The sequence below is a fragment of the Pelophylax lessonae genome, assembly GCF_965119305.1.
Source record: "Pelophylax lessonae genome assembly, chromosome: 2".
Classification (NCBI taxonomy): Eukaryota; Metazoa; Chordata; class Amphibia; order Anura; family Ranidae; genus Pelophylax; species Pelophylax lessonae.
In genome coordinates this window covers 446,031,127-446,103,215 of record NC_138769.1, presented here as the reverse complement: position 1 = coordinate 446,103,215, position 72,089 = coordinate 446,031,127, and the positions used below count along the sequence as shown (strand labels likewise).

General features: G+C 40.3%; 1 protein-coding gene across 1 annotated transcript; it reads right to left on the bottom strand.

Moving 5' to 3' along the window:
* Positions 1–31,449: 31,449 nt before the first annotated feature.
* On the bottom strand, positions 31,450–58,829 carry TMEM182 (transmembrane protein 182). The gene is made up of 5 exons (XM_082246077.1): positions 58,588–58,829; positions 58,342–58,444; positions 47,640–47,738; positions 47,016–47,153; positions 31,450–32,276 (listed from the first exon to the last, which is right to left on the bottom strand). The coding sequence occupies exons 1-5, from the start codon at positions 58,726–58,728 to the stop codon at positions 32,053–32,055; spliced, it is 705 nt and encodes a 234-aa protein (XP_082102203.1). The 5' UTR covers positions 58,729–58,829; the 3' UTR covers positions 31,450–32,052.
* Positions 58,830–72,089: the final 13,260 nt, after the last annotated feature.

Sequence of the window (72,089 nt, the reverse complement as noted above, 5' to 3'; positions counted from 1 at the left end):
AAGGAGAAAAAAACGACCCTTTTTTCCCCTCCTATGCTGACCAGCAAGGCATAGGAAAAACTAATATATTAAAGGGTACAAATAAAAACCCTTCCTCCAGTTCGGCATATAACTGTAACAGGAGTGACGAAGGGATTTGACCCCCAAATAATAACTACTATACAGGCCAAAAAATATTGACCTGGTAAGTACCTGTGCATGTGTGATGGAGACAAACATGGAGGAACTGATGGGCACGGAATGGGACTCCCTAATGCAGGGGATTCAGGATAAATTTCAAGAGAAAGAACAAATGGACTCAGACGTACTAGCATTATTTTCAAACCTCAGGAAACACCTGGTAAGAAAATCTGCACTATACTGGCATATCCAAAGTTTTAACAGATACATAAAGGAAAAAATAAACCCAGCTGGACTACGCATTCAAATTTTCCCAACTATGGACCACATAACTGAACAGATGAAGAAAGAATGGGAAAATACTTTAAATGAATGCTCCAAAAACCTCATGATATTACTACAGGAGGAATACCGGAGACAAATTAAAAACCTAGATGAGGAAATAAAATCAGTATATGAATTACTCACCCCCCTTAAAAACGCACCACTATATAGCGAACAGGAAACCAAACTTAAGACACACCTAGAGGAATATGGAAAAGAAATACTACAAAAAAAGGAAAGAAAATACTGGCGAGACAAAAACGCATTTACCCAAGGAAGAGCATATAGATGGTCAAATACATCAAGAGCAAACAGAAACAGGAACAAAACAACAAAAAACCCCAACTACTCTACGGATTCATCATCCTACAACTCTGGGACCGATACCAACAGAGGCAGAGGTAGGAACCAAACAACAAAAAATTATCAACAAAACTCGCAAAGGAACTATGATAGAAGAGAATGGGGAACACATAACGAACCAGGGGAATTTGATACCCAAGAACAAGAAATTATTGAAGTACCCACAACCAGCAGACCCACCAACTACCAGATCTTCACAAGATCCCAGAAAAACAGGGATGAAAATCCAAAACAACCCCAAAAGGGGCCTTTTTTAGCCCGAGAAAAAACCAAAACCAAAACCAAACCACCATTAACACAGGTACAACAGGAGCAACAACCAGAGGAACCGAGGGACTGAACGTGATCAACCTCTCCTCCTACAACCTAACACCGGAACAGAAAGAGGTACTATCACTAGGACTGTCTTTTTGCCCCAATAAAACTATGGATACTTTTGAGGCTATAAAGGATATTAACTTATTCGCACGGAATCTATTATTGAAATTCTTGCACCAGAAAAAACCAATAACCCAGGAACAACCCACACCACTGACGGCCGCGGAATTTCGAGCCATCCGAGACCTAAACTTATTACTGGAAGAAGGAGGCCTGAGTGACTCTGAAGAAAATGATGAACCCACAGATAGTGAGGATGAAATAGAGGAAGCCGCAACAACTGACATGTTCCGGAAAAAGTCACACAAATTCCCACCACTAAGTACAAACCCTACCATCGCGCTATTTGTCAGGCAAATGTCAAAAGACGTCGAAAAAATACAAAAAAACACCCGAACAACCAACTTAAATCGCGCACAAAAGAGAGCATTACAAGAATTAAAAGAGATTGAAAATATCACTATCAAACCCTCAGACAAGGGAGGAAACGTCGTCGTGATGGACAACGACCACTATGAATATATGTGTATGCAAATATTGGAAAACAAAAAATGCTATAAAGCCATCTCACCTCTCATGATAGGGAACTACAAGGAGGAATTTTACCAACTAGTAGACAGCGCGTATAATGACAAGGCTATATCTCAACCCCTCTGGGAATTCATTAGAACAAAACATCCGAGAACCCCAACCTTCTACTCACTGCCAAAAATCCATAAGAATCCAACAGACCCACCCGGCAGACCCATAATCTCGGGGAACGGGAATATTACGGAGAAGGCAAGTCAAGTCATAGACAACTACTTAAGACCGCATGTGACCCAACTGACATCATACACAAAGGATACGGTACACCTGCTACAGATCCTGGAAGGCCTCACAGTTCCAAAAGACGCATTACTGGTTACCATAGATGTAGAGGCTTTATATAATAATATTCCTCACTCACACGGCTTAAAAACCGTAGAAAAAACTCTTAACCAACAGAGCAACCGCGACAGGAAGTTTAACCAATTTATCTTGAACATGCTAAAGTTTATATTGAACCACAACACATTCTCTTTCGGTGGAAATTATTACCTTCAGGTCTGCGGAGTTGCCATGGGCACAAGTTGTGCACCTGCCTACGCCAACATATACCTCGGTGACTGGGAAAACGAATTTTTGACAGCAGAAGAAAACTCAGAATACACAGAAAACATCCTCTTGTGGCAAAGATACCTGGATGACATCCTAGTAATCTGGAATGGACCTGAAGATCTCTTGAAAAAATGCCTTGAAAAAATGAACAAAAACAACCATAACATGTTCTTTACCATGTCTTTTCATAAAACCAAAATTCCATTTTTAGACACATACATCTATAAGGACAACCAAGGGAACGTGATGTCAACACTTTATAGAAAAGAAACGGCAGGAAACACAATATTACATGCCACCAGTTTTCATCCGGAATCTCTAAAAAAATCAATCCCCTATAGTCAGTTCCTGAGACTAAAAAGGAACTGCACAAAAGAAATGGACTACAAAAAGGAAGCATATGACTTAAATTTGAGACTACAGGAACGAGGATATACTAAAACGTGCCTCAGAAAGGCATTTAACAAAGTCCAGGAAAAAAACAGACAGGACATCCTCTTCAAGAAACATGCCCCTAAGGCCAAAACGGAACAACCAACAAGGTTGATTTTACGATTTTCCAATGAACATAAACAATTAAAAAAAATACTACAAAAAAATTGGTCTATATTGACCGAAGACCCCAATATAAAAGAATTGGTAACAGAAAAAACACTTGTTACCTACCGGAAAACAACCTCACTACAAGAAACACTGGTTCACAGCGAGTTTAAAACCAAAAAGGATCCTTGCCAGACTAAAGGCACTTTCCCATGCGGATCATGCGCACAATGTTCAGTTATCAAAAAATCCACATATAAGACACTACCAAACGGAGACCAGTTCACCCCAAAACATTTTGCAAACTGCAAGACCAAAGGGGTGGTCTACCTTATGGAGTGCGAATGTGGCAGCTTCTACGTAGGGAAAACGCGACAAGAGTTCGGCATAAGAGTTAACCAGCACTTACAAAGTATGTCCATAAGCAACTTTTATTTACCATTAGGCCGCCATGTGGCCAATCATCACAAAAACCATATGCCCAAAGTCCAATTCTCCATACTGGACAGGATTCATATCCCCCCCAGAGGGGGGGATTGGAATAAAGTGCTCCTCCAGATGGAACTTCGCTGGATAAAGAAACTAAATGCAGCCCACCCACCGGGCCTGAATGAAAATGTCAGCTACCGCCCCTTTTTGGAGGGCTTTGTATCTGGGAAAACAGATTGAGGCACAGTAACAAAAGACCTAACGTCAGATATTTATTTTTCAAAAAAACCCCCCTCCACACATGGAGGACAACCTACCTTGAAAAACACTATCCCCTTTCGGAACTTTCCGATATTACATCTAAAAACACCCTGCTGGGATCGAACATTCCCTGACCAAAATCAAGAACTTCATGTTTCATCCATATCACACATGAACAGCTCTATACTAATTGCTGCTCAAAATAAATAAAATAAATAACCTATTTTTTTATTATTTATTTTTATCTATACTTATTTCTATTATATATAACCTAAATGGCGTTCTCCCGTTTGGATGTTTTCAAAAAAGCCTAAAATTGGCTTCCAAATGGCACGTTATTTAGAATAAATCAATTCACTAATTGCTATACATCGCCTGAAAATTTAAAAGCCTGCTTGTTTTCTCCCCCAAATAAACCTCATCCGGCACAGGTAACCCCGGTGATCAAGACCGGGGAACAAGGAGTTAAGCAGACCTTCTATCATCCTCTGCCAATAGGACCCTGAATTGGGACCCAAACTCCGCCTCCTGTGTCGGCGGCCGCATGAAATGTACCGTTCAGATTGAAGACAGGATGCGCGCGCACCCGCGACGCGTCATCCGGCAAGGATCTTCTGTTACACAAGCATGCGTCTATTGCGCATGCGTGAACGATATAAAAGGCCGGGAATCTCAAACAGGGCGTCACTTCCCTCGAGCTGAGGGACGGTGAGGACGCTCGGACCACGCTACTCGGACCTTCCACCCTTCTTCCCCCTTAACCAAAGGACAAAACTGTAAGTATACCATAGTGCAAAAGATGCACTGATGGTATCTTTATACTGGAATACACTTTTGACAAGACTTTTCCTGTTCACTATATTTAGAACAGGAACAGTTGGACCAGCACCCCACAGTGGAGACCACTGGAACTGTATAGCATTACAAGACCAGTCGGGACAACACGCCACCTAGTGGACAAATGCTGGAACCAATATTGCTTATATAATCCTATGTCACAAAGTAAGTACTAAAACAATATGGAACATATAAAAGTAAATATTGTTCTTAAATATTTAACCAAATACTCCCTTCCATATACAGACCTGACCTAATACGGGTTGATCCAATACCTTCTTCCCTCAACTGGTCTAGAGAATATACTTAACCAGTAAGTACATAACCAATACCACTGGCACATGTACTATAAACATACAAACGTATACTAATACCGCCACCTTATACATCCCAGTAGCTTTATCCTGTTGATTCATATGAGGACCGGAGGACCACAAGCAGGCCCAGGCAATTCTCTATCTAAGTATGTATCACATGACCTACCATGAAACAAATGTCTCAGGATGGTCAAAAAACTAAATACCCTTACTACCATTTCACATATCTTGCAGAGATGGTTGACATTTTTCCTTGACAAAGGCCCCCCGCCGAAACGCGTAGGAATCCAAATACTCTCTCAAAACAAAGATCCAACGCCAACCATAGACGTTTAGACCACAAGAGAGAGACTAATGTCACATTTCCACCATGTCACTTTTTTCATACTATTCTCCTTCACTCTCACCTATGGGTTCTTAGCCCATACATCACATGTAACATATGTTCTGCTAAACCAGAAATGTATGATAATTTCTTTTATGTTATTTTGAAATAAATATTATATTTATACTTAGAATACTTTTGTGTATATTAGCCCCTTTAAAGTCCCACAAACCTTGACTCGAGGCACCAAACCTCTTTCTTCAAAGATAAGTAGCAGTATAAATTTTGGCCAAAATTTGTGAAGAAAAATTACTAATTTGCAAAATTTTATGACAGAAACAAAGAAAAATGCGTTTTTTCACAATATTTTCAGTCTTTTTTTATTTATAGCACAAAAAATAAAAAACCCAGTAGTGATTAAATACCATCAAAAGAAAGCTCTATTTGTGTGAAAAAAAGGACACAATTTTTGAATGGGTACAGTGTTGCATGACTGAGTAATTCTCAGTCAAAGTGTGAGAGCGCTGAAAGCTGAAAATCGGTCTGGGCAGGAAGGGGGTGAAAGTGCACTGTAGGTAAGTGGTTAAGGTGGCGTGGCAGGGGGTGTGTCCTATGCCTACCTACTTTTGCTAACAGGTATCCCTCGTTCTCATTATAGAAAGTTGGTAGGTATGATTTGGTAAAGCTAAATTCACACAGCAGTTTTTCTGCAGCGAGGAGAAGCCACTGAGAGGAATCAGTAGATTCTTGCCAGCGGTTGTAAACGTTGCTTGCTCACGCTGTATGCAACCAGTTGCATCTGTCTTTGGAGGCTGTCAGATTTCTACTCTGTACAACTCTATGGCTGGCTGCACTGTTGCTCACATATAACCATTCATCTGTGTGGTTACATGTGAAAAGAGCATCTAACTGACCCTGGACATAGTCAGGGTGCATCCAGTGTCAGCATTTCTGCAGATGTTAGGCCTCACGCAAACTGGCTACAGTTAATCAGAACCAATGTGATTATGTAGGTATTCTTTTTGATAAATGATCTTAACCTCTTAAGGACTGCCCACAGTACATACACTGTGCTTACGCGCAAATGCGAATGCATACTGTACGTTATTCCCGCATGCATATGTAAACGGTGATGACACCACACATGTGAGGTATTGTTGCAAATGTCAGAGTGAGAGCAACAATTCTAGCACCAGATCTCCTGTGCCACTCTAAACTGGTGACCTGTAAAAGCGCCTTTGGAGAATTTAAAGCACCATAGTTTTCCGCCATTCCACGGGCAATTTTAAAGTGTGACATGTTATGTATCTATTTACTCGACGTAACATCATCTTACAAAATATACAAAAATTGGGCTAACTTTACTGTTTTGTTTTTCTTTTTTTTTGATTCATGAATGTGTTATTTTTTTCCACAAAAATTGCGTGTGACATAAAAAAAATTACAACACCCACCATTTTATTCTATAGGGTCTCTGCTAAAAAAAAAATGTATAATGCTTGGGGGTTCTAAGTAATTTTCTAGCTAAAAAAAAAAGTAGATTTTTACATGTAGGAGCAAAGTGTCAGAATAGGCTTGGGAAGGAGGTGGTTAAACCACAAAGCCACCAGGACTATTCACCTGCAGTAAATGGTTGGTGATTGTCAGACTCATTGCTTTATAAATATGCCACTTAGTAGGTTGTTTTTGCAGATTTTACAACTACCTACAGAATCAGCAATTCTGTATCTACTCATATTTTTCAATACAGATGCTAGTAACTGTGGCATACCAACAATATGTAGCTGCACACAGACGTATTGTAGACAGCTACATCATCAGCTGTGTAGTTAGCAATAAATTGTCCTATGGATTTATAGCGGTTACATATCTTTTCTACAAAGTTGCTAGAGTGCCATGACCCTAAAATCTATTTTGCCCAGAGTGAACAGCTGTGGGAACAGATTTGGTAATTACTGACCCTGTGACACAGATTACCTGTGCAAAAGAATTCTGCAAAAATGACATTAACTGCATCATAACAGTCTGATACATTTTGCATACTACTCCATTAAAAAATTGCAGAAGCACTAATTTTGCTAACTTTTATAAAATTGTTATTTTATTAATGTTGGTAAAAACCACAACTAACGCTGATCTATTAAGATCATAAGGATATTAGGGTCCAATTTCAATTCTGTTAAAGATAATGGTGGGATATTATACAGTATATCCAGTAAAGGTATAGATTATTAGGGAGTTTATGCTCTCAAAATCCCCATTTTTGAGTGAATTCTAGCCTGTTTGTTACTAAAATAATATTGGATTGTGAGGCCCCATTCACACTGGACGATTCAAAATTGCATTGCAATCGATGCAAAATGCACAGTATGAGTTTGGGTGCCCAAAAACGGTGCGAGGTCACGCAACAGAATGGCGCAGCAATGACAAAAATCAAGCAAAGCTTGCCACCCAAAAAAGAGCAGGAGCTTCTTTTCTGCAATGAACGTGCATAGGGCAGCGATTGAAGTGAATAGCTGCCGTATGCAGGACACGCAGAATCGCATGAAGATCGCCCACATAATATCATTAATTCCCGCTACCCGAAGTTTGAATGGGACCTAAGAGTGGACTTTGTTTAGGTCAGGGGTGGCGAACACGCGGCTCTCGAGCCGCATGCGGCTCCCGGCCGAACTGAATGCGGCTCTTTGGCTCTTTGCCTCTTATGGTATACTGTGGCTCGTCTAGCGCAGTGTTTTTCAACCACTGTTCCACGGCACACTAGTGTGCCGCGGGACGTTGCCTGGTGTGCCGTGGGAACAATTGAAGAATAGATAAGATTTGAAAAAAAAAAAAAATGTAAATTTTTCGCCCATTGGCGGGCGCCGTACTGTGTCCTGGGTATGGGGGGTGGAGTCAAAAACCAGCAGGGGCGCCGATTGGCGCTCTTCAGCGGGACACTCCCACTTTTATGATGTCCGGGCTGTGATTGGTCCAGACTCCAGCCTGGACCAATCACAGTAGGACATCATCTTCCGCCTTCCGCCTTCCTTCCCGCCTGAGCACAGTGTGTGCAGCAGCGGAGAGAAGAAGACGTCGCAAGTCACCAGGAGGACCGGAGCGGACGGAGACCAGGACTCGGCGGGAGTCGGCACTGCAGAGAGACTGCATCCGGATCCAGACCAGGCCGCAGGCGCAGCGTGAGGAGGTCATCTGGAACCAGTCAGTCAGCAGCCCGGTAAGTGAGTCCTCCTCCTCCTCATGCCTATTCCATCACCTGTGCCATTATTATACCATCTGTGCCATGCCATACCATCTGTGCCATACCATCTGTGCCATGCCATACCATCTGTGCCATGCCATACCATCTGTGCCATGCCTGTACCATCTGTGCCATGCCATACCATCTGTGCCATGCCATACCATCTGTGCTATGCCTGTACCATCTGTGCCATGCCATACCATCTGTGCCATGCCATACCATCTGTGCTATGCCTGTACCATCTGTGCCATGCCATACCATCTGTACCATGCCATACCATCTGTGCTATGCCTGTACCATCTGTGCCATGCCATACCATCTGTGCTATGCCTGTACCATCTGTGCCATGTCTGATTTGCAGAAGATTACTGGAAACAAAAGATGCCAGAAATCCCACTGAGATTATCATCCCATCATTTCAACAAGGTAACAAAAAACACCTGACTGAGCATGTTATGTTATGTGTTTAATATATTATTGTTAAAGTTATATGCTTTTGTGTGAGTGTTTGTCTGTTTTGGCAGGTCACTGCGTGGTGTGGCTCTCTGACTCTCACAGTTAAAAATTTTGGCTCCTTTTGTCCAACTTGTTCGCCACCCCTGGTTTAGGTGGTTATACTCTACAAAGAGTACCATTAATCTCAGTAATATACACTCACCGGCCACGTTATTAGGTACACCTGCTCAATTGCTTGGTAACACAAATTGCTAATCAGCCAATCACATGTCAGCAATTCAAGGAATTTCGGCATCTAGACATGGTGAAGATGATTTACTGAAGTTCAATCCGAGTATCAGAATGGGGAAGAAAGGGGATTTAAGTGACTTTGAATGTGGAATGGTTGTTGGTGTCAGATGGGCTGATCTGAGTATTTCACAAACTGCTGATCTACTGGGATTTTTACATACAGCCATCTCTAGGGTTTACAGAGAATGGTCCGAAAAAGAGAAAATATCCAGTAAGCGGCAGTTGTGTGAATGAAAATCCCTTTTTTGATGTCAGAGGAGAATGGGCAGACTGGTTCCAGATAATAGAAAGGCAACAGCAACTCAAATAACCACTTGTTACAACTAAGTTATGCAGAATACCATCTCTGAATGCACAACACATCAAACCTTGAAGCAAATGGGCTACAGCAGCAGAAGACCACATCGGGTACCACTCCTATCAGCTAAGAACAGGAAACTGAGGGTACAATTCACACAGGCTCACCAAAATTGGATAATAGAAGATTGAAAAAACGTCTGGTCTGATGAATCTTGATTTCAGCTGCAACATTTAGATGGTAGGGTCAGAATTTGGCATAAACAACATGAAAGCATGGATCCATCCTGCCTTGTATCAACAATTCAGGCTGGTGGGGTAATGGTGTGGGGGATATTTTCCTGGCACACTTTGGTCCCCTTAGTACCAATTGATCATCGTTTAAACGCCACGGCCGACCTGAGTGTTGTTGCTGAGCATGTCCATCCCTTTATGACTACAGTGTACCCATCTTCTGATGGCTCCTTCCAGCAGGATAATGCACCATGTCACAAAGCTCCAATCATCTCACCACTGGTTTCTTGAACATGACAATGAGTTCATTGTAAAGACGAAATAAATGCTCCTGCGCTTGAGAGTTGCTGGCAGCTAGGTTTGTAGAAGAGCGACTCCCCTTGTCTAGCCGCTGTTTCGGCTGTGCTGCCACTCCAAACAGGTCAGGTTAACCCAGATAGACTCTAAAAAACATAAAAATACAGAGGGCGCATAAGCCTACCGCATTAACTTTGCAACAATTTATTAAAAGAAGAAATATGTGCACATCATACTCACAAATGAGATGACTTGTTCAAGCGTGATAAAAATATATATTATATATATATATATATATATATATATATATATATATATATATATATATATATATATATATATATATATACGTGTGTGTGTGTGTGTGTATATATATATATATATATATATATATATGAAACAGTCCACCAATAGTCCATGCAGCATATTCTACTGATTAGAGACAGTTGTGGGATGTAATTCTCCAAATGAATCTGACGCGTTTTGAGGGTGACCCTTCTTCTTCAGTTCTAAACAATGTACCCATCTTCTGATGGCTCCTTTGTCACAAAGATCAAATCATCTCACCACTGCTTTCTTGAACATGACAATGAGGTCACTGTTCTTCAATGACCTCTACAGTCACCAGGACTCCATCCGATAGAGCACCTTGGGGATGTGGTGGAACAGGAGATTCACTTCATGGATGTGCAGCCGACAAATCTGCAGAAACTGCGTGATGCTATCATGTCAATATGGACCAAAATCTCTGAGGAATGTTTCCAACACCTTGTTGAATCTGTACCACAAAGAATTAAGTCAGTTTTGAAAGCAAAATGGGGTCCAACCCTGTACTAGCAATGTGTACCTAATAAAGTGGCCGGTGAGGGTATATCTGTAGACTGGAATAGATGTACTGCGGCAAGCAGCCGCTCCCAGGCAAATCGCCGTACATGTATGGCGTTCGCTCTTGGGAGGCTAGGGGGCGGGCGGGGAAGCCGATACACGAGGCAGGCGGCTCCGATTGCTGCCTGACACCCGTGATTGTTCCCCGCTGAGAGAGAAGAACGGTCAGCTGTGTTTAGCTGGAATGATCATAGAGCCCCTGTGATCCTTCTATATAGGATCACATGTCTCTATGGTCATTTCAGAAGCCACACCCCCCACAATTAGAATCACTCCCCTAGGCTCACATTTAACCCCTTGATCACCCATAATGTTAACCTCTTACCTGCCAATGTAATTATTACAGTAACAGTGCATATTTTTAGCACTGATTACTGTAGTAATGTTGCTGGTCCCCCCAAAAGTGTCAAAAATGTCAGTTAGGGGTCGGATCTGTCCGTCGCAATGTCGCAGTCCCACAAAAAATCGTAGATTGCCGCCATTACTAGTAAAAAAATAAAAAAGCAATAAAAATGACATAAATCTTTCCCGTAGTTAGTAGATGGGATAACTTTTGCGCAAACCAATCAAAGTACACTTATTGCGATTTTTTTTTACCAAAAGTATGTAGAAGAAAACAAATTGGGCTAACATGTTAAAAAATTTTGATTTTTAATTTTTTTTTGAGAATGTCATATAGCAGAATGTGAAAAATATTGTTTTTTTTTTTTTTTTTCAAAATTGTCGCTCTTCTTTTGTTTATAGCGCAAAAATGAAAAATCGCACAGGTGATCAAATATCACCAAAAGAAAGCTCTATTTGTGGGGGAAAAAAGGACATACATTTTATTTGGGTACAGCATTGTACGACCGCGCAATTGTCCGTTAAAGTAACACAGTGCCGAATCGCAAAATAGGGCCTGGTCAAGAAGGGGGCAAAACCTTCCAGAGCTGAAGTGGTTAATGGTCTCTGCAAGGAAAAACTACAATTGCTGTCTAAATTGGCCCTGGCATGTATATGTATGAAAGTGAGTTAAGACCTTAGACTGTAAGCTCCTTGAGGGCAGGGACTGATGTGAATGTATAATATATATGTAGTATGTATGAATAGGATCTAGGACCTTAGATTGTAAGCTCCTTGAGGGCAGGGACTGATGTGAATGTATAATATATATGTAGTATGTATAAATAGGAGTTAGGACCTTAGATTGTAAGCTCCTTGAGGGCAGGGACTGATGTGAATGTATAATATATATGTAGTATGTATGAATAGGAGTTAGGACCTTAGATTGTGAGCTACTTGAGGGCAGAGACTGATGTGAATGTACAATGTATATGTAAAGCGCTGCATAAATTGACGGCGCTATATAAGTAACTGAAATAAATAAATAAAATAAATAATTGTTGACTAGGGTTCTGTTATCTGATTTTAGTGTTAGATTTTGTATGATTACTGTGATTGCTGTGATTAACCATCATACAAATTCTTATAAATTAAACACGTATAACCTTTGTTGCACTAGATCACAGGTGTCAAACACAAGGCCCGCGGGCCGAATGCGGCCCCCCAGGCTATTTCATGTGGCCCTTGCACCTCTCCTGCAGCACCCCCGTCTCAGTAGTCGGCAGCAGAGGGGACAGAAATCCTTTGCCAGATCCAGCGCTTCTCTGTGCAGCTGCAGAAAGGCTCGTCTTTGACCACCCCCCCTTCTCAGCAGTCCACAGCAGAGAGGAGGGCAGAACTCCTCCTACAGATCCTGCACCTCTCTGTGTAGTCACAACACCACCTTGTCTCTGCCTCCCCTGGTCTCAGCATTCAGCAGACTCTGGAAGCTGACCCCAGCCCTCCTCTGGTCCTCCTCCAGGCCCTGTAATTTCTTCCTCCCAGATCCACCTGCATCTTCTTCCTTGCAGCAGCACAAGTTCAGAGGGAGCATTGTGGTGTAAGGAAGGGTGGGTGACTCGACTTCTGATGATAGGGAGCTCTTCACCTCTCATATAAGGGTATAAGGGGGCGTGGGGTGCTCTGGACATCTAATCTTACAGATATAACTGGCCCTTTGAGGGCAACCATAATGTTCATGTGGCCCGTAATGAAATTGAGTTTGACACCTCTGCACTAGATGAAACTACGCAAGGAAATAGTTTTAGGTTAATGTCTTGTTAACCACTTGCCGACCGCCGCAAGTACATATACTGCGGCGGTCAGCCCCGGCCAGGCAAAGTGACGTACCGGTATGTCACTAGCCTGTCACCGGCTTGTGAGCCAATAGCGGGCGAGCGCGCGCCCGCTGAGGCGCACGCCCGCCCCGGCTCGTTCTCTAAGAAGTCAGTGCGTGTGACCGGCAGACCCGATGTCCGCCGGTCACTCACGATCATTCGCCGGGAAGGGAGAAAGGCAGACGGCTAATGTAAACAAGCCGCCTGTCATTCTCCCCTGTGTAAAAATGGAGATCAGACGGTTCTACTATGTAGGACCGTTGATCTCTGTTTTTACACTAGTAGCCATGTCCCATCACAGTTAGAAACACGCCCCTAGGACACACTTAACCCCTCCCTCTCCAATACAGTTAACCCCTTCCCTGCCAGTGTCATTTTTACAGTAACAGTGCATATATATAGCACTGATTACTGCAGTAATGTCACTGGTAACCCCAAAAGTGTCAAAAATGTCAGTCAAGGTCCGATCTGTCCGCCGCAATGTCGTAGTCCCGCAAAAAAAATTGCAGATGGCCGCCATTACTCGTTAAAAAAAAACACCAAAAATTACAAAAATCTTTCCCTTTGTTAGTAAACGCGATAACTTTTGTGCAAACCAATCAAAATACGCTTTTTGCGTTTTTTTTTACCAAACATATGTAGCATAAAACAAATTGGCCGAAAATGTTAAAAAATATTGATTTTTACATTTTTTGGGGGGGAATTTCATATAAAAAAATGTAAAAAATATTGTTATTTTTGCAAAATTGACACTCTTTTTTTGTTTATAGCGCATGATCAAAAAATCGCACAGGTGATCAAATACCACCAAAAGAAAGCTCTGTTTGTGGGAAAAAAAGGACGTCAAATTTGTTTATGTACAGCGTCGCACGACCGCGCAATTGTCCGTTAAAGTCACGCAGTAAAAAAACGCAAAAAACCCCCTGGTCAGGAAGGGGGTAAAATCTTCCGGGGCTTAAGTGGTTAAATACCAAAAACTGATAACTGTAATTTACCAGACCAAAGTATTTTTAGGAAGTCGCCTAAATTTCAAGTACATTTTTGCCATTTTCATATTTTTGTAACAGACCACCTTTTTTTTTGTAAATTATGCTAAGATGAATGCTTATTGTGACGATTTTTTAACTTTTTTAATAACTAGGAAAAACTTGTTAAAGTTAAAAGGGAACTCCAGCAACAGAAATATTACCACTATCGTTGGTATTTCTTTGTAGTATACCTCTAAATTCAAGTTGAAAATTATTATTATTATTTTTTTTTTAAGCCCGGGCTGATTACTTTTATACATTTGGAAATCCACTATTGGTTGGATCTGCCATGGCTGGCATTCTCCTGGGCATATTCAGAAAGCTTTGTATGACAAATAGGACATAGAAGTCTGAAACTTGATGTAGATTATAGCTTTGCTGCAAAGCAGTGCATCCAAATACCACATTTCTTCAGTATAAAATCACATCTAATCCTGAGAAAAGGCTTTAATCCTTTTGAAGACATACTGTATAAATAATAATAAAATCACATCCTTATGCAAGCACAGTTAACACCATTTGTATAAACAACCATTACAACTTAAAAAATGTAATGTAAATAAAAAAGAAGCAAAGGATGTTTTATATGAGTTAACAGCTTTCATATTGTATTGTTTAAGATGAATAATCTTAAATATGGAATCTACTTCACCCAATCTACTTTATTTCATTCATCTGCAGCACTTTAAAGAGCTCTGTGCAATGAACCATCCTGCTTTATGTGCAAATGGGAAGCAAATTACATATGCATCAAAATTAGTAATGTTAAAAGTTTTGAAATGTTTTTTTATGACTGTGCTGATGTATATTCTAAAAAGGAAGAACTATACTTTATGACTCAAAACCCATCACTTAAAAATCAATTGTGTTTAAGAACTAGAAGTATGCCAGTGCGTTTCATCATGCAAGTGTGACACCTACTGGAAAAATTGGGAATTGCTACATTTTATACTTGTGCCCAGTTAATCCATTTTACCTGACATGTAAAAAAAAAAAAAAAAATAGGCTTGACCTTCAATATTTTATAGATACTATTCTCGATGTTTCAATACCTTTCTATGTTTCTATGTTATTACAGGGGAGCGCACCATAGTTGGTTTTATATTTCAGATGTGATTTCAGCAGTTTCTGATTTTAATACAACCCTGTGCTTTAAAATTAGACTTTAATTCTTTATTGTGAACGAAATCTATTTTACAACCTAATATTTCTTTACTGTTTTTGTGGTGAACTTTAAGGGATTCATTTTATTTTACAGTTTGTTTTTGATCTTCGTAAAATTACTCATACCCTTTGTATGCAAACTCTACCTGTAAATTTCTCGTATTTGCTCCTCTATCCTTTGATAAATAAACCATTGAATGCATTTTAATATGTCCGTTGGACAAGTGCAAAAATAGCTGTTCATCCAGCCAGAAATCTTGTGAGCTGATAACTTCCCGCACTCCCGTACTCCGCAGTCAGTTATCAGATAGCAATGTTCCCAGCTATTGTTAGACTACAAAATACCTCCCCCTATATTAAGTAGAGGGTGATGTGTTATGTGGTCCTAAGACACTACTTTCCTAGGGGGACAACTCTGCTCCTTCTAGACACAATACAGTTGTCACCCTAAGAGATTTATTGGCGTTGATTTACTGCAGAGTGCAAAATCTGGCGCAGTTCTGCAGAGAAACCATTTAGCTTCCATTTTTTTGTCAAAGCTTAAAGTGTTACTAACCCCAGGACCCTGCAGTCACTATATCTGGTCTCCCACAGTACACAGAACATGGAAATGCAATTATTTTAGTAAAATATAAACTGCTAAATATCTTTTCTTATCTGCAACTAGAGCAGTATCGTGACTACACTTTAGGTGTCCAGCCAAGCACCGGTCAAAGGTTTTCTGATGGTCCTCTGAGACTACAGGACCCCTGGCCCTCTGTCTGGACAGTGTTGATTGGCCCTATGCTGATCACATGCATTCTTCCAAGAAAAAAGGCTTGTTTAGGCAATACACACCAAACTGAGCATGTGCAGCCTGACTCCATAGACTCTGTATTATCAGGAAATTAACAGGGGACTGTGGAAGAAGAGGAGGAGCAGAGAAGACAGGATCAAACTGCCTTTTTACACAATCTATTAACCCCTTAGGTTCCACAGAGGGTATAACAAGCATGCTTTACAGCATATACAGCCTAAGTTTACTGTTATGAGTTTAGTAACACTTTAGTTGAAAAAGCTGAAGTTAGGAGCTGATTGCCCACCATGCAAAGCTGCACCAGATTTTGCACTCTCCAGTTTTAGTAATCAACCCCATTATCTTGATTGCTCATGCAGATACTGCTGGCCATTACCTCTCCTGACCCAGCAATTAGCTTCCCTGCATAGATTCATACTGGAAAGCCTTATTTTGAGTCCATTCAAGGTTCTTATTTTATCTGAAGTCCTGATGAAGGGGGAATTTTTTCTGACACACAAAACATGTTGAGTGTTGCTTTAGTGCAAACAAATATTTTATCCTTTGGTCTGGCGCTCAGTCCATTGGTGCATGTTTTCTTTCTCCGGTAACCTGCTTGGTACCCACTGGAGGGTAGCTCTGTCAGTTGTGAGCAGCCTAACCCGAGCCAGACAGTTATCCGAATGTTTTTGTCCTTTTACCACTTTGTATGAACTTACATTAAACTAGCTGCTCTTTGATGCTTTTTAATTCATTGGACCCTAAGACAGGCAGTGTGCTCCTGGTAAGATCACCAGGTGAAAATAAAGAAAAAAGTGTGAAAAAAGAAAATGAACTCAGCCACCACAGCTAAGGAAAGGTAATCTGCAATATATATATATATATATATATATATATATATATATATATATATATATATATATATATACGTATATATATATATATATATATATATATATATATATATATATATATATATATATATATATATATACGCAATATATATGCAACATATATATGTATATATATATATATATATATATATATATATATATATATATATATATATATATATATATACATAAAAAGTACAGTAAAACTGCAGGAAAGGGCACTGGGGGGCAATCTAATGTGATTTTTTTTATTTTGAATAGTATCAGTGTGTTTGGTGTGTTTTACATTTGAATTTGCTGCCGGTTCCACCCCTCTGCGAACGTCACGTCGCAGGAGACGAAAGACGGGGCACGGAGACGATCGGGAGGAAGAACCGCCGCTAGACACCGCCGGGCACATCGCTGGATCCCGGTGACAAGGTAAGTAACCCACAGGTTACAGGATCCAGCGATGCTTCTGGCAGTACCCCGAGTGTGGCTCGGGGTTACCGCTAAGAAGGTTAATGACATTTCAAAAGCCGTTTTCATAATTTTTACATCTGAAACTTTCAATAAAATAATACTTAATGATCCGGCCATGAATGTCATTGTTTAGGTACTTCCTGTTAAGCGTGGCAAAGCTGTGTCTCCTATATGTGCTCCTACATTGTTGCCCTATAACAGGGACTTTTGATAGAGAATACATGTGACCATTTCCATTGTAAATATTTTTACCAGCACACCAAGAATCTTGCACAGCAGTCCGAAGAAACTTTTTTCTTGAAAAAGGATAACATCAGGATTGGTGCAACATTTCGTAGTCACGCAGGACCCCTTAGTCAGGACATGCCTGACAAAGGGGTCCTGCATGACCCTGAAATGTTGCACCTATCCTGATGTGATATCCGAAGTTTCTCCGGACTGCTGTGCAAGATCCTTAGTGTGCTGGCGAATATGTATGTATCTGTGATAGATCCAGTGTCCAGCTGGTGATCGTTGCAGCACCCACAACTCATGTGCCTATATCCAGGAAGGTGTGTGATGGGAATATGAACTATTCATTTCCATTACAACACACATTACACTCACGGCCCAATGTTGTCACCATCAGGCCAGCCATCGCTGGATGCATATAGACGGTTACTAAGTGGCTGCAACAAAGTATGAAAAAAGGTTAAAAAAAAGTATCTTACCCTACTGAACTGGTTGGAGGGGTCCATATATAACACATAGCGTATGCACACTTGTACTTAGTCCTTTGCTTTACTAGATTTTTCCTTATCCTCAATTATTTTTACTTGCCATCTCTTCTTCTCTGACGCTGGTATAACTCCTAAGCAATTGTTGGTCTGGTGCGACCTCATCACCAGATAAAATGGTGAAGGGTTTTGAAGAGGTCTACAGAGTCAAATAGGGTGATGTTCCTTCTATGTAGATATATATATATATATATATATATATATATATATATGAACATGGGTTTTGTCCTTCAGAGGACCTGTTCTTTGGAGAACATGTTTCAGTAATCCATACCCTGTTATGGATCCATGGAAATTATGGCTCAGCTACCTAACCTCATGATGGGTTACTCATGGCTTTTATGCTACTGATTGATAACATCTTTTCTTTTGTAGCCAGTAGTGAACGCTGAGATGGACCTACGAAAATGATTGTAATGTTTTGTACTTACTTGTTCTTTTGAAAACTTCAATAAAAGTTTTAGGAAAAAAAAAAGTATTTTATTTTGAAACAATGGGGTTGATTTACTAAAGGCTAATCGATTGTACACTTTGCAAAGTGCAGTTGAACTCTCCAAGAGCAGTTGCTCCAGAGCTTAGTAAATGAGCAGAAGCTCTGCTCACTTCCATCATCCAATCATGTGCAAACAAAAATTCTGTTTTTTTTATTTTCCTTGCATGTGATTGGGTATTCTTTGCAAAGCGAATCTTTACCTCATTTACTAAGCTCTGGAGCAACTGCTCTTGCAGAGGGCAACTGCTTTTTTCATAGTGCACAGTTTATTTGCCTTTAATAAATCAATCCCAATGGTTCTAATATACCGTGCCTCAACAAACTAACTATCTCTAGTCATTTCAAGTTTTTAAAAAAAGAATCTTATATTCTTGCACATTTACTCGCATCTGCTGTGAGTTAAGACTCATAGTGTAAATATATAGAATCACAGCCTTTAACCACTTGATGACCACAATACGTATATATACATTTGTGGTTTGCAAGTGGTTTACTGGGATTATGGCTGAAGATATCAGTAATAACCATGGTACAGTTCTTTGCTGCCAGCCGCTGGCTTTCTCAGGAAACTGTTCCAAGCGGCTCATGAGCCGCTGGAAGCTTTCCAAAGCGGCGAGTGGGGACATTATCCCCTCCCACTGATCACCGGTGTTTCTCGGACTTGCCGTTTCTGCCGGTTCCCCGAGAAAAAATGCGGCGGTGCGGCCGGCTGCTTCCAAAGGTGATCAAAGAGTATATACTTTTCTTTTTTTTTTTAAAGCAAAAGATCACTTTTTTTTTTAATCTTTTGCTTTTAAAGTAAAATTGGAGATTTGGGGTCTTTTTGATCCCAGATCTCTCCATAAAAAAGGCCTGTCATCCCGATTTCTATTACAAGGGATGTTTACATTCCTTGTAATAGGAATAAAAGTGATTAAAAAATGAAAAGGGAAAAAAATGTAAAAATAAATAAAAAAAGTAAAAAAAATAAGAAAAATAAATACATTTTAAGCCCCCCCAACCTTTGTGCGCAAAAGCGAATGCATACATAAGTCGCACACGCATATGTAAACGGTATTCCCACCACACATATGAGGTATCACCATGAATGTGAGAGCAAGAGCAATAATTCTAGCACAAGACCTCCTCTGAAACGCTAAACAGGTAACCTGCAAAGATGTTTAAAGCGGTGCCTATGGAGATTTTTTATTTTCTGTAGTTTGTAGTTTGTTCCACGAGTGTGCGCAATTTTAAACCATGACATGTTAGGTATCTATTTACTCTGCGTAACACTATCTTTCACATTATACAAAAAAATTGGTGTAAATATTGTGTTTTGTTTTTTTTTCAATTCAGTAAAGTGTATTTTTTCCCAAAAAATTGCATTGCTGCGCAAATACCTTGCAACATAAAAAATTGCAACAATCGGCATTTTATTCCCTAGGGTCTCTGCTAAAGAATAAATGTAATATCTTTGGGAGTAATTTTCTAGCAAAAAATACTGATTTAAACTTGTAAACAAAAAGTGCCAGAAAAAGCCTTGTCAGCAAGTGGTAAACGACATTAACCTCCCTGGCGGTATGATTCTGTCAGGAATTCTGTTCCAAAAGCGGTACAATTCTTTTCATGGAAATTTGGCGTTATGTATTATAGGCCTACAATTCTTAGTAATTACTGACTTAAACCTGACCAAAACAAGTCTCTAGTAGACATCCCAGATGTGATAAATTTGAAACACAAACAAGTGAATTATAATCGAATCAATAATATTATTTTATTATTTAATATATAATATATATAATAAAATTATATTATTGATTAGATTATAATTCATGCGTTATATATTATATATATATATATGTGTGTGTGTGTGTATATATACATAACACATGTATATAACACATGAATTATAATCGAATCAATAATATAATTTTATATATATATATATATACATATATATATATATATGTATATATATATATATATATATATATATATATATATATATATATATATATATATATATATATATATATGTATATGTATGTATATATATATATATATATATATATATATATATATATGCATATATATAATATAAAATGTGTTATGTGTTTTGTGCAACGTTTTTTTTTTTTTTTTTTGAATTTCCCTCCCTAGTTCCGCTCCCATGCAGCATTGCTGCTGCAGGGAACGGAACTAGGAAGTCCTCCTACCGACAGACGAGCGGCGGAGATCTCGGCTGGCGGTCACAGCAATGAGAGCTCATCGCTGGATCGCCAGGATAAAGGTAAGAGAAGCTCTGCTGCGCTGTCTGCACGCTCTGCCCATTGACCCCGAGCGTGACTCGGGGATACCGCTAATAGCAGAAAATTCCTACCCCGAGTCACGCTCGGGGATACCGCTAAGGAGGTTAAAGCATTTGTAAACCCAACATTTCATATTTCTGATTTGTGCCTGCTGTACCATGTACTTGTATGAAAAAGTATCCTGTTCTCTTTGCATTGCTTCCTTTGTGTGAAGTCCCTCTGCTTTCCTAATAAAAAATCTGACCACACTAATTAGGGGAATCCACCAGGGCTCTCCTCCAATGATCAGACTTGACAGACAGTCCAGAAACACCCCCCCCCCCCCCGGCACAGCCATTCACTGAGAAGCTCAGCATGCTACATCTTCTCCTCCCCCAGCTCTTATGCAGCTAAGAACAGAGGGAATGTGATCACTTATAAAACAGGGGGGAAAAAGTATTTTTTTTTTTATCTATACATAAATGTATGTATATATATATATATATATTTTTTTTTTTTTTTTTATCTAAACACAAATGTTTTGCCTTTCATTTCTATTTTAAAACTGTGTGGGGTGTTTTACAAGATGAGGGCTTGCAATCACTTTAACTATCTGTAAATGACTGTAAAAGTAACTCAAGATGAAAAATACAACAAAGCATACATGGTTAGATTGTCCTTTACTATGGAGTACAATAAGTCCCCGTTCACACTGGGGCGACCTGTGAGGCGACCTGGTCGCCTCACAGGTCGCCGTAGGTCGCCTTCCATAGGGAAGCTGCGGACCCGTTCTAATAGGAGCGACACAAGTCGCTCCGACTTAGAAAAAGGGTCCGGAGCTTCTTTGGGGCGACCCGGAGCGACCGTCATAGACTTCAATGTTATGAAGTCCGTGGCGGCCGCTCCGAGGTCGCGGCTCGCTGCTCGCACCGCGACCTCAGAGGTCGCCCCTGGAAGTCGGATCGCCCCAGTGTGAACGGGGCCTAACACTGCACACAAAACAAACATTTACAATCATGCAAACAGATATGATGAAAACCATATAGTACCTTATATCACTGAACATAGGATAATACATTGCTTTGTTATTCTTACAGAAGACAATACCTTAATGTAACATGTATGTTTGTACATGACTGCCTTTTATACACAAAGGGAGTTCATTTACTACTAAGGCAATAGTTTATCTTGAATTTCATACAACTGCACACACAAGGCATTTTTTTTTCTTTCAACTATGATATCAAAAAATATTCACCCTAGTTACACACTGAGGATAGTTATAAACTATTATCAATTTAGACTGAATTTGTAAAGTCAAAAACTATAAAATTACGATTTTGTACTCACTCCTTTTCCTGAAGTCCATTGACAGATACAGGAACACATTCACAGTCATGTTATACTGCCAGTCCAGGATAACCCCTCTTACTACCAGTATGCATCAATTTGTTGCAAAGCTTTTTGGAGACCATGAGCATAAACACAAAGGAATGGGACATGTGCCCCTCAATGGACTCCAAGATAAACGATTTTACAGTGAATTCAAAAATCCAGTATTTCTTTATCATCTATTGAGGAACACAGGAAGTCATTCACCTTCAGAATATCCAAAAGAAAGAGGGATTGGCAACAATGCTAAGAAGCCCAAGAAAAAAACAACAGAACTAAGGACTTTCTGGTAAGGTAAACATTTGTTTTGCTCCAAATGTTGCATGTCATCAAGGGATGAACTACAACAGTAATAAGATCTCTTTTAAGAGTTTTTTTTTTTTCCCAACCAGCCAAGCAAAGTAAAGTCACAGCCAAGATGGGGTAAAGAGCAGGACTTGTCAGCAAGCACTGGCCTCCAAAACTCAAGAAATTGCCTCCAAAACTCAAGAAATTGCATCCAGACGTTTATCGGTTGGGTCATTAAGAACAGGCACATCTGCTACCATTATTTTAGTTGCTTTGTAAGGTATGATACTGCCAAGTCCACAGTGGGGTAGGCCAAGTCCTCCTCAAACAGATAAAAGGCTAATAAGCATTTGGTGGGAATAAACATCTCGGGGTTGATTTAGCAAAACTGGTGCACACAGAATCTGGTGCAGCTGTGCATAGTAGCCAATCATTTTCTAACGTTGGCTTGTTCAAACAAGCTTAGACAATAAAACCTAGGAGATGACTGGTTACTAAGAATAGCGGCACCAGATTGTCTGTGCACTAGTTTTAGTAAATCTCCCCCCACGTCATGATTTTTCCAGTCTTCATTGAGTAAGACTTTCAACAACAGGTACAATGGGAAAAATGTGGGTCTCTTAGAGGCCTAAATTACTCAAGACTAAAAACAGGTAGAAGTAACAGGCTGTAATATGTAGCACATCGATAAGAGTTGAAACAATCTCTCTTAATTTTGGCTTGAGAGCAGAAGAGTTCAATTCCCCCAGGATAAGCTTGTCAGACAAAATTGGAGCGACATAAAATCAGCCAGACATAGTTACATAGTAACATAGCTAGTCAGGTTGCAAAAAGACACAAGTCCATCTAGCTCAACCAATAAACGTAGACATAGCACTCCTAGCCTCCTAGCACACAAAGCCAATGTCCAGTTGTACTGTAGGTGGCAGTAGAGCATGAAGGTGAATGGTTTCCTGTGTCCCCCAATAGACAAGAAGGAAAAAACCCTTTCTGTTAACTGGTAATTTTAGGGAGCATTGCTTTTCTATAGGCAAGGATATATTGTTGGTCAGCACAGAGGATGACATTTCAAGCTGCCCTTCTCAGACTGCTTTCATTAGATGAAAACAACCAAAAATCCTCAAATGTTTGTTTGCTACTATGAACAAGCACTGCTGAATTATTTGGCATAGTATGTATACAATTTATTATGACCTTGTGTTTTTTGGTTTTCATTCACATGTTACTAGAATAAATTCTGACAGCTTGCATTAATTCTTCCATTATATAAGAATACGCCAAAAATGGACCTTTATTATGTAAGAAATAAAACAGTACTGATAAAAAATAATATGTACACTTTACTGCTTTCTTTACATGCTGTACATTGCTTTAAGAAGTCCACTTACACTGTTTAAAGTTATATATTTTGAATATCTTAATACTGAATTTTTCCAAAACTCCTGATACATTCTTTAAAGTCCACATTCCAAGGTAATGGCAATATGTGATGAGCAGTTATGTGTTTAAATAATGATTCTCTTGAGGTTAATAGCTTGAATGCCCCAAAACAAATGATCCAACCGTTGTAGTGACTATGATCTATATCCACTGGTGTTCATCTACTAAAGGAGTGAGTAGCGGTTGTTCCCTTTAAAAATTGTACATTTAGTTTGAAAAGTGAATGTAAGGGAATAGAGGAATCCCCAATCATGTGCAAGGAAAACAAAACAACAGAATTGTTGCTAGCACATAACTGATTAATGAAATGAACACTATACAATATATTCAGTGGGGAGGGGGTTCCTGTAAGGAATATATTGTGTATGCAGGAGCCTATTTAAATGTGGAAACCAGTGTGGATGAAGTGTTCATGTGGGTCTTTGATAACGCCCTGGAGGAGGGCGAAACGCGTTTTGACACAATTTCCGGCTCACGTTTGAAGCTTACATCACTTCCGGTCTCGGTGGAACGCTAGCCGGAACCAGCGCAACCCGTGCAGTCACCGCAAGTCCGGAAGTCCTTTCTGCATAGGAGATTGTATCTTCACTGAAGGCTTGTTATCACTCCTGAAATGTGAGTGTTTTTCTGCATTATTTAATAAAGCTTATGAAACGGAATTACACTATCTTGAGTTTTTCCCTCCTATGGTCCCACATTCTTTGGCTTATTGAGGAAAGATTGGGTATTGGAGTCCACAAGACTAGTCTCAAAGGAAAAGAAAAGACCCACACTGGACTAAGTGCATTTGACCTACATGCAATATTTCTAAGGGGTCCTGGCAGTCTGGTAAGTGGAAGTATCCATGGGGAGTGGACCCCCTCACTATTGCACCTTATCTTTTTGGCACGGATTGTCACCAGTTTGTACAATAAAGAGCGCTTAAGCACATTGCACCTTCACTGGCTACTTGCTTAAGGACTTTTTTGGGACTTTTTTGGAACTTTATTTATTTATTCGTATTTAAATTATTTATGCACCATTGTATGGTATATTGATTTGCCTTCTATCACGCATATGTATTTGCACTTGATTTCACAGCACTGTATAATTCAGATTGAGATGAATTATTTAATTTATTAATTTACTATTCATTCACCCACCTACACAAGAATTTTGGCACCAGTCACTTTATATATTCCGATTTGCGCTGTGTGTCCTTTTTTGTCATGTGGATGCTTCTAACAACAATCTGTGGAAATTGGGAATGCCGGGGCTATTTGTACGACAGCAACTGCAGACAGAGAGGGGTAGTTGTTTTATTTTTTTATTGGTTTTATTGAAGGGTTCACTTTTTTCTTCTTTATTGCTACTTTGTTTGTACCCCTTACCGCACACTTTATAACTTTTTTCGTTAAATGATTCAAATTAAATGTCCAGCTTCTTCAACGGGAATAAAATACCAAAAAAAAAACAGTTATATAAGTGAACAATACACTTCTCATATTAATTTCTGTGATGATCCTGTACACAATGTTGTTTCTAGCACATGTCTTGTTTTAAAGCTACTCCACTTTAAAGTCAAACTGTAAGAACAATTGTTCCTTGCAAAGAAAAGTTGTTAGAATTTTTTACTTTGCTGCCTTGGCTTCCAAATACCAATGTAATGCACAGAAATCATGGCTTTAGGATTCTTCAGAAACTACTTTTGGTAGTGTGGAATTCTTGGTCCCATGCTGCACCAAATGGTTTCTTCTGCTGACCCCTACATCGCTACAGGATGCAGTGGTGACATGGTGACATGGTGACATGGTGATCAGAAAATGGGACCAGAGAGTGCAGTTGGAGATCAGGAATCCAATACTACCAGAAGTAGTTTCTGAGGAGTCTTAAAGCCATGCATTACATTTTAGTCAGAAGCAAAGGCAGCAAGAAGGGCATGTATTAACAAGGACGGTTGTTTCACTTTAGGTATATGGTAAGTACAGTCCTCTTTGCACAACATACATAACTACATAGGCCCTTTTCATACTAGTATCAAAGACAATGTGTCACCAAAAAAAATGGAAGCTCCTGTTCCCCACTTTTTCTAAAAAAAAAACTGCAAGTTCCTGTTCTCCCATTTCCTGGCTTTACTACATTCTGACATAGAGCAATTACTGTAGGTTGTGGGTTTCAGTTTTGCTTGCTGAATAAGTCTGAAGCTGGCCATAAATTATACAATTTTATTAATTCCATTTCCTTTAGATTTACCTTCAACTATTTAGTGCAAGAGCTTATCTGGTGGCATACAAATTGAACATTTTAGGTTTGATCTCATAATATATGGTTGTGGTAAATATAAAGGAAAATTGTAAGAAGAAAATTGTATCATGTTTGGCCTGCCTGCGACTCACTAACCAATGAAACCTAAAAAGGAGCATTACAAGTTGATTTGCTGGTCAAGTAGGTATTAACAGCCTTCAAAGTTTGTAATGGCCTATTAGGAGATTCGTATGAAAGTGAGTTACAAAATAAATAAAAAAATGTAAAAAGGACAGATTTTTCATGACAACATATACTTACCAATATAAAATATAAAAGGTTTAGAATTCATGCTTTAACAACTCTAATAATGAGATCCCTTATTAAAATCAAATGAAGTATTACACTAATTAGAAATATTTCTTATGCTTCTTCTTAAAATATTTCCATTTGGTACCACAAAGTGCACAGTACAAATAGACAGTTGCTTTAAATCTACGAGTTACATATTTGTATAGTTAACGTTTTCTGTAATAACATAAATTAGTTTATATCTGTACAATCTCTGAGAATTCAAAAGCATAAAATAGCTTTGCATGTATACAGTCAATTTGAACCACACGAATTCCAACTATCTACATATGCCTTATATTTTCTAAATTGGAGATGACTGACTAAAGGAGTTAATTCTTCACTTCGCTCAATAAATTATTGAAACTGCATTTACTTCACTTTTTGTGTCAAGTAGAAGGGAATTTTCTGTTTGGATTTCTGTTATGATTTTATAATTCCCCCATGCATGGTTGGATGTTTAAAGTAAACATAGGAAAATAATCCTCCTTTAGGAAGTCATTACAATTGTCCATGATTACAGTGAACACATTTCCACCAAGGAACACATTGGTCCCTAAGCTCCTCCTGTAGGAAGGAACACACCTTGCACCTCTACAGTCACTAATAACATACTAATCTTGGGGCCTATTAATAAAGACTGGTGAAATACTGTAGTTGCTACACTTTGCCCTATTTCTAAACATCTCTCCAATTTATAGGATTTCAATATGAAAGATTGCAACTAAAAAGAAAAAAAATTATAATAAAAGGCATACAATACAAAAATAAAAAAAATAGCTTGGAGAGATTTACTTTACTAGCTTCCTTCAATTGCAAATGGATTAAGCTTGGTGTACCCTGGTGTAAACTATCATAAAAACATAATATTAAAGTCTTCCAGATATTGAAAATGTTTCAGCAATATGCATTTTGGTGTTTTTTTTTTACCTGAACATAGAATGGTAAAAGTGTTCGACACAACAATCGACATGGAAAATACTGGAGTACAGCACTGCTAGCTTTTATAAATAGGCCCCTTAGTACACATTGGCACTAGTGGCATCAAAGTTAAAGATATATAAAGCAAAGCCCTACATAAAATGGTGCTCTGCATCTAAAAAAAATTTATATATATATATGTGTGTGTATTTATAAAAAGTTTTCCTTAAACTGCAAAAGGCCTTTCAACACTGAATTAGAAACTCTACAAGTGAAAAAAAACTGAATGATATTTCTGACAAAATAATAGCATTTAGCCATTTGTGATGATTAAAACATGATTTATACTCACCATAAATCCTTTTCTTGGAGTCCATTGACACAGACATTTCTTTTTTCATTTAGGTTATATTGCCATCTACTGGAGGAAAAGAAACTGACAAACAAAAAAAAAAAAACTGTAGGCCAGTCTAGGGTAAATCTTACAACTAATGGCAATCCCTCAATTTTTTAGCAAAGCAGTACTAAGGTCATGATCATAAACACAGAGGCAAGTAGACTGTGCCCTTTTAAAAGTGCAGTTGCACTCTGGAAGAGCAGTTGCTCCAGAGCTTAGTAAATGAGCAAAAGCTCTTCTGATTTCCATCATCCAATCACGTGCTGGCAAAAATGCTGTTTTTTTTTTTTTTTTTCCTTCAATGTGATTGGGTATTCTTTACTAAGTGAATATTTACCTTATTTACAAGGCTCTGGAGCAACTGCAATTTGCAAAGTGCACAGCCTATTTCCTTTAGTAAACCAACCCCAGAGAGTCAGAATCTGTGTCCCGCAATGGACTTCATGAAAACGATTTCACAGTGTGTACAAAAATCCTGTTTTCTTTTTCACCCATTGGGGGACACATGACTTCTTACAGCTTAAGGACATCCAAAAGCAGTCCAACTAAGGGGTGAAGATTTACTCAATGTTGGTGTTGTGCCAGTTTAAGGACCAGCCAGCCTGTGGGTGCACACACTTTCAGGGTCTGTTCTTCCAATACACAATATTTACAAAGTCTGGAGTCGCACACAAGTTACTTGTACTTACATCAAATTTTTTTTACCAACACAAATACAGAAACTCCACCCAACTGCCTCTCTTTCTGATGCGTTTTACTAACTGATGTGGCTTGGTTGTAGAGCCAAGGGGTGGGCAACGCAGCAAATGATGCTTTGAGGAAGAGGGTATATTCCTTTAAATGCATCAGCATACTTGTATCGTGTTGTGCAGTGTTACAAACGTTTTCCATATTGGTCATCAAGGTCTTGGAGGTGCCAAGAGACCCTGTCCTAGGATTTTTTGCAAGCTTGTGATTTTAAGAGCGTTGTGAGTATCTTGTTACCATTTTAGTTTTAACAAAATGGAAAGAACAGAAACCTGGCTGTTTATAGTACTGAGTACCAAACACTGGTCTAGACCCAGCTGCAGGAAGGAGAGGAGTAATCCTGTGGAGTAACTCCTAGGGTGTAACTGCCAAGACTTACACCAAGTGAAGTATGCCTTCCATGTCTGATGACAGACAATGCTGGAAGTAGCCTTCCTTACTTTTAATATCATAGGTATTACCAATTAATAGGTATCAATAACAATGCTGTTAAAGCCAGATATAATGAAGCACGGGATAGTAAATTGGTCCTTGAGACAGAAGATTGGGATTATCTGGTAGTGACTACAGACCATATGCCAGGTGTCTTACCAGGTCAGAGTACCACATCCACCTGGGCCTGTCCAAAGAAACAAGGATCAACAGAATGCCCTTCATCATCAGACTAATACCACAAAGTCACCATAAAATCCACTGCTTCTGCTGGAGAATCGCTGTATCTGGAGAAAATTCTATCCAGTTTGTTGTTAAACCCGAAGACAAGAAGGTCCACATCCAGCATCCCCTACCTGTGACACAGGTCCTGGAACACCTCTGGTGTAGGGACCCCTTCCATGAATCAAGATGTTAAGGACGTCTACCTGACACCTGTCAACGTCTTGGATGTACATGGTTTACACAGCTAGAATGTTAAGTTCTGTCAAAGGCAGGATTCAAGCTAGTTCTATTTGCACTGCAAAAACCTCTGGTCCCTTCCTCATGGTTGATGTATGTCACTAAGGTGTTGTCTGACTGACTCTGGGTTAGATGACCCCCTAAATAGGATGATCGAACACTGCAGAGAGAGCCAAATTGCCCTAAGGTCTAGCATGTTGATTGGACCTCCTCATGATAACCAAGTCTCCTGCACCAATAAGGTGCACAGAACTCTCCCCCAGCTCAACAGGCTGGCATCCATCATAGGGATTCTCCAAAAAACATAAGAAGAACCTCCAGAGACATACTTCTGCACCATCAAGCCAGGGAAAACCTGGTCCTGGATGTATAACTAATCAGTCTGTCTCATGACAACAGAATGTTGTGGTGTAGAGGTCTAGAGTAAAATTGGGCAAAGAAACAGGACTGCCTCAAAGGAGGCTACCGTTAGATCCAAGACTCTCATGGACAAGTGTTGAGTCAGACAAAATGCTGGACTGAAAAGATCAAATCTGAGATTGGGGAGTGAGAAGTTTCTCCTGTGGGAAAAAAATGATAGCCTGTGTCCAGGGCTACACCCAAATACTCAAAAAGATTAGTCAATTCCAACGACAATATTGAAGGTTTAACATCCACCCACTGACTGAGTATTTCACAATAGGTGATACTACAAGAGTGAAGTAGGGCATGTACTGGGATTATAAAGAAAAAAAGAAGAGAGCGCACAGCCGCCCTAGCATAACACAGTTTATTGAAATAAAAACAAAGCTGTGAAAGATTACACTCACATAAGCAGGTGAATGTCACACAGTTCAAATCGGTTAAATGTATCCCCAGGAAGTGACCAACTCTTTCCTGAGGGTCCCGCACTCTCGCTCGCACTCCGCTCGCTCCCAACTTCCTACAGACTTAGACTTCCAGAGATGATGACATCCATCTCTAGGTGAGCAAGTCGAAGTGCGCATGCGCCCGGACCAGCCGGCATCCCACAAGCGTCATGTGACGCGAATGGAGAACTCACAGTCAGGCAGGATTCAGAAAGAAAGAACCTCCTGATGTGACATCATGATCTGGTTGCTATGACTACGTGTTTCGGGGGTGTGGCCTCCTTCTTCAGGTCACCTTTAGGAGGTTGGGAGCGAGCGGAGTGTGAGCGGGAGTGCGGGACCCTCAGGAGAGAGTTGGTCACTTCCTGGGGATACATTTAACCGATTTGAACTCTGTGACATTCATCTGCTTATGTGAGTGTAATCTTTCACAGTAAATAGCAAAGATATTTGGTATCTCCATCAGAACCAGATGGTAAGCAAACATAGTGGAAGATAGTAGTGATATTAGGTCCTTTTAGCCACTGTCTGGGTAAAAATCCGAAGCACACCGCTGCTATCCTGGTTGTATATGATGTCCAGGCAACCAGGGAGCGAGGAAGCAGGAATCAGGGCGATGGCTACCTTTTCAAGAGCAGAGTCTGGAAAACGCCAGAAACCAGTACCCAAAGCTTATTTCCAGGCCATCACTGCAACATCCAGTCCAGACACACACTCATAAAACTAGCAATCAGAGAGATCAGCTCTAGCATCAGTGTTGATAAGAGTCTTGATTAACCCCTTCCCACCTGCTTTGGCATTCCTTTAAATAGTTCAGAATGCCCAGTGGGGTGAGAAGGATCAGCAATCAGTGGTCACATGATCAGAAGTTGGTTCCGTCAGCTACCGATCTTTACCCCAGCCTGAGAACTGTCTTTGACAGCTTGGTATTTGTGATGAGAGTGTGCAGCTAGAGTTTTTTCAGCACTTAAACATTGGCCGCCCAGCGACGCATATGTGCAGCGTGTGGGCATTAAAGAAAAATAATGTTAACAAATATAGGTTAATCTTTTACACAGCAGAGCTGAAGAAAAGACATCCATCCTCCTAGGCCACGAGCAACAACTGAGGTATGCTGGTAGTAGAAGGGGTTATCCTAAGCTGGCCTTCAGTTTTTGTTTTCCAGTGTCTGGTATTCCTGTAAGTGGCAGCAAACCCAAAATGTAAAATATCTACTGTGTCCCTCAATGATCAAAAAAGAAATACTGTTTTTTCATTAATATTTCTAAATATCACTTAGCGTGCACAAAAAACGAAAATGCTTCTAACCTTCTGGCAGAGAAACTCTATACTGTACATGTGAATCACGCTTGCTGGCACTGAAACCAAATGAACAACTGTACTCTATTTTAGGCACTAAGAAGTATGTTTATGTGATCCTTAGGATGAGAACAAGCAGCACATAAGCAGATGAAATTACACCCTCAGTCTTTACTCAATAATCTATTAAACACATTTCAGAAATTACAGAAAATATAACAGATATAATACAGCTTCTGATTGCTAACTTCTCTACCATTTGGTCTTACAGTAACATAATAAACAAAGTTATTTATATGACATGCTGCAGCTTGGATACAGAAATAAAACATTGTCAATCCAGAAATAAAGTACAACTCATAAGGAAGTAAAGTAGTAACACACTAACTGCTGTGTCCATTATCATACAAGACATTATGAAACATTTTCAGGATGAAGCCTTTAAGCTGATTTCATTAATGTTATTTTATGTGTATGAAAATGGTATGTCCTACTAAGAGGAAGAGCATTCCTGCCAAAAGTGAGAAAAAGATTCCGAATGGAGCTAACATAAACGACCACCCATAACGAATATCCACTGTGTAGCCTGGACAATCCTCTTGTCTCAGATCCTGGTAACCCTTCACATCTGATACACTCTGTACCCAGATGACGTGCATGATAACAACAAAGGTGAAAAATATACCTGAAAAAATGATACATTCTCAGTTATTATAAATACCAATACATAATCATCACAACCCCACCCATAATAAATATGTACATTTCAAGTACTCATTAAAAAGAGGATCTATTTCAAACAGTGTTTACCCTGCTGTGTTTTATTATTAAAAAGTCTGTAAAAAACAGCCTACTTTATTGAATTGGCCATATACTTTCTTTTTCTGTTTATCAATGTCACATGATGTAGGAATAAGTGTCTGAACAGTAACTATCTTTCATTGGAAAATCTTGGTGTGCAGTAGGAGAGGGAAAATAATATGATTACATTTGTGCATATCAAGGTTTTAGAACAGGGAAAAAATTTTTTTTTTTTTTATTTCACAGGTAAGGACATACAATAGTTTATTTGAAAGCATTACAACTAGTATGATATCAGTTGCTATGCATCCTGGGGAAAAAATGTAAACTTCTGCCAATATTTTAGTGCTGTCTGTGTCTTTGTTAGGCAAATGTTTTCTAACTAACAGAAATGAGGAGATGTGGCATCATTGATAGATAACATAACAAATGAAGAGAGTGAAAATCTCCCCTTAGACCACCTGTGCAAGTGGCAACTGTGGATGGTTTGTTTTCACCTAACTGTAGCCTCTCTCTTCCTATTCAACAACAATGGATCTCTGGTACAAGTAGTGAAGGAAGACCACCCAGTAGGCATACAAAAAGCAATGAAAAAACAACCTCAGTGAAAATTGATTTGATATTTGATATTTGTTAGCTGCAATTTGACTTAAAACATGATAACGTGTAAAGTTTTTTAAAGCTTTGGAGTTTCACTTTTGTCATGGCTGATGTATAAGATGGCTACAAAAACACTTAAAATATACCCTGATAGTTTTTTTTTTTTGTTTTTTTTTTGCTGTCTGTGCCTCCCCGAGAATCATCCTCTTTATTTGTCCGGTTTAACATTATCATTGAAAATGAAAGTAAAAGAAAATCTAAAATTTTGGGTTGTCCCTAGAAAAGAAATAGAAGGGAAATCTTCCAATGGGGACACTAGTTCTGGTGACCTGGGGGTCTCCAAGAAATTCCCTTAATTTGCAGTGATTTTATCTCACCTCCTGTTTGGTTATGGGACAGGAAGTGAGGGGGAATCTCTGCACCTGGACACAGATTGCGAGAAATAAAAACTGACAGAGGTTATAACCCTCCCTTGCTCTATTTAAAATTTAACACAAAGTTTTGCCTATAGTTCTACTTTAATGAACTAACCTTCCAATATCGGGATGAAATATGTTATTATTTAAAGTCAGAAAACTCTTTAAACATTAATATTTTGTAAAAACTCCCACAAACGGATTAGGTCTGAAACTAAAAGGCTGTAGAAACTGAAAAATCTAAGCGTACAATTAGTCAGTAGTAACTTATCCAAGTATTTTACTATCCAACTATCTCAGCCAGCTAAAGAGCTAGAGCCAAAGTTTTCCTTTACACATTCCTCTCTGCATGTGTCTGTTCAGTGACCAACTAAAAATAATTCAGCTTGTAATATTTTACTACACCGACTTATGGGTGGATAGCCAGTACTAATATGCTTGTATAAATATTTAACAAAATGCATTTGTACCTTGTGCATAGAAAAAATTGAATATGAACACTGTATATTATACAGATACTTTAACTCAAAAATGTTGCCAGTCTTGTCTTTGTTTATTGATTTGGTTAAGGTGGACATTAGAGATTAGTGTGGTTCGATGTTTTTTATTAATTAGCCATACAAGTAGCAATTTCAGAAAAATATCATCAAGCTCTGGACTACCTTTTTTGCAGTATGTTGAACAATCCCCATGCTCCTGCTTAAGTGGCAATTGTAAGAAAAAAATTGATTTTCTCAAATAATTTATGCCTTATTTGCACATATGGTTAGGGACTGGGTCAAGTCTGCCTATATGATGATTTATTGCTTAAAAGCTAAGGCTGTCACACAATTACACCAATGACATATATGTAAGTCATCAACTAACCCCTCCTTCTTTTGGTCATCCTTAGTAATATTATATATAGGGGCCAAATTTACATTAAAAAAAAAAACAAGAAAAGGGCTATACAAATTATGCTGAGGGCGCCAATGATCATTTGATTTAAAAAAAGCAAGCACGGCAACTAAAACCGATACAACTTAGAAGTACATAGCCTGGTCTCTTTTAGTAGTAGACCCTAGCCCAATAGTATGTAATTGCAACTACATGTTTTATACAGAGAAATGTGGCTCTTGTTCTTACAGCTAGTGACTGAAGGATGTGGCCATGCAGTACATTTACCAAGCTTAATTGCAATTTATGACTTCAGATTCTGCTTCCTCTCGTTCTAAAAAAACTTTTTACATTTTGAGGTTCACAAGCACTTTTTTAAAGTTCTAGATAGAAAAATAACATATACAAAAAAAAAAGGGAAGTTAAGCTGTAATAAAATACTGGCAATGCTAAAAAGAATACATGATTTCAAATTTTTTCCAGCTGACAAAATGCATGTTTAATCAAATCTGTGTTGTATGAATTACACTAATATGAATATATCACTCAACAACTCTTTGATACAATATTTTGAAGTTTAATACCATCACTATTAATTAAAACTGATATTTAGAAGAAAGCAATCAACTGTTGTTTTTGAACATGCATTACAGAGGAAGTGCAAGATTTTGGATGGGATGAAATCTTTAATTAGAATGGCTTTTAAGCAAATTTCTTTTCATATGAATTAGTGGTTTTCTTTTTCTTTATTTTTCACAGTGAACTGCAAAAGGTTTTCTTCCTGTCATGCCAGAGCTAGTGGAAACATGTCTAATGAGCCAAGACCCCAAAAAGATGTTGACATTTGATTAAAAAGACCTAAGATGTAAACAGATAATTCATTAATGATCTTTCATGAAATGTTAAAGACTTTAATAAAGTAATGAGTGTGAACTTTAAGTCTTCAGTTTTAAAATCAACGTGTCACTTTCTACTCTGTTTATTTTAAAGGTATTTTTATTTTATGAGCAGCTAATATGCATAGTGGCATTGCTAACTTACAGAAATATTCTACAAATTTAATAATGTTCAGTTTACACCTACAATAAGAAACTACAGAACAGTTTTGTATTATTCAAAGCCAATATTGCTGATGCTGAAAAAAAAAACACAGCAATGTCAGAAATTATATAAGACAAGCAAAATCATTATTGCAGCATGCATGGCCAGAAAATTTATGGGGCCTAGTTTCATTGCAAGTACTCGTAATTATTTTTGAAAATGCAGATGGAAGAGAACATAACTGAGGTGGACATAGCATTCCCATCAAATAAAATCACTTTATTTTACACTTGTCATGTCAATCCAAATTGCCCAATCCCTAGATAGTACATTCTGTGGCTTTGTAGTAAGAAGTCCAAAGAGGTCCAGGAGATAGGGCTGTGTTCCCAAAACATTGTTGAAGATTTTTCAAATATAGTTGTTGTGAAGCATTTCAATATTTTCAACATATATACTGATACACCAGCAAATTCGGGGACTTGTTTTTAACTTGTATTTCAATAAAAATACCCCCGGGACATTCAGGGCTAGTACATTTTCATAATGGATAGCCTCTGAACTGTCCCAGGTTGCACTTACCTTTTAGAAGAAATACTTACCTTGAAAATGTCTTGTCCAGCGCTGCCATCTCAGGTGTGGGCAGCTGAAGCCAGCGCGTCCTCTTCGGCGTCCTCTTCCGTGTCCTCTTCGGTCCCACAATGCCCTGCACCGGCCCCGCTCTTCACTTCCGGGGTATGCGTGTCATCTCTGCACAGCTTCTGGGCATGCCCAGAAGCTGTTTAGCAGGGAATGATGCGCCTGCACCAGAACTGATGAGCGGGGAAGGTGCAGACACATTGATTCCTGGGAGCGATGACGTTCAGCTCCCAGGAATCAATGCAAGCAGGAAGTGACGGTGCGGTCCGCGGCCGCAGAGGGAGGAAGTGGAAGAAAGGTAAGTATATTTTCTTCAATATCAAGGTAAGTAATTGAAAAAAAAATAGTGACTATGCATTTCTTTTTTAGGTGACACTGAGCAAGCGGATGGACCAAAGTGGATTTTGAGGCCGGAACTCCACTTTTATTATAAAGTGTTTTTATATTAAAGGAATGATATTGTTGCCTCAACTGAGCTTCCTTTGAAAATGGTATTTTCTTGTCTGCCTCTGGCTTCTATTCTCTCTAAATCTCCTAATTGAAGCACATATGTACTGTAACATATAGAAGCAGAAAAAACCACAAGGGGTTGTCAAAAAGACTGCTACATCCTAATGACCCTTTACAGACCTTACCAGCTCCCCACTCATTATTCAAAACATTTGGGGTGTTCTCCTGCATATCCATAAGGCCTCTTGCACACTGCAGCTTGAAAAAGCTCAGTACAGCTTCTTTTTTTTTTTTTTTTTTACTGAGCTAAAATACAGCCCATTACTTGTAATGTGCTTATGCACACAGGCGCATAAACAAGCAGTGTGCATTCTTCAGTAAAAAAATAAATAAATCTGCCTTTTTGGGTAGTAATTTACTCCTCATATGTGCAAATACGCATAAATGCGCACAAATGTGCGCAAATGTCCATTTACATAATGTGCAGAACAAGAACGTTAGAAAAAGTTTCCGCACATGTGCACGAAAATGCGAGTTAGGCTTCTTTCACACGGTCCGCCTCCGCAGGCGGATCCGTGTTGCTCAGCGGGGATCGATCCGCGATCCCCGCTGAGCCGGGCGGATGACAGCTCCGTCTCCGCTTGCAGAGCGGAGAGGGAGGTGTCTCAGCACCCGCTGCCCTCTATGGGGGATCGGAGGAGAGCGGACCGCTTGTCCGCTCTCATCAGATCATCTCCGCTCCGATTACTGAACGGATGGAAAAATAGGGTTTCCATCCGTCCAGATTTCAGCACAGGATCGGATGCGGATGGCAGCGAGTGTCAGCGGAGGTCACCTCCGCTGACACCCGCTGCCCCATAGAGCTGCATGGAGGATCCGATCAGATCCGCCTAAAAAACTGACAGGCGGATCTGATCGGACCGCCCGTGTGAAAGAGCCCTAAATAAGCGCAAATACATACAAAAAAAGTCTGAAAAAGTAGATGCTCAAACAGAAGTATCATGTACAACAGGCCTAAACTGGAATAAATCACTTTTTTCCCCACTTAACTTGCACACTACTGACCTAAACCTCTGTCCCATTCTACAACAATTAAAGCTGAAACTCTCATTCACTTCCTCTATTACCAGCGGGGCTGCATTAATCTAAATAAAATTGTCTTTCTACGTAGGTTTAATTATATTTTCCAGCAGAACAATAAGATGAAAGTATAATGTCCTGGTTAAGGTGAAAGGAAGGAACTACCTTTGGGAGAAAAGAGACATTAGACCTTTAGACATCCTTGTCTCTTTGTAGAATAATAAATAATTGTCAAAAAAAGAAGGCTGCCAACTCAGAAACTCACCTCACAAGGGTAATGGCAATAGGGAAGACAACCTTGTGATTGAGTATGGAGAGAGGAATATCCCTGATCAAAGAGTGGTTTTTGAAGGGCCAACAGAACCAATGAGGTCCAATGAAGTCCCAGGTGGGTGTAAAGGTGGAGCTATATATGAGCAATAACCTGTACAAAGACCTTTACCAAGGAATGAGAAGCAAGCGGTCTTTGAAAGAGAGTCACTGGAGCCAAGGTCTGTAATTTATTGGTGTTCAAGGTCAAAGGTAAGGATATGTACCACTGAATATTTGCTGTGATGGAAACTATGCTAAATATTTTTTACAAGTGCTTGCATAAAAGTGGATTTCCTTACCTTTAGGAGGATAGGACTAACCGTTTCAGAGAGACCTTTATCTCTCAGGACCTGGGCTTCAACAGCCATGCCAATAAAGTCAGCAACTGTGGTGCAGGGTGGAAAAAACAGTCCTTGGCACAGAAGATCCAGACAATCTGGAAGTGCTATAAGAGCCCATAGAGAGCCTGTCAGGAGCTTGATGAGGTCTAAGCACCACATCCACTTTGGTCAGTTCAGTGCGATGAGAATAACCAGAATGCCCTCTGTTTTGATTCTGTCGAAAAGATGAGGGAGGAGCTTTAGAGGAGGAAAAGTGTAGATCAGGTGGAACTGATTCCACTGAGTTCTCTATAGAATTTACTGCTATGGTTAGAGGATCCCTGGACTTGGAGACAAACCTGCCTGGTGTGTTGTTGACTTAAGAAGCCAGGAGGTCTACGTCAAGTATTTCCCATTGGCTATGGAGGCCTAGAAACCCATTTGGGTAAAGAGACTATTCCTCTGAATCAGGACATTTTCAACTGAGGAACCCTTCTTGTCAAATGGCTATGCCTGGATTGTGCATGGCGAGATTGTGAAGTTCTGCCCAAGCTAGAATCTGTGGAATCAATAGTAGCTATGCCACTTCAAACCTGCCCTTTCCCATGTATCTTCAGCTCCAATCAGGTGCACAACCTTCCCCACTCAGCTGTGCCACTTTTCAAGTAGAAAAAACAGCTTTAATATAATAAAAAGAGGATTCTCAAGCTATAGTCTTGCCTGCCTGCCCACTTCCTGCTCTAAAGGGCTTAATCAACAAGTTTCCCCATATGGCAAGGAACATTTGGTTGCAAGCTTTGAAGATTTTGGAGTCCAAGGTTTGTGATGGACTTGGACTTAGAAGTCTGGGAGAAATTAGGGGAATTCCTATCTTCAAAAGTAAAAGGCTTTGCTCATGCTTAGCTTTCTTTTTTTGAGGCAAAGGAGTATAGCTTTGATAAAATTGTCCAGAGAGACACCACAGAGGCATTCTCCACAGTAAGCACTTTTTGCGGACCAATATTTAAGCTTTTAGAGTCCTGTACATATGCAAAGTATATCCACAAGTCCATCAACACAGTAATGCAGAGTGACAGGTTTGAGCGCCAATTCTTCTAAAACCGTAACGATTAGCTAGGATCATCTCAGGTGCTTTAATCATATCCATACTCCAGAGGTTTGGCAAATGGACATTACAGCAATGACAGGGTTTCAAGTCAGGGCCTATTGAGGAGAACAGTGCCTTAAAAAGGGTTTCCAGTGTCTAAACAACTTAATGCTTAAACACTGAAAATGTTTGTTTTATTCAAATTTGACAAACATTCAGCTCACATTAAACATACAAAACAAAAATAAGTTTATATCAGCATAAACAGAAAAGGAGAAAAAGGGCAATTTGCAAAAAATTTTAAATAATATATACAAGAAAAATGAACTCGAAATCATTATTATTATAATTGTTATATTTAAACCCTGGAAAGCCCTCAACAGAAATGGTAAATGTTTTGCTAAGACAAGAAATGGTTGAGTCCACAATGGGAACAGCCCACTTCTTAGTAAAAACCTCCTCAATAGGGGTGTTGTTCAGCAAAACTCTAAGGAAAATAGGTTGCAAACAGAGTTCACCACCAGTGTGCTGTCACTGCTGTAAGTGTATCCATCTTCACCCAGTCTTCCTTCAGGGTTTACGCACTCTGGTCATTTGAATGGCTGGACTGGGATGAAGTCACTCCCTGGCATGCATACAGGAGTCACCATTGCAGTGCTATCTGGAGTTGCAGTGTAATTAGTGCTTAATCCAATGCTAGTATTAGCTAAACAGTGCAAGTTTAAGCTGTTTCAAAGGTGCCTACAGGTAAGACTTTTTATAGTAAATCAGATTTTTTACTTTACTACTGCTTTAGGGATGTTAATTCTATTATTAATTTTAACTGATGTTTTCTAAAGGGGTTCTATGGAAGGATGCAACTCATTTTTATGTTTGGGAGTTTTTAACAACTGCCCTGATGAAGTTCACCAACAATGTAAATGAAACACATAGGCTAGTTAATCCGAAAGTACAGGGCATCACACTCCCCACCACGTTTAATCAAAGAATGCTTTGCATTCATTAACAAAACGCAAAGCATTCTCTGAATGGTGCCCCTGTTGAGTGACTGATCTCTTATGTTCAGAATGCAGCAGGGAAACCATTCAACATGGGACCTGAAAGCTGGTGGAAATCAGTGCAGTAGCAATGTCTACTACAGTGATTTCCAGCATCTAGAGGGGACCCACAGGCATGGTATATGCATAGATACATTGGTCTAAGCTGGACCTATGTTACTTTGTATAAAATGCCATACCTGGAATTCTTCTAAAAAAATGTTTAGAAAGTAGCACCCAAAATATACTTCCTTTATGGAATTATTGATATACTGTATGCAGTCATACCTCTCTCAAGTTCAAATAGAAAATGATAATATCCTGCAAGTTTGGGTATTGTAAACATACTAGGCTAAAATATCTGTCAGGTTGTCAAATTAATTACACACTGACCAGCAACATACAAAGAACAAAATTGCAAAAACATGATTCAGTGGTATTTTACTACCACCGCTTTACCAATTCCACTTCTTTTCAGCATCTAAATGATCTCTAGAACATGTCAATGGTCAGGGTAGCTTTTTGCTTTATTGCTTTTCATTCTTTAGGAAAGGCATCAGCTGTGGCACTGGAATCTCTTATTACAAGGCAGCCTTTACGCTGCCTATTCTCCCACATTTTAGGCTACATCGGTGGCATGACATACAGACTGGTAATAAAAATTTGGAAAAGTACCCTTTATTATTTTTATATAACTTTCAAAAAATTGCTAGCAGTAACTAGTGTTACTGTGTTAGCAAATCAGCAAAGAAGCAGGTGTATGCGCCATAGAAGTACTGAAGCAAATCACTAAACCCAACAATGATCATCTCTCCAAAAAAAGTATATGAACCCCTTGAGTTTTTGTTAACATCCTCTATAATTGTATCCTTGTTAGTATCCTGTATGCACATTTCCTGAAGAAGCCATGCGGTGAAACATGTGGAAGAAAATGCAAAGAGGACCCTGTCAATACCCTCACAATAATTATAGAGGATATTAACAAAAACATTTTTGTGAAATTTTCTATGGATTTTTAAAATGGATTTGTAATAAATATTACTACATTTTTACTGTTATGTTTGGCTAATTGGTGTAGCATCTTTGAAATCTCCCTCTTATCTAATACCCATTTTGTACTAGAATACTCAAGGGATGTGGTGCTGCTAAAACTTTTTCCTTTCACCCCCACATATACTTTGAATATTCTTTAAGCTTGTTACCCTAAGAAGGTAGGTGCTCTTGCTCCTGGTAGACTTCTTGATAAATAGTATCCATAGTCAAATCCAAAGAGACATTCCTTGAAGGCCATGTAGAACAAATGCTTTTTATACAAGAATTCAAGTTAAGCACCTTAACCAAGGTGTCCATGCATGAGTACAAACAAGAGAACCATGCAAACGCAAAACTGGAAAGCTTTTAGCAGACTATCACAGTTGAGAATACAAATTGCAGTCATTTGTACCATACGCAAGGGATAAATCCCAATAGTGTAGAGATTTCATTAGTTAGTCCTGTTTTACAAGGTACAGCCACAAGCAGGCTGTGACATTTCCAAGTTTTGTAATGAAGTCACAGAAGAAAGAAAACACTTTGTTATAAGCTTGTTATAAGCTTAGAGGTAGAATAACCAAGGCCAATATTAGAACACATACCAAAGGTTACCAATTCCACTAATCCAAGCCTAGTGATGAATGCCACAATGAGAATAAAAAAAAACTCTTTGATTTGGAAATAATAGTCACAGGTTGAAATTTGTCAGAATGATTCTTCCTTCAGTAGAAATACAGCAGAATCCACATCTAATACAGATTTGTGGAGGGATCATAACTGAACCAGAGGAGCCCAGTGTGGCTGTGCCAGATTTATAAAAAAAGGGGAAAATGGAGGTTAGTTACCCATGGGTCAGAGGGGGTCCCCAGGAGTTAGCTGAACCAGACCAAAGGAGCCCTTTGAGACAAGAGCCAAGTGAGACTAAGTCCTGCAGTTTCCTTGTATACACAGAGTGATCCCACATCAGCTTGCTAGAGGTAGAAGTGAAGACCAAAACAAAGCTAAGGGTTAAGACCCAAATTAATCCCCCAACTGCCCACATGTACCGCAATACCAAAGACAATCAGCAGGCTTACAATAGGGCTCCAGACAGTTCTAAAAAATACCTCAGGACTGTAGAGTCAACATCTGCATCGGGGTAGGTGGTAGGTGTTGCTTGGGATCAACCTCACATAGGAAACTGCATCAGCTTATGTAATTAGTCAGAGAAGGCTTTAAATCCACCCCTACAAATACAATCTGACTGTGGTCTGTTACTCTGACTTTGGCCTGCAAAAGCATGGGATGTTTTGCTCTATAAAGCCCAGATAAACTGTGATAGTTGTTCATATGTGCTCCATCCTGATTTGGAGCTGCATCATCAATAGCTAGGGAGAAGGAGGTGATGGAGAAATTAAAACATTAACAATTCCTCTTGTATAAACCAAGCAAAAGAATAAAGTAAAGAGGTGCTCTCCCTCGTGTGGCCAAACTAGTATAGATAATGAACTGGGAACCTACACCTTTTAATTAACTGGACAACTGTCCAGGATTTCCATAACTGGCCCGAATCTACCAGTAGGTGTAGATGGCTGGATAAACTTCCAAAAACCAAAGACTGTCACAGGGAGAACACCTGAATAAAACTGGGACAGTCTTTGACTGATTGCAGAGGCTTCCAGCATTTTCAGTATCTGGCATTAATCTACCAGCAGTAGCTGTAGTTGATAGTAGAAAAATCTTCTAAACAGAGAACAGCAGAGTTGAAGAAAACATTTCCACTCTCCTGAGGATACTAGCAAAAAAAAAAAAAGACTGCACAACTGGTTGTGGGAAGCTTTATCCTGTGCTGGCAGTTTTTTTGTTACCAGTGCTCATATCTTCTGGTTAGTGGACAAAAGAGAAAAGGATAATTTAAGTGTTAGGAACTAGTTGCTGGAGCGAGAGCACCCCTGGCTGGGGATATGGCATGGGTTACACAATTGGTAATGAACAAATGAGCCAGAAAATAAAGGATGGGGACACGTCCTTATTGGGTGTTAATGGTCCATATGTCCTGGGTTGTACCCACAGGAGAAAAGGGATTCCTTTGTCATACACCTGTAAGGAAGCCTGCTTGAGAGCAGAGGAGACTCTGTTAGTAGTGGGAGAGAAGGAGAGAGGAGTAGAGGCAATCTTAGTGCTACACCTAGATTGGTGCTGCTCCTCTCTCCTTCTACCCTGAAGGTTTAGGCCTTCCAGTGTCCCTCATTGTATAAGAAAGAACTATGCTTTTCAGCTTCTCCTATTTTGTTCATTTTCCCCTCTCACCTTTTGTTATTTCTCTTCCATCCAGTATACCTCATTTATTTGCTATTTCAATTTTTGGCCAGAAAATAGATTGCTTACACCCTGCTTCCTGCAGAAAAGTGGGCTAGGCACAATAGAAAACTTTAGTCTCTGCCAATTGAAGTTATACAGCTGCCACTCAATAGGCTCTGGTTTATGTTTATAAAGCAAGGTTGAAGTAATGTGTATAAGGTTGTTGGCTGAGTGCTTTACACATGTTAACATTTCACTTCAGTAAGTAATTAAAGTTGCTATGGAAAGGGGGAAATGCAAAGTAATAGACAATTTGGCAACATTTCAGATTTTTCCCCCCTAAAGATGTATACAACATAACGCTGCTCTCACTTGTGTTTAGTTGTGTACAGAACTGTGCAGTGTCAAGGGCAAACCAAAACAAACAGACCTCTTCCCAATCAAATAAAGAGCCAATAAACCTAATACGTAAACTGCCTTGCACAAAAAACATTTATTGTTATGTAAGTATTAGTTCCAATAGTTTAACCAAACTTGAGTTCTTTTCATATTAACATATTATGTGTTGGAGAACATTGGATCTCAAACATTATGGAAAAGAGACAACAAGAAAAGACTATCTGTAGTGTCCTCCTATATGATAGCTTTGGAAGGACGTTACATGTTTATATGAAAAATCTCTAATCATTCATAATGCCCAAGGTCGGTTTACTAAAACCAGATTGTGCAAAACCTGGTGCAGCTGTGCATGGTGGCCAATCAGTTTCTAACTTCAGCTTGTTCAATAAAGCTTTGACAAAAAAGCCTGGACACTGATTGGTTTCTACACAAAGTTGTACCAGATTTTGAACTGCACAATTTTAGTAAAATTAACCACAGTATATTGGGTCTGTCTACAAGCTTCTACATGAACTGGCTGCTGGAACAATTTTTCACACAAAACAAACATTCAAATTTGTGCCTATAGTGGGAAAACTTTCTGCAGATTTCTCTTTCCTTAAAGCAGTCATCTCCAAACTGTGGCCCTTTGCTTGCCTTTATCTGGCCCTTGGGGCACCATTTCATCCATTGACATCAATGATAGAGCACCGATCAATGATGGGGCATGGCACTGATCCACCCACTGACATCAATAATGGGGTACCAATTAATCCACTGACATCAATGACGGGGCACCATTCTGCAGATTTCTCTTTCCTTAAAGCAGTCATCTCCAAACTGTGGCCCTTTGCTTGCCTTTATCTGGCCCTTGGGGCACCATTTCATCCATTGACATCAATGATAGAGCACCGATCAATGATGGGGCATGGCACTGATCCACCCACTGACATCAATAATGGGGTACCAATTAATCCACTGACATCAATGACGGGGCACCATTCCATCCATTGAAACCAGTAATGGGACACTGTGCTATCAACTGACACCAATGATGGGGCACTATTCCATCCACTAACACCAATGTTGGGGCACTATTCCTCACACTGACACCAGTGATGGAGAACTATTCCTCCTACTGACACCAATGATGGGGTACTATTTCTCCTACTGATAAAATGGATCACAATTCCTCCTATTAAAACCAATGATGGGGAATTGTTTACTTCCACTGACGCCCAGGGCATTTTTACTCCCAGTGGCTATAGGCTGGCGCCCATAAAGCCTAAAGGACAGTAAACTTTGGAGACCCCTGCCTTAGAGAACGGGGAACAGTGGAGACCTAAAAAAATCCAACCCAGCTGATCTGCTCTCCGTGAAAAAGATGTGGCAAGGTGAAGTGTGCTGGGGTTAAGGAGGGCTTATAGACAAACAATAGTTGTGTTATCTTAATCTAATTAGCTGAATCAGGAAAACTTCTTAGGCCTATTGCACACAGGTGGCCAAGGGGCAGCAAAAAACAGGCAGTTGAGCCATAGTTTTACCATCATTGACCGCCCACCTAAAATGTAATATACAGCTGGAGGGGGCTGTACACATGCCACATTACTTTGCATTGCACTGACGACAAATATAACACAAATTGTTGAGCTGAGAGGCTGCCCTGCCTGTCAAATTTGCTGATTCAAGTCAATGGGGCCATGCCACAACCACAAGCAAAACTCATTGCTAGCAGGTGTGGCACATTAGTTCCATACAAAAGAAAAAAAAGCAAAATCAATTTTCAGAGACTGCTGCAGTATGAACTTCTGGGATTTTGAATAATGAGCACCTACCACCAGACATTGCTTCCTAGATGGTTGCACCCACTATTATTTACCAACAAAGTCAAGTTTTATCCTCATAGAGGGTATGTCCAGCACAACTGCAGATTGATAACACAAGTATCCTACAAACCCAGGAAACGTATTTAGGCTGAAAAAAGCCCCTCCTCTTGCACATACACTCCCCATTCTTTTAATACACAGAGGAGTCAATTCTCCTCCTCAGCATGGAACTATCTGCCCTTTACAGGCTACCTTTTAACCTTGGACTCTCTGGGACTGTTTACCACAACCTTTTTAATCAAAATCAGAGAAAGAGTTTTTATGTTATGCAAAGTGTAGGAATTACAGCAACTGTGCTGCAATTTTTGCTCATCTACTTGCCCTTCAAAAAACTGCATATCACAGTGGGGCAGCTTTCTGCACCCAATGCAAGAATAAGAAATAAGTGAGCTACGTGTAGAGTGGTCACGCTTCGATTCCCCTATTAGATACCTACAGGTCGCCTGCTTCAGAAAACATTTCATGCAGCTCAGAAATTGTGCAATACATTGCCAAAGGGAAGCACGCAGTGCCTCTGAATGAATGTATGATATGTCACACATGTCCCCTATCAGTTATACCGCTGTACTGAAAGCCTGAGTTGCAAAATCATGCTTCTATATACACGAGGAACATGGTGTATAATATAACAATGTATATAAGAGTATCTTGTAAGCTTAGTAAAACTTTGTCTTTCACTTTCACTTTTTATGCCAACAGACACCAGGACAAATAGGGAGAATTAATACTCCTAACAGGGTTACAGACAGCAATAAAAAAAAAAACTGACAGGTATTATAATCTCTCCTCATTTAAAACTAAAAAACCTTTTGCCTTAAATTATAATATAAAGCCAGCCATACATGCTAGGTTCAGCAGAGACCAGCCAAATTCTGTATCATGTATGGGCCGGGAGGTTGTGCAAATGTCAATCTACCAATCGACTTCTGTACAACCACCCTGTCGGATTTTCCCTGATCAATCAGCGCTGCCTGCTATAGCTGGTAGGGCTGATCAGTGTATTCTGACAGCAGGGAAGTCTTTCCGCTCTCAGAATACATTCGCTTATCAGGGAGAATTCCCTTATCCACATTGGGTGTATAGATAGGGGAATCGATTTGGGTTTTTTTTTTTGTCCAACCTGCTGGTTGAACATAAAAAAAAACTGATGTGCAAACATATAACCCCCTGCCCCCCCCCCCCCCTTTCTTACCAGAAGTGATAAAAAGACCCCCTCCGGCTTTATAGAGCCTGTGGTTTGTGAAAGGAGCAGCACATATGATAAAGAAACCTCCTGCGACAACAGTCACTATGCCAAGGAGCATAAATATATTCCAAAATCCACGATATACTAAAACAAAAGAGAAACACAAGGTTTTAGTTAATTATATAAATACAGGGAAACATCTGTAACCATATAACATTGCAATCATTAGTATTCCACGCACAAAGCCATAACCAGTATGCTTCAAAAATGTTCTTATTTCAACAATTCTTTCATATGTCGCTAAGCAAATATTTAATCCATCCTGAGCAATCGGGAGCATATGACGCTTTTAAGACTACTTTTATTCCACGCCTCCTTCTGATATTTCTACAGGTTAAATATTGAGCTTTTCTGTTCAATGTAATTATTATAAGTTTAGGATAATCACTTTGAACAACATTCTCCTAAATGGTTTTTCTGCTATGAATTACAAATAGCGTGGGTACTGTTAGAGGAGATCTATGGTCACAGGATACACAGCATACACTTTCACTATAATATCAGCATTGTAATAGACAAACAACAGCTATTATTGAAAATCAAATATAAGCTTGTAAAAGCAATACATACCTACTGCCGAGTGGTACATTGTAGAATTACTGTTATCTCTACTCCTTGGAAATGGAGACAGGTAAGCATGAGTGCAGTTCTTTGTTGGGGCTTGATTGGCTATATAAATAATAAAGAAACAAAATATTTTTGTAATGAAAATAAAATTGCTACTTTAAATTTTTTTTCTTCCTGTTCTTATAATAAATAAATATTGTTATCAAGCTATACTTACCCTCATTGTGTTTCAGCACCGTGCCCAGATTCCTCCTCCTCCTCCTCAGAGAGAACATTGGCATTGCTTTGTGATCTCAGCCTGTCACTGTCACCCTACCCGAGGGTTACATGAGCATTGCTTAGTCCAAGAAGTCCCCCCCCCCCCTTCTGCCACCAAGAAAAATAAGAAGTACTGTTGGCATCACTGGACAGGCTAGAAGACTGCAGAAGAAAGTCCAAAGATTGTGTGTGTGGTCCCAGGTGGTGGGATCCAAAATTGCTGGTGTGCCACATTAAAGTGGTATTACACTCAAAAGCAAATATTTAATTATATTGCAGCTTACCATTTCTTAAATGTAATGGCTGCAAAAACATTTTAGTACCTTTATCCAATGCATGCACATTTCTCATCTTTACAAATGCTGCAAATACATAAAAAGGCCTGTGGATCCTGCCAGAACTCCAATGAACTTGTCACTTCTAGTGCACTCTGCCTCTGCTGCTTTGAAATCTCAAGCAGTGCTATCAGCCCTGCCCAGTTATCCTCCATGACCTACAAAGCATTTCCCAAATGCTGGCCCTGAGTTTTTTTTTCTGTCTTTAAATGCCCCTGCCTCTAAATACCTGTAAATGTCTATGTGTGTATAGCTTGGTAAATGAGCAGTTGCTCTGCTGACTTCCATCATCCAATCATGAGCAAGCAAAAACACTGTATTTTTTTCCTGCGTGTGATTGGGTATTTTTTGCAGATTGAAGATTTACCTCATTTACTTAGCTCTGGAGCAACTGCACTTGCAGCGTGCACAGTCTATTTGGCTTTAGTAAATCAACCCTAATAGGTAAAATTGAGGGGCCTTTAGGGCGTTTAAATGCCTTTAAAAGCGGTATTTAAAACGTCTTGTGTGCATAAGGCCTTTTACAGGAGGTGTGTTACTGGTCAGATCACCAGGGGAAAACAGAGGGGAAAAAGCTAAAAGAAAAAAAAAGCAAGTGAATGCAGCCACTACACCAAATAAGTGGTAAGCTGCAATATATTACATTTTTGGTTTTGGGTTTAATACCGCTTTAATATCAGGAAAATGGAAAAAAAATAATTAAGCACACCAAGTTTACATGAGCTTTTAAATTAATACTTGACAATTAAAATGTAAAATCATTTAGACTATTCTTAAATTTGGGGGAAAAAACATTTTAGTACCTATATCCAACGCACATTTTCCAATGTTAAGTCTCTTTACAAATGCTGCAAGTACATAAAAATGCCTTTGGATCCTGCCAGAAATGCTTCAACGCATCTCAACGCGTGTGCAATATGCAACTTTAGGAGCGTATTTTAAGCAGCTTTTCTCCTGCCAGGAGAAAAGGCATTCAGAGGGGCTAAACAGATGCATGAGGCCTTAAAGTGAATCTGTCTGTGTTTTAAAGCAGAGTGAGATACTTCACTTTAAGGCTCAGTTCACACTGCCACAACCTAAAAGTCACGGGACTTACAGTGCGACTTTGCCAGGCGACTTGAGTGCGACTTGAAGTCACTTTGATGCAACTTCAGGGAATGCCTGGGTAATTTTCCTGTAATGTCGGATCCAAATCACATCAATAAAGATAAGGATCCGACTTGGAGGCAACTTTCATTAAAGTCTATGGGCCTATGGGCACAAGTCGAATAGAGGTTGCCTTGAAGTAGTACAGGAACCTTTTCTAAAGTCGGAGCGACTTTAGTAGTGCTAATTAAGACAGCTCTTATTGACTAAAATGGGGTTTCACATGTCACGTGACTTGGGGTCTCACAAGTCGGATCCCAAGTGGCAGCAGTTTGAATTGAGCCTTACTGTAGGAATTCATGCTGCCCTTACTGAATGATCATAACTAAAAAAAAGTCATCAGTTTTGATGCCTTCTATTTTAAGTACTGATATGTTCATGGAAATTTGCACAGAAACTTCTTGGATTGAGAGAACACGACACTGCTCTGTGCCTGGACATTGCATACACATTTTCAACAGGGCCAAATCCAGAGAGAACTTTAGATCAAATGCTTATTGTGAACTCTGACAGACTTAAAGGTGGTGTAAAGGCAGAAGGTTTTTTTTTTATCTTAATGCATTCTACGCATTAAGATAAAAAGCCTTCTCTGTGTAGCAGCCTCCCCAACACCCCCTAATACTTTCCTGATCCCCATCTCTGTCCAGCGATGTCCAGGAGTCCCTCGACCGTCCCGGACTCTCCCTCTTGATTGGCTGAGACACAGCCACGGTGCCATTGGCTCCCACGGCTGTCAATCAAAATGAGTTAGCCAAACAGGAGAGAGAGGGGGGGGTTGGCCGAACGGCAGTTCTGTGTCTGAATGGAAACATGGGGCTGCAGCTCGACTCGGGTGCCCCCATAGCAAGCTGCTCACTGTGGGGGCACTCTATAAGAGGGAGGGGCCAAGAGCAGGAATGAGGGACCTGAGAAGAGGAGGATCCAGGCTGCTCTGTGCAAAACCAACTGCACAGAGGAGGTAAATATAACATGTTTGTTGTTTTTTAAAAAAACAAGACTTTACAATCACTTTAATGAGTAAACTGCTCTGTGTGTAAAAAATAATTTGCTAGTGAGGAATTCCCTTAAAGCTGTCCTATTTGCCACACTGGCTGTGATATCAGATTATCACTTTTGATTCATAACTATCCTAATATGCATACCTTTCCTTAAACCTGAAATCTGGGCTGCAAAAAATATTTTTTACAGAAGGGGCCCCCTTACTGGACCCTGCAGATTTCCTCAATCCATGTGTTTGTGCTGCCTCAAGACGCTTCCAAACTCAGTTGCATGCTCACCTCCTTTATGCACATGCTGAGGGACCACCCACAGCCCAATACGTGAAAAAGAAAAGGATGCAATGAAGCATCTTCCGATATCCCTAGAAATAATGAGCATTTTAAACTCTGTGGTAGAGGACCCTACAGCAAAGTTTTTTTTGTTTTTGTTTCTTTTTTTACAATTCTGGAGTTTAGCTTTAACCGAGATGATGCCTGCAGATCATCCAGGTACCGATTTTTAGAGCCAGCTGTTGGCTCTCTTGTAAGAGCAATCCTAGTGACCTCCCACTGCCTTCCACGACTTTTTCGGGCTCTCATGTCCCACCGGCTGATCGGATAGCCGAACAAAGCCTGGATCAGCTTTGATCAGCTCTCAGCTATGGTAACCCTGAAACAATGACCTAACCGGTTTACCCGGATGTCAACGGCGCCATTTTAAAAAATCAAAAGCATTCGAAAACACTGAAAGACTTTAAAGAATATAAATAAGTAATGGAAAAAAATTTAAAGTGCCCCGTCCCCTTGTGCTCGCACGCAAATGCTAACGCACGTGTCGGTCCCTCATGCACACATTTATCGATCGCCCCATGTGAGGTATCACCATGAATGTCAGATCATGAGCAGTAATTCTAGCACCAGACCTCCTGCTTAAATTTAAAGTGGTAACATGTAAAGGCTTTTAAAGCGTCACCTATGGAAATTAAAATGTACCTCGTTTGTCGCTGTTGCACGGGCGTGCACAGTTTTTTTTTTTTTATCAATAATTTTTATTGATTTATCAAAAGAATTGTATAGAAGGGAAAACAATTTTGCCAAATAAAGAAAGCAAAATACAAAGTTCAAAGAACAAGGTACACAGTACAAAGGACAAAAAGATAACAGAAAAGATCATGAAAATTACAGTACAGTAAAAACAGAAGAGATTAATTAAACAATTACATTTAAGCAATTACATTACATAACCACGTGGAAAAATTTCACATTATTCCTTTTCCATATACTCCATGATTTGGCAATGGTGATGTATTGCATTGCATTAATTGCTAAGAGGCGTTCAAAGGTATAATTCTGGTCCACCATTTTTACCCCATCAGAGAGGTTGGGGGTTAAATTAGATTTCTGATTTAGCACTAGTAAGGTACGGGAAGCGAGCAGAATATGGGTAACCATGGATTGGAACTCAGGTGGGTATAGATCTATTCCAATGTTGAGTATGGCTAAGGCCTGGTGAGGTTTTCTAAGGATCCCAGTGCACTGGACGAGCAATTGAAAGACTTGTTTGCAAAAGCTGGTGAGATTGTGGCAACTCCAGGGGGTATGTATAAGGTTGGCTGATTGCCCACAACTGTGCAATTTTAAAGCATCACATGTTTGATATCTTTTACTAGGCGTAACATCATTTATATTTTACCAAAAAATTGTATTATTGTTATGTATTGTGTTTTTTTTTTTTGCAAAACCGATGTGCAAATACCATGTGACATAAAACATTGCAAAACCCACCATTTTATTCTATAGGGTCTTTGCTTTAAAAAAATAGATATAATGTTTGGGGGTTCAAGCTAATTTTCTAGCAAAAAATATATATTTTTACATGCAAACAAAAGTGTCCAAAAAAGGCCAGGTCTACATCCAGTCACTCCCCCCAAATACTTGCCTGTCCATAATCCTGCCAGATCCACAACAGGCAGACCAGAGGTAGCTGCACAGCTGTTACTGAAAACTTTTTGGCTGGACCTTCACTTTTACTATTAATTCCTATGGAAGGCCCTCTATTTTTTGGAAAGGATAATTAATGACCTTCTTAAAGGAATTACCGATATTATGTTTTTCCATTTATGCACACAAGAGAGGGATCAACCATAGTCCAACTGTAATGGCTCAGATAAAAACACACACGGAGCGCCTCTAAGTGCAGTATTGGTTTATTAAAAAGAAGGCACACAATATTAGCAACTCACATTAGGTAGAGGGTCACAGGCTTAAAAATACTCCGGTGGTCCGTGGAAGTAGGCTGTGGGTTCAAAGTGTCCCAAGGAAAAAAGATGGAGGAATCCGAAGAGATGGGGCCGGGAGACGGAAAAGCCGGCTGGGCATCTTCCGGGTTCAGCTGATGTCCGGGAACCAAGCTGGAATGCAGCGTACACCAAGCTGGAATGCTGCGCATGCCGCGTGACGTCACCGGAGCTGGGAGATGACATGACGCATTTCAGAGCATGTGCCAAGCTCACAATGGGCATGAGTGCTCTTTTTTCACGTCGTGTCATCTCCCAGCTCCGGTGACGTCACGCGGCATGCGCAGCATTCCAGCTTGGTTCCCGGACATCAGCTGAACCCGGAAGACGCCCAGCCGGCTTTTCCATCTCCCGGCCCCATCTTTTCGGCTTCCTCCATCTTTCTCCTCGGGACACTTGGACCCCACAGCCTACTTCCACGAACCACCGGAGTATTTTTAAGCCTGTGACCCTCTACCTAATGTGAGTTGCTAATATTGTGTGCCTTCCTTTTAATAAACCAATACTGCACTTAGAGGCGCTCCGTGTGTCTTTTTCTCTGCCCTTATCCACAGAACTGACTTCCCTGTGTTTCGGAGCCAGCCCTTATTGCAGTCCTTATACATCTACCCCATCAGCACACTGACTGCTTTTCTTAGGACTTTTGCTCATTATTATGGACTTGAATACCTCCTAATTTTTTCAGGTATAATACTTTTTTCAAGTATAATAATTTTTTCATGTATATTAATGGATTTTATGTTCCACCTTTATGACTTCTATCAGCTTTTGCAAAAAACCATAAAGGCGTGTTCACTAAACTGACTAAGCAGTCAGTGAGCTACCCAAGTGTGGGACTTTAAAGGTGAATGGTGTTGGCACAGACAGATCAACAACCACTAGTATTAAAATCTTTAATTTCATTGCTCATTAAAAATCATACAAAACAGGTGCAACATGAAAATACAATACAACATCATAGACATCATATCTTGCGAATTCAGGAGGTATACAGAGTCAGAAAGGTCCTACATGTTTCGCCAACTCAATGGCTTCGTCAGGGACCACATGGCTTTTCACCTCTTATTATAATTCATCAGTTGCATTGTTGGTCATGTATACCCAGGAGGTACTAGACCATCCTCGGGATCTCTGGGGGACACTAGGCAATGAATGCCTGAACAGGCTAGCCGATACTGGACCGGGCCAAGACAGAAACAGATGGCGAATGTATCCAATTCTGATTTTAGTCATGATGGATGCACAAGCAGACTCTTCAGCCTGAAAGGCCGAGATATATTTTTACTGACTAAAATCAGAATTGGATACATTCGCCATCTGTTTCTGTCTTGGCCCGGTCCAGTATCGGCTAGCCTGTTCAGGCATTCATTGCCTAGTGTCCCCCAGAGATCCCGAGGATGGTCTAGTACCTCCTGGGTATACATGACCAACAATGCAACTCAGTTGAAAATTTGTCTCCAACATCTACATGTTGAATTATAATAAGAGGTGAAAAGCCATGTGGTCCCTGACGAAGCCATTGAGTTGGCGAAACATGTAGGACCTTTCTGACTCTGTATACCTCCTGAATTCGCAAGATATGATGTCTATGATGTTGTATTGTATTTTCATGTTGCACCTGTTTTGTATGATTTTTAATGAGCAATGAAATTAAAGATTTTAATACTAGTGGTTGTTGATCTGTCTGTGCCAACACCATTCACCTTTAAAGTCCCACACTTGGGTAGCTCACTGACTGCTTAGTCAGTTTAGTGAACACGCCTTTATGGTTTTTTGCAATATATTGGGGATGTGGTGATGCCGGTTGGCCAATGGTACCTCTCTGTCTATCATCCAAACCCTTTCTTTTTGTTTGTTCTATCAGCTTTTGTTTTCATCTCATTGGCTGATTATATATTGATATCAGACCCTTGATAGAGTTACCTAGAGCACTTGCTTTTTCCCTTTACCAACTGTAATGGCTCAGCCTGGCTTCTATTAATAAGGGACTCACTAAACAGGAGGGGAGAGCAGAGAACTACTCTTTATAAGTGTGCTTCTGAATCTTCATTGTATAATCACAGGCTAGTGAGAGTCCTTTCACATGCTGCTGAAGTCTGCTGGGAAAAAACGGCCTGCCTGTGTAGTCTGACAAGGTTTCTTTGACTGCAAAGCAGGCTAAACAAATTTACAGATTTTTTTGTCAGATCTGCCTATTCATTATTTTATCTGACTATTTAGCTATCTGCCCAGATTTCAACTTTAAACGACTTTTCCATGTGGTATTTCAGTTATTCTGTCCACTCCCTGTACTTTCCATTTATAAAGTTTCCTTTCCAGCAAAAAAGAGATGCATTATAATGTAGTAGGATATTTCCATGGAATTTCACAAACTTCTGCATAAGATCATATATTAAATACTAATACATTTTTGCACCCAACAATCGCAGTACAATAATACTGTCACTTATGTGTATGGGGAGAAAAAAACACTGCAATAGATCCTTGCCAATGGCTAAACTGTCATTATGTGGGTTGGATCTTTTTGTCTGATTTCTTTGCTGGGATTCTGCAGTAAGTGGGGATAGTGCATAACAACATGTTAGAATGCCTATTATATAATATACAGTGGGTTTGCATTTTTACTGGAAATTTGTCTTAGAATACTGTTCCTAAATTAATGATCAGAAGTTGTTGTGTACGAGAATAGGGCGCTCATTATTTTTTTTTTTTTTTACAAGGTAGAGAAGTATTTTAGAAAAAACATCCATATTCATTCATGAATACACCAATTAATGACATCATGGATGAAGGCTAGACTGGCTTTTTAAACATCTGCATATCGGTAAGTGTGCTGCTTCAAGAAAACGAGGGAAAAATATGTAGCTTGCATATTTATCGCTGTCCTTAAAGAACATAAAAGTGGATGGCTATCAATATGCTAAATATAAAGCTGCAATTTATTGAACCTACTGTGCCTGATACATGATATGAACAAGATGTGCTATTAAACAAAGATGAAGGGGTGTCTTTGAGTAAAAACAGATAAGCAATCAAGTAGCATTGTAGTTACATTTTACACTTAATCTTCTGATTTCTAAAATTGTGGTTCATGGTACCGACCAAGTAAGAGACTGCTTTCTGAAGAAACATTATGAGCTCAGAAGTAAGGGGTCTATTTTAACATATTCTAAAGAACCTCTACAGTTTTTACTTTGGAGGACAAAAATGTAAAATATTGCAGCTTACTAATTCTTAAATGTTTTGGCTGCATTTCATTTCTTCTTTTTAGGCTTTTTTTTCCTTTATTTTCCGCCGGTGGTCCTGTAAGAAGTCTGTATTTTTTCAGTTTCCTTTAACAGGCCAAGCTGTCAAGGAAAACTAGCATTTAGGCTCCTTCCACACGGGGTGGGCTCTGTTGGAGTCCGCCTGTACAGCAGGGAATCTGTCTGCTGAACCCTGCTAAGCAGGCTGGTGGCTGGTCCATGTCTGCTCCGCTTATGCAGAGCGGACACAGACGCTGGCCGCTCTCCTCTATGGGCAGTCAGATGTAAACAGACCACCTGTACATTTAGGCTTCATTCACACCTGAGCGTATCATTTTCAGGCGTTTTTCGGGTGTTTTTTGCAGGTGTATTGAAAACAGGTATTGACATCTGACCAAAAACGCCTGTAATCTGCCCAAAAAAAACTCATGTACTTTTTTGAGCTGCAGGCGTTTTGCCTCGGGCACTACAACACTCATATGTAAACAGGGGCCATTGGAATGTATACGATTTTGCTTGTTTTTGAACTTCAGAGATGAGCGTTTTACGGGCTGAAAAACGTTCAGGTGTGAACAGGACCTTACACCCGACTGCTGTCCGATCCAATCCGCCACATGGATGGGGAAGGGATCCCCATCGCTCTGTTTAGAGAGGACAGGATCAGACTGGATTGGATTTTGGCGGGTGTCAATGGACACATGTCAGTTAACACACACTGCTCCATAGAGGGTCCGTCTGAAAAATGGACTGTTTAAAAGGGGCTTTAGAGGGCTGAGACAAATAATTTAACACTGACAGGGGTGCTTACAAGGGTCAGCTTTTATTCCTTGATGTAAACCCTTTATTCCAAAAAGGGAAAAAAATTGTTTCTGTAACTGCTTAAAAAGTGTTAGCTGGAAATTAGCTTTTATTTGTTAGTTTAGTTCATTGAAATCTGCTAGTGCATCTAACACTACACTCTTCCCAGATTCACAAAGCCACTTTTCCAAAGGTGTCTCCCTTGCTCCTCCATTCAGAATGGAGACACTATAAGACTAAAAATGTGATGCTGGCTGGATAACCAGGTGAAACGAAAGGAAAAGTAGCCTAAAAAGAAAGCTAATAGGATTGGTCAGCTGCAATATACTAAATATTTGTTTTTGAGTTTAATATCACTTTCTGGCATTCACAATGATAGAGTCTGGCACAAGAAACCACCCTTTTTTCTGAACCCAATGTAATTTAATGCTAGAGAGCCATAGACATTCTATGATCTAAATCTGCACTCTTTCCCAGCAGTCCGTAGAACTAAAAAAATATTGATAAATGAGCTTCCAGCATTATGGAAGCCTGCCCTTGGTTTCAAGTCATAGGTAGCTTGAACAAACGACATTGTACAAAACTGTAAAACCTCTAAGTGCAGAAATATTAACCTCCTTAGCGGTATTCCCGAGTGTGGCTCGGGGTGATGTTTTAGTGTCATTAGCGGTAATGTGTCCCTGCTGCATACGGTGGCCGGATCTTTTGCCCGATGCTGTGAGCCCTGGCCTCTGTCTCCTGCAACGTAATGCTCGCAGGGGGGTAGAACCGGTGGCAAATTTGCAAATTTGAAAAGTAAAACACACAAACACACTGATATATTGTAATCCTATTGGATTACATTACAAAATAAAACAAATTGACATTAGTTTGCCCCCCAGTGCCCTTTCCTGCAGTTTTACTGTATATATATATATATATATATATATATATATAAAATATATATATATATATATATATATATATATATATATATATATATATACACACACACACACACACACACATATATATATATATATATATATATATATATATATATATATATATATATATATATATATACACACACACACACACACATACATACACATATATATATATATATATATATATATATATATATATATATATACTTTAACTTATATATAGTTATTTATTATATTATAATTTATGATTTTGTGTTTCAAACTTTATCATACCCGAGATGTTATAAAGAATAACGCACAGTAAAAAAAATGTAAATAGTTGGTTTGGGCTGCTCATCCTTAAGAATTACATGCAAAATAATGGTACCGCTTTCAACACCTAAAATCAGAAACAATCATACCGCCAGGGAGGTTAAAGGTTATATTTCTTCAAAAACCTTGGAACGAACAATTTATAAATCATTTATGATACAGAAAGCCCCCCGATAAAAACTTTATAGCTTATATCTCAAATACGTAATCTGTACTCATTTTGCCACTTTGCGATGTTGGCACTTAGACAGCAATACTAAAATGACCCATCTGAACTTACCAGAAAAGCTTAAAATGGTAATGAGATAGAAAATATTTAAATACAGGATAATCACAATACATAAAGAGGAAACACATTTTAACATTTTTGCACACACAGATTGTTAGACAAAATAAATAGTATCTTACTGATCCAAAAAGCTGCCATGCTGTTGTTATCTGGTCCTACATCCATGGTAAACCAGCATCTCCAAAAGAAACCCTCATGGTGCAAAAGGGCTGGATCAGACCCCTATAAAAAATGTACAGCATCAAATATAACTGGTTTGTTGTATATTCATATACAGTACTAAATATTTTACATTTAAACACATAATAAGTAGGAGCAGCCACTTCTGAAAAATAACAGGCATACAACAAAACAGTAACACTAACCTCAATCCCTTGATTTCCTGAGCATTTGTCAACTTCTTTGGCAAGAAGCCAGTAGTCTGATCCAAACGCTACCAAAAAGACTAAAATTCCAAGAGCGCCAAAAAGACCACCAAAAAATATTCCAATGCTTAACTTCATCATCAGTCAGAAAATTTTCAAATCAGATTTTCCTCGTCTGACCAGGAATATGTTCTCTAGCAGTTTACAGCCAGCAAACAAGAAGACTAAAAGATGGGTAGGGGCTTCTATTTTAGGATTTTGATTAAGCAGCTCTGCTATGTTGCTGTGCTAGGGAGTGTCCAGGCAAAAATAACTGACCTTTTTGTGGAGTCAGGAATACACTTCACTCATTGAGAGGGCCTGTTGCATTGTAGAAGAAACAACCTGAAAAATCATCTGTTATCAGCATGTAACACTTTGTCATGTTTGTCAACCAATCTTTTCACAAGTTATACAGGCTTAAACGGCTATCTGCAGTATCTTACAGTAAATGTGTTTTTATCTTATGTTTGTGTGTTTCAGAAAACTTGCTTCACATACGGTGAAGTAATATGAATTTTAAAGGTTCAGGTGATGTGAGCGATTTCCCAGCAACTTACACACAGTACATATATCATATTTTTGAGAAGCAGTGGGAAATAAAAAGCACTGATTTAGGCCCCTAACTTGTGCGACTTGTCCTGCCACTTGGGACTGCAAAGTCACATGACAAGTCTTACTTCATGATTTCTAATGAGTACCGTTCATATCTGTGCAACTTCAAATCATAACGACTTCAAAGTAGTCCCTTCACTACTTTGGGCCGATTTGAGTGCATTTTGAGGTCCATAGCCATAGGCATTGTCCAGTCAAAAGGCGCAATAAAATTGCATGTGAAAAGGGGCCTAAAGGAGTTGTAAAGTCAGAAGGTTTTATTTATCTTAATGCATTCTATGCATTAGGAAAAATAACCTGTGTTTAGCAGCCTCACCAGCACCCCTAATACTCACCTGAACCCGATCTCTGTCCAGCGATGTCCACGAGTCTCCCTCTTGATTGGCTGAGACACAGCAGTGGCGCCATTGGCTCCCGAGGCTGTCAATCAAAGTCAGTCAGCCAATAAGGAGAGAGAGGGGGAGGGGTTAAAGGGCAGCTCTGTGTCTAAATGGACACACGGAGCTGCAGCTCGGCCCGGGTGCCCCCATAGCAAGCTGCTTGCTGTGGAGGCACTCGAAAGGAGAGAGCTGCAAACAGGGACCTGAGAAGAGGAGGATCTGGGCTGCTCTGTGCAAATCCACTGCAACAGAGCAGGTAAGTATAACATGTTAGTTGTTTGAAAAAAAAAAAGAAAATTAGACTTTACAATCACTTTAAGGCCTCGTGCGCACTTGAGGCACAATAAGTTTGATTTACTAAAACTGGAGAGTGCAAAATCTGGTGCAGCTGTGCATAGAAACCAATCAGCTTCTAAATTTGATGGTCAAAGTTTAATAGAACAAGCTGAAGTTAGAAGCTGCTTGGTTGCCATGTAGAGCTGCTCAAGATTTTGCACTCTCCAGTTTTAGTACATCAACCTCACTGTGCCACACTTTAGCACATCTGCATAATCTTGTTTGCAGTTGGTTTAATGAACTTGTATTCGTTGTCCTCAATACAGACCTTCACCCTCCCTGGCCACCTTCTGCCATCTCATCCCACCCACTCATTTTTTTGTTTACCTTTTTTTCTGGTAATTACTTTCATGCACCAACACTTCTTGGATTTGGATACCCAAATCACACATCTCAAGAGGCCATGGGTTATATGCAGAGCTGCACCAGATTTTGCACTCTCCAGTTTTAGTAAATCAACCCCTATCTTTGCCCTTTTCACCCCCCATTCATAGAGGCTGTACTAGAGCTTTCATCAATGAAAAATGATCTATTAATGGAAGAGGTGGACCTTTCATTCAACCTTCCATTCGCCATTCATGGAGTGCTTATCATTGATTAAAGCTATAGTACAACTTCTATGAATGGAAGAGGGACGGAAAGGGCGTACACAATCGTCACTCTTGATGAGTGCCTGTGATATGTCCAACAGCTGCATCAATCGCCACAGCACCAGGCTGCGGGGGGTGGGTGAATTGGGAGCAGAGGACTTTGAATTGTGCATAAGAGATCAGCCAGCAGCACAATGGAAACTTTCCATTGAATGTATTGTACCATCCCCTGTGCTGATTTAAAAAAAATAAAAATAACTAAAATTAGGCTTTAGGCAGTAAATGTGGTATTCACCAAACAAGCGAAGCTTACTTTTAATAATTTTTATTGAAAAAAATGTAAAGCCAGATACAGAGAAATCACTGAGATTGTGACAACAGCCAGGACTCTGGCACAGGCATTTTAGATGCAGAAAGAAGCAAATCTTACAGATGCATTTGTTGTAAATGACAGTGATTAATACACAACCAGTGATTTGTTTAGTGAAAGTCACATTTACTGCTTTATAAATATACCACTTATGCCCCTTGCACATAGGGCAATTCAACTGCAGTGCGTCCCTCCCGATATTTTTTAGTGGCTCTGGGAGGGACAGCTGCAAACAGCTTATCAAAGTCTATGGTCTAGACAGGGCTAAACGTTAAACTGTGTGGTACCAGTTTTTAGGGTCCTGTGTGTTCGGGGACAAGGTTACCACAACAGAAAGGGAGAAAAATCCAAAATGTCCCCAGAACAAGAAGTGAGGGGATATCTTCGAATTGGAACACCTGTTTCAATGACAACTGTCTGAGGGCCAGTTCACACTGGACCATGCAAGTTCGAATGCCTGTTCCCATGTGGTCCTCCTCGTTTTGGTTTTGACAGTCTGTTCATTTCAATGGGCTGCCAAATATACCAGAATGCAAGTATTGTAATTTTCAGATCGCACCAAACTACATGGTACTGAGGAACGGCTGAACTTCAGGCAAACAGATAAATAGTAGAAATACATATATGGAAGCAGTTTAACCTGCCAAAGTAAGTGTATATCTTTAAATCCCACCCCGAAATGTATACAATTCTTCTAAGCAGAACAGCCAGGCTAATAACCAGACTTGTCTCTACTGCAGGCCTGTCCCCTGTTTGAGACTGGATAGGGACTGAGTAGCAGCTTAACCATTTTGTTTTTTCTGCTCTCTCCTTCTATCCTCGTGTCCCTTTTCAGCACATGTACATGACGCATACCTGGCTCTCAGTAAGCCCCTTCCCTCCTTTTTAAGGTTTAAAAAGGCTGATGCCAAGTCAATTTCAGCTGCTTGCAACTCAGTATTTACTGTGATTCAGTTAGTCTGGTTAAAAGTAAAGGCTGTGTATTTTTGTTAGCATACAAGCTTTGTATTTAATCAGCAACAACCACTGTATGTCATTGCTGTGTGCCTATTACATTGTATGACCACTAGATGGCAGTGTTACATTTGTGAGTTCATGTTTTGTCTATGCCTCAAAAGAGTAATAAAGAGAATAGTTCCTGCTCCGAAAGAAGCAGCAGCGTTCAGTGAAACAACAGACTGTCTGCCTGTACTTTGTTTAGCCCCAAAAGGTTATATCTAACAATTTTTAATACTGGTAATTCCGCTGCCTTTCATTACAATTGATTGTACCTAGAGCACACTAGAGATCTGAGACTTCACTCAACACAGAGTACAATAATCCAATTCGCCAACAGTCCAATGCCCCTGCACAGTGCTCCAATCAACATTGCTGTTCATTGTTGATTGGAGCACTGTGCAGGGGGCTAGTTTGTACCATTATCTGCAACATTCAGGATTGACCAAAGCCCTTACATAGAAGGGAGGTAGATGGTGACCTGTAAGGGACACTTTCAATTGCAATATTCCCTACGCTGTAGGGGACACTGGATCACTTAATTCAGGTAAGTGTCCTGGTTGGATGTTAACTTTGACATGCAGGAAAAACTTTTGGTTCTCTGAAAGACAAGGGTCATAGGTCAGCTTATATCCCATATTGTTATCCACTATTAGTTATACTCCACAGTGTTAAAGTGGAAGTAAACTTCCATCGATTGTTTGTACCTATAGGTAAGCCTATAATAAGGCTTACCTATAGCTACTGTAAATATCTCCTAAATGTGCACCATTTAGGAGATATTTCTTGTATATGCAGCCGGTGACTGCTGTGCTCTATGCTGTGCCAGGGTGACATTACTCTCATTCCTAAGCAACATAGCTTGTTTTTGGGATAGCTGCCAATGATGACTCACTGTACTATGCTGGTGATCATACCAGGAATTGTGTTGGGTATGCTTGGGACTTTATTTGTAAGTCAGCTGTGGGCAGATGCATCTCTCCAGGAGTGGAGGCAAGGAACTTAAAGTAGAATTTTGGGCAATATATCACCTACCATGATTGCATATTCCTCCCACACTCCAAATGCATGATTGTAGGTATTTTCTAATATGTGTATCTATGCATGTGTAGCGCTACTCCAGTAAGAGCTGTTGGTGAATAAGGGCTCCCAACCTGCACAGCCAGGCACACAAATTCTCCAAGCACACTGTAGTCAAGAACCAGTCCTTGCAGCTTTGGTTTTTGTATTTTATTAGGGGTATTGAACTTGGATAGGATTGAGGGTATTATGGGATGCCAACTTAATCATTGTAGTAGAAAACTCTTCAGGGACACAACTATATACAGCCTGTGTACACTCTTCTCCTTCTACCTCTAGCACAAACAAAGAAAGTCCTAGTGCCCAGCTGTCCTCCTCCTGTGGCTACTGATCCCTGTACCATCTCTTCAGGCACTGCCAGCCCACCTGCCCTTTTCACTATCCCTCCCAGAAAAGACTCCACAGTCCTCTCAGACTGACTCTGCATGCATCCTAGACCGCTCTCACCCAGGTATGCCTCTCAGTCCTCTTGTTGGTGACACTCACCAGCCAACTTGACTGTCTTACTTTACGGAGATTTGCCTGGCTTCCACTTTCTCTCGTGCCTCTGGACAGGACACCTTCATGCACAGTAGATAAGGTTCCCTCTGCACCCAAACCCAAGGTCACCCCCCCCCCAGACTAGGGGGCTTCCCTCAAGGGCCACCAACTGCCTAACACTCCTCCTCCATCTTCCACCCAAACTCACACACTGCCCCCACTGGGCTGGCCCAGAGTATTTTAGGTCCACCTGCCCCCTGCCAACCACTCTGTTTGGAATTGGTCGGGGCCCTCAGAACACTCCAGACAGCTCCTCCTAGACTCCTCCCAATTGCTTCTGGAATCTTCCTGAAGTTTCTAGCAAGCAGGGGGAGTCACCAGAGATGCTGCTGTGTCATACCAGCCCTCCCTGAGTCATACCCCCAACCCAGATAAACACACAGGCTTGGCTGCCAGACAATTTACCTACATTAACAAAAATACTATCTCTCTCTCTAGCACACTAACTAGAGGGTGCTACATGTGTGAGGGAAGGACCTTAGATTGTAAGCTCTTTGAGGTCAAGGACTGATGTGAGCATAAAGAGCTGCATACATTCTCAGCACTATACAAATACCAGTAATAAACATATATTGCCCTGCATTATACAGTGCATTTTTAAAGCAACAGAGTAAATGTGTTAAAGGAAATGTATGGGCTATATAACTATATAAAAAAATAAACATACATACTCACCTTCATGCTGCAGCATTGGTCTGGTGCTGCAGCTGTCCCCTGTCAAGTTCTCAGTCATCGCTCCAGTGATCGCTGGTGAGGGGGTGGGCACAGCTGGTGCACTATTTCTCTTTTAAAAAGTGTTTCCCAGTGCTAAACCATTCACCCAGTTTCTAAAATTTAGCTTTGGTAAATTTTAAAAACCAGTATAAAGGAATAGTAGTAGTTAAAAAAAAAGCACTTGTGGCAGAGGAAAGCTGTTGCGGGTTTAACTAATAATTTTGTTTGTATAATTCTCCTTTAACGAAGCGTGGCAGTGGTGTGTGTCCTTTGCCTACATTTTTTTTTTTTTTTATTTCAATACATTTTTATTAGCTTTTAAAGGATACAAATAAAAGTAAAAAACATAGTAGCCAACGCAGCCGCTTCAGTAATAATGATTCATAAGGTCTAACATGTTGAAATAACAGTATATTTAAGTAGAACAAACATACATTTCTTGTATCATACAAAGGTATAAGGCATTGGGAAACTAAATCAACAGGAAAGATAATTGACTAACTGTATGACTTAAGTTAGATGCCAGGGGCTCCACGGTTTCCACACAAGGTCAAAGGCTCGGAAGGATTTTTGTTGTAGGACTATAAACTTTTCATAGAGAAAGTGAATTTGAGTAACATTGACAACTTCTGACGGATTGGCGGCCAAGTTCTGTTTCCAGTGCCTGGTAATAATCAATCTGGCAGACAGCAAGATGTTTGCTACAATGCCACAATATGGGACTGAAAATTCCTCGATGCCCAGATTGAGTAGGGCTAGAGCTGGGTTGGTAGGAGTAAGAACTTCCAAACATCATAAACATCTTCATATTGCAAAATATTGGACAAAACAAAGGCACTGGGTTTCCTGTTTGAAGTGGTATCTGGCTGAGGGTCAACCACCAAACTCATGTCACCACATACTATTTAGCTACCTTGCTTATGTTTAGCAATACATTTAAAGAGTTTGCGGAAAAATTTACCCTGGCTGGAATTGGATGCATACACCCCTACAATAGTGTATTCCTTATCGTTGATCATGCATACCAGAATTACATACCGACCATTTTCATCTATGATGGATGAATGGAGCTGGAAAGCAACAGTGTTCCTAATAGCTATGAGAACACCCCTTTTTTTTTTTAGGTGTACGCAGCTGAAAAAATAAAAGGAAAGTCTATGTGACCATATTTTGGAGTAGCTGAAATCTTGAAGTGGGTTTCTTGGACTATCACATCATCAGCCTTAGAGTTTGTGGCTTCTTTCCACATTAAGAAAAGCTTGCTCGGGTGGTTTAAGCCTTGGGCATTGATGGATAGCGGTTTAAGGGACATTGGGGTGGTAGAAGGATGTTATGATGTCAAAAATCTTCCAAGAGACATGTGTGTTAAGCAGGAGCGTGTACAGACCGTGGCAAATCAGGAGCGTAAGTTCTTTGGTGTGGTTTGGTGAACTTATTCCAAGTTGAAAAAAAAGTATGTTTGACAAGTCTAAGTGCCTTGATGGTGTCAATAAGGGGAAAGACTTCAACGGCAACAAATAGAAGGAGATAGCCATAATGAACATTTGAGAATGATGAGAAACATGTATTCAAAATAAAAAAGAGAACGCAGCTCAACTTCCGGATATGTGGGGGCTATGCCTACATTTTTTTGATAATAAGTGTCCCTCATTCCTATCGCAAAAAAGTTAAGAGGTATGCCCAAACCCTTTGTTTTTTTTTTTCTGCCTGAAAGCTCATATGCCTGTAAACTCCTGTAAATGCGCCGTGGCTCCATAAATGAAGCTCCGTCTGTACCTCCTAGGGAAGAGTTTGCAGGAGCCTATACATTGCACCACTGACACCCTGATAACAGTTGCAAAGCTTGTTTTTTATGCATGCTTTTTCTTGCACATGCATTTTTTTCCAATATGGGTGCATGATTCATACTTCCCATCTTTTTGAGATGGGAACAAGGGACACCTATTAGCAAAAGTATGTAGGGATAGGACACCCCCCTGCCATCCCCCTTAACCACTTAAGGACCAAGCCTATTTCTGACACATGTGGTTTACAAGTTAAAATCAGTATTTTTTCCTAGAAAATTACTTAGAACCCCCAAACATTTTATATACTTTTTTTAGCAAAGATTTTGAATCAGCCGTCTTTTAAACGCAATGTTTTTGGAAAAAATACATTTCATTGCATTAAAAAAAAAAACTAAACAGTAAAGTTAGCCCAATTTTTTGTAAATTGTGAAAGATGATGTCACGTTGAGTAAATAGATACCTAACATGTTACAGTTTATAATTGCGCACACTCGTGAAATGGGGACAAACTACGGTACTTAAAAATGTCTATAGGCGATGCTTTAAACACTTTTAATAGTTATTAGTTTAGTTACAGAGGAGGTCTTTTTCCAGAATTATTGCTCTCACTCTGGGGATCGTGGTGATACCTCACATGTATGATTTGAATGTTTTCATTTGCCGGCGTATGTATGCGTTTTCTTTCGTGCGCAAGCTCACGGGGGCGCTTTAAATTTTTTTTCGTTTTATTTATTTTTTTAATTTAACATTGTTTTTTAACCACTTTAGCACTGCTCACTGTGCCTCTACTGCGGCACAGTGGCTCGTTATCGTCTAGCGACGTAGACCTACGTCACCAGACATTCCCCTCTCTCGCTGTATTCATACACAGCGGGAGTCGGGCGAAGGGAGGAGAGGCGGTGATCACCGCCGCTCCTCCCCGATCGTCGGGGATCGAGTGAGGAAAACAAAGCGGGCGGATCTCCTATGTGACAGACAGTCACAGATTACAGGATTCAGCATAGCTGAACCTGCGATCTGTGCCTGTGTCACACAATCCACTCCCCCCACACACGTTAGTAAGCATGAGGCATACATTTAACCCCTTGATCACCAATAAAGTTAACCCCTTCCCTGCCAGTGTCATTATTACAGTAACAGTGCATATTTATAGCACTGATTACTGTAGTAATGTCACTGGTCCCCCCAAAAGTGTCAAAAATGTCAGTTAGGGGTCCGATCTGTCCGCCGCAATGTCGCAGTCCCGCAAAAAAAATCGCAGATCGCCGCCATTACTAGTAAAAAAAAAATAAACAATGAAAATGACAAATCTTTCCCGTAGTTAGTAAACGCAATAACTTTTGCGCAAACCAATCAAAATACGCTTATTGTGATTTTTTTTTTTTTAACCAAAAATATGTAGCAGAAAACAAATTGGCCTAAAATGTTAAAAAAAAATTTGATTTATAAATTTTTTTTGGGAATGTTATCTATCAGAATGTAAAAAATATTGTTTTTTTTTTTCAAAATTGTCGCTCTTTTTTTCAAAAATTAAAAATCGCACAGGTGATCAAATACCACCAAAAGAAAGCTCTATTTGTGGGGGGAAAAAAAGACATAAATTTAATTTGGGTACAGCGTCGCACGACCGCGCAATTGTCCATTAAAGGAACGCAGTGCAGAATCGCAAAATATAGCCTGGTCAGGAAGGGGGTAAAATCTTCCAGTCTTAAAGCGGTTAAAAATACACTCATTGAGAATTTTTTTGTCAAAGACATGTAGCTAAATACATTTTGGCCTAAAAATATGACAAAAATTGAATATATTGGATATTTTTTAACTGTCAAAGTAGAAAATGTCAATTTTTTCACCAAATTTTCGCTCTTTTTTTATTAATATCGCAAAAAAAAAAACGCAGAGGTGATTAAATACCACCAAAATAAAGCTCTGTTTGTGGAAAAAAAGGACGTAAATTTCGTTTGGGTACGGCGTTGCATGACCGCGCAATTGTCAGTTAAATTCGCGCAGTGCCAAGTTTGAAAAAGTGGCCCAGACGTAAAGCAGGAAAATCCTCCGGTGGTAAAGTGGTTAAAAAAAATAATAATCTGATCACTTTCATTGCTGTCACAAGCAATGTAAACATCCCTTGTGACAGTAAAAGGCAGTAACAGGTACTCTTTATGGAGGGATCGGGGATCTAAAAGACTCTAAAAAACCTAACCGGGTTGATGCCTGCAGCTGCAGGCATTATCCCGGTACAACCACTTCTGCAAGCCATTTGCGGGAAGTGGTTAATATGAATCACCAAATAGTTGACAGGAATCATTATCCTATGATTCCCAGTCATCTTATGCGGTTCCCATCTCCTTTGGTTTCACCCCCTGTCTTTTAATTTTTTACAAGCAAAGTACAGAGTGATGAACTTAAGCTCCAGATGAAGCACAAATGCGAAACATGTTGAGTTGTATTGGGCTCACCCTCAAAAAATCACTTGTACCTGTGATGACCGCATCTACAAATCCCCTTAGAGCAGGGGTCCTCAAACTACAGCCCGCCAGGGTCCTGAACCTGGCCCGCCGGCCGGGATGTATCATTCATGTTGTTTTTTTTTTTTTCTGAATCACCTAATTAGAGCCAGAGGCTCTAATAGGCTTCAGAAAAGGGTGGACCCGGGGCCCAGAGCAGTGCGCCCTAGCCCACCCATTTGTTTGAAAATAGCAAATGAAAATTCGCTATTGTCACACAGATCCTCCTCCTGGACAATCAGGAAGCGGGTCCGAATCCCGCTTCCTGATTGGCCGAGGAGGAGGTGGGAGGACTCGAGAAGACGCGGGGGACTGAGGAGAAGCCACCGCTGCAGGTAAGTGCACTGACTGGTCTTTCTGCATTGAAGGGGGCATGGCACACTGGTCTCTCTGCATTGAATGGGGGCACGCTGGTCTCTCTGCATTGAAGGTGGCACGGCACGCTGGTTTCTCTGCATTGAATGGGGGCCCGCTGATCACTCTGTATTGAAGGGGGCACGACATGCTGCTCTCTCTGCATTGAATGGGGGCACGCTGGTCACTCTGCATTGAAGGGGGCATGGCACGCTGGTCTCTCTGCATTGAATGGGGGCACGCTGGTCTCTCTGCATTGAATGGGGGCACGCTGGTCTCTCTGCATTGAAGGGGGCAGGGTACGCTGATCTCTCTGCATTGAATGGGGGAACACTGGTCTCTCTGCATTGAAGGGGGCACGCTGGTCTCTATGCATTGAATTGGGGCATGCTGGTCTCTCTGCATTGAAAAGGGGGCACGCTGGTCTCTCTGCATTGAAAAGGAGCACGCTGGTCTCTCTGCATTGAAGGGGGCAAGCTGGTCTCTCTGCATTGAAAGGGGGAACGCTGGTCTCTCTGCATTGAAGGGGGCACGCTGGTCTCTATGCATTGAAAAGGGGGCACGCTGGTCTCTCTGCATTGAAGGGGGCACGCTGGTCTCTCTGCATTGAAAAGGGGGCACGCTGGTCTCTATGCATTGAAAAGGGGGCACGCTGGTCACTCTGCATTGAAAGGGGGCACGCTGGTCTCTCTGCATTGAAAGGGGGCACGCTGGTCTCTCTGCATTGAAAAGGGGGCACGCTGGTCTCTCTGCATTGAAAAGGGGGCACGCTGGTCAATCTGCATTGAAAGGGGGCACGCTGGTCTCTCTGCATTGAAAGGGGGCACGCTGGTCTCTCTGCATTGAAAGGGGGCACGCTGGTCACTCTGCATTGAAAGGGGGCATGCTGTGGTCTCTCTGCATTGAAAGGGGGCACGCTGGTCTCTCTGCATTGAAAAAGGGACATGATGGTCACTCTGCATTGATAGGGGGCACGCTGGTGACTCTGAATTGATAGGGGGCACGCTGGTCTCTCTGCATTGAAAGGGGGCACGCTGGTCACTCTGCATTGAAAAGGGGGCACGCTGGTCAGTCTGCATTGAAAAAGGGGGCACGCTGGTCTCTCTGCATTGAAAGGGGGCACACTGTGGTCTCTCTGCATTGAAAGGGGGCACGCTGTGGTCACTCTGCATTGAAAGGGGGCACGCTGTGGTCACTCTGCATTGAAGGGGGCACGCTGTGGTCACTCTGCATTGAAAGGGGGCACGCTGTGGTCACTCTGCATTGAAAGGGGGCACGCTGTGGTCACTCTGCATTGAAAGGGGGCACGCTGTGGTCACTCTGCATTGATGGGGGCACGCTGTGGTCTCTCTGCATTAAAGGGGGCCCGCTGTGGTCACTCTGCATTGAAAGGGGGCACGCTGTTTAAAAAGTTTGAGGACCCCTGCCTTAGAGGATAGTGGTACCTGCCTGTCCCCTATGATGGACCCTCTTGATGTGGACAACATCACAGAAAACGACTTATTTTGTATATGCTTTTATGCGTTAGTTTAATAATTATTTGTTTCTTTTTGTTTTTCCCTTTTTGTTGCTTTTTGCGATCTACAGACTTTTCCTGTTCTTTGTGCCTGGAAAATAGAGAACGACCATGGTGTCCAATAAGCGTTCTTTTTGCGCAAAAGCGCTTTTAAACAAACTGGAAAACAGCGACAGCGAAACAGAGTTACTTGAAGTTACTTTCTGGCACATTGCTCCCTTGGAAATTCTGAAGAATCATTTGATATACTTCCCAAATTCCACAAGTTATGTGCCAGAAAGAGACATCAGAATCGTCGTTGTCGTCACTTTCCGTACCTGATGATGAATTTTCCCCCGAATCGCTGTCGCTCAGTTCTTCAAGTAACTCTGTTTCGCTGTCGCCATTTTCCAGTTCGTCTAAAAGAGCTTTTGCGCAAAAAAAAAACGCTTTTCCAGGCACAAAGCACTGGAAAAGCACAGGGAGGGCACCGGAAAAGTCACCAGGTGCAATCCTGTGGTGAAATGGCATGATACAGTGTAATCCGTTAGGATCACAGCTCTGTATCATGTCATTTAGTGTTGTTACACTTTTGAATTTGCCGCCGGTTCCATCCCGCAACGCTGGCAGGGAAGGAAACTGGAAGGCAAGTCCCTGCAATCGGCCATGCACAGAGCAGGGAGAGACTTTGAGGAGGACGGGGAGGACGGCGGGGGATCGCAGGGAAGGGGAGTATGATTCTGGGGTAATATCGAGTGTGGCTCGGGGTTACCGCTTTTGGTACTGAAAGTTAACCCTGAGCCACACTCGGGAATACCGCTAGGGGGGGTTAATGACCAGGCCATTTTTTCCGATTTGGCACTGCGTTATTTTAATGGACCTTTGCGCGGTCGTGCGGCGCTGTACCTAAATAAAATTGATGCCCTTTTTTCCCACAAATAGAGCTTTCTTTTGGTGGCATTTGATCATCTCTGCGATTTTTCAATATTTTTCACATTCTGCTATATAACATTCCCCCCCCCCCCCAAAAGTGCTAAAAATATGCACTGTTACTGTAATAATGACACTGGCAGGAAAGGGGTTAACATAGTGGGTGATCAAGGGGTTAAATGTGAGCCTAGGGGAATTATTCTAAATGTATGCGGGTTGTGCTTTTGAAATGAACCCAGAGACCTGTGATCCTATGTAGAAGGCTCACAGACGCTCTGTGATCATTCCAGAGAGAAGAACGGCCAGCTGTGTTTACAACAGCTGACCGTTCTTCTCTCTCAGAGGGGAGCAATCATGGGTGCCCTGCGGCAAGCGGAGCCGCCGACCCTGTGCATCGGAGTCCCCGCTGCCAAGTGGGAGTGGGAGCACGCCGCCAATGGCGCACGCTCGCCCCCTAGCTGCAGGTGCACAGCCGACGTACAGTTACGTCGGTTCGCGCAGGAGGGGCTGCCTGCCGCAGTAAATCTGCGGCGGGTGATCCTTAAGTGGTTAAAGCATTGCCTATGGAGATTTTAAAGTACCAATGTTTGTCGCCATTCCACGAGCGCAGGCAATTTGAAAGCATGACATTAGGTATCAATTTACTTGGTGTAACATTATCTTTCACAAAATAGAAAAAAAATTGGTCTAACTTTACTGTTTTCTTATTTTTTAATTCAAAAATTTTATTTTTTCCAAAATAATTGTGTTTGTAAAACACCTGCGCAAATAT

Bases quoted from the DNA above. Each gene is read 5' to 3' on its own strand.
- TMEM182 (XM_082246077.1), bottom strand. From the start codon at position 58,728: ATGATGAAGTTAAGCATTGGAATATTTTTTGGTGGTCTTTTTGGCGCT. The intron at 58,445-58,587 runs GTTAGTGTTACT...CATTTTTTATAG, and splicing joins CAGGAAATCAAGGGATTGAG to GGGTCTGATCCAGCCCTTTT. The intron at 47,739-58,341 runs GTAAGATACTAT...TTATTTATATAG, and splicing joins CATGGCAGCTTTTTGGATCA to CCAATCAAGCCCCAACAAAG.